This window comes from Alexandromys fortis, unplaced genomic scaffold (genome assembly GCF_014885135.2).
Source record: "Alexandromys fortis isolate MF-2015 unplaced genomic scaffold, M_Fortis_MF-2015_v1.1 scaffold_16, whole genome shotgun sequence".
In the NCBI taxonomy this organism is placed as follows: domain Eukaryota; kingdom Metazoa; phylum Chordata; class Mammalia; order Rodentia; family Cricetidae; genus Alexandromys; species Alexandromys fortis.
In genome coordinates this window covers 877,892-949,980 of record NW_026067893.1, presented here as the reverse complement: position 1 = coordinate 949,980, position 72,089 = coordinate 877,892, and the positions used below count along the sequence as shown (strand labels likewise).

General features: G+C 43.4%; 2 long non-coding RNA genes across 7 annotated transcripts; one reads left to right on the top strand and one right to left on the bottom strand.

The window, feature by feature from the left end:
• Window positions 1-31,225: 31,225 nt before the first annotated feature.
• LOC126505683 (uncharacterized) lies at window positions 31,226-40,873 on the top strand. Of its 5 annotated transcripts, none has more exons than XR_007592959.1 (5): window positions 31,226-31,474; window positions 33,984-35,232; window positions 35,947-36,135; window positions 36,585-37,111; window positions 37,371-40,873. It is a non-coding gene; the product is annotated as an uncharacterized lncRNA (long non-coding RNA). The 5 variants fall into 5 exon arrangements; XR_007592960.1 differs by having other exon boundaries at window positions 31,231-31,474; window positions 33,984-34,105; XR_007592958.1 differs by lacking the exon at window positions 33,984-35,232 and having other exon boundaries at window positions 31,232-31,474; window positions 36,485-37,111.
• Window positions 40,874-46,588: 5,715 nt separating this feature from the next.
• LOC126505696 (uncharacterized) lies at window positions 46,589-49,054 on the bottom strand. 2 transcript variants are annotated; one of them, XR_007592964.1, is made up of 3 exons: window positions 48,917-49,054; window positions 47,683-47,861; window positions 46,589-47,580 (listed from the first exon to the last, which is right to left on the bottom strand). It is a non-coding gene; the product is annotated as an uncharacterized lncRNA (long non-coding RNA). The 2 variants fall into 2 exon arrangements; XR_007592963.1 differs by having other exon boundaries at window positions 47,683-47,840; window positions 48,917-49,046.
• Between the last annotated feature and the right edge of the window lie 23,035 nt (window positions 49,055-72,089).

Sequence of the window (72,089 nt, the reverse complement as noted above, 5' to 3'; positions counted from 1 at the left end):
TGTCCTATATTCCTTAATAGTTTATTATAGAAACCAAAGCCAGTAATGCTCCGTAAACGAAGCACAAAGAAAATGACACATTTGAGGTGGAATTCTCTACCTTCTGGGTCTGTTTCTGAGAGAAGAATAATGAGATTCTGCTCTGCTAACCTTTAAGGTGGTCGGCATCACTCTTGAAGAAATACATGTGTGTCATTTGCGAACTGGCCTCCCCTCACTCTCAGGCAAGCCACATTCTGACACCAGAGCCGCCTTGCTAGGCATGGAAACTGTTTCAAGATGTCTGGAGAAACCGCCACCTGCATGCATTCCCTGGAAAACCCTGAGTTCTCACACCGCCCAAGTCTTCCTGGGGAAAGTTCAAAAGGTGTTTGTCTGAATCATTCATGCTTTTGTTATCCTTGACCTCCAGCAATCTGGTGGATTTCGAGGGGGAAAGAGAATGAAGCTTTTATCTACAATATTTTTTTAGTTTATATACTACAATGTTTCAAAAATGTATAGTGTTTGGGTTTTGGTTTGTTTCTTAAACAATATTCTGTGCCCCTTGTGCTACAAATTCTAACAAATATTATATATAAAAAACTTACTGTTTATAGTGATTGTGAAAAGACCTATGTATGATTTCACATAAAACATATTTTATCCCTCCTGTGGTGTATTTCCTTTTGTTTCCATAAGATAAAGTCAAAAAATACTACTACTGAATTCACTCTAACTTGCTTAAATTGTCTATTTTAGACAGTAATAATGGTAGTAGAACTTTACGTTTACTATTATCAAGGATATCTTGCTAAGAAATTTCAGGACCAGAAAACGAATGACATATGAGGAAAAAAGAACTTACCACTGTGTTGTAAAAGATATGTAAAAGAACATCAAAGCTAAACAGAAAAGGTGTAAGATGTGTGTGTGTGTGTGTGTGTGTGTGTGTGAAGAGAGAGAGAGAGAGAGAGAGAGAGAGAGAGAGAGAGAGAGAGAGAGAGAGAGAGAGAGAGGAGAGTCACATAGTGTCGGGGTTATTTCACCTTTGCAAGCTGGGAACCATTAAGTAATGGCTCTCTCCACTCCTCCAACCGCCTTTGGTCAAACACATCCTAAACGTTAGGTCTATATTTCTGAGAAGAATGTGCTCCACTGCCCCTGGGAAACCCTGTTTCATTCAGTTGGTTTAGTTAGTTAATGATGGTGCATTTTGACTCCAACATCCAATTCCCTCTCATCAATCATGTCTTTCTAGACTGTCAGTTTTTAGAGCTATGATTACAAAACTTCCTCACATGAGGAGCCTTAGAGAAAGGACCAGACTGGTCACAGATCTACTCCACCATTCTCAGGAACTCCTGTCTCAATGCTTTCAAAGGAACAGCATGAGTTCTGTGAAAAGAAAAATCCCACCAAAAAATGGGCGCTGGTGACCAAAGTGTTAATGAGGAAGGTCTTATTGCTCAGGGCAGGAGTGGGGCATTGCAAGAGGATGGTTCTTTGTATAAAGCAAACCTGAGGAATACAAGACACTGTCAACCACGAAAAATAAGATTTAATTTAGAGTCACAACACATAGGAGTTTTTTTTCTGCTTCAAATTCTTCTTATTCAATCATATTTGTTATAAATATTCAATAGAAGTACACTTCTCCAGGACTGAAATGGTCTTTAATAAAGCAAGCCATGTGTGGCTCTGCAGCCAAGCATTTTCATGCTTGGTTAGCTGTCAGGATGTTCATGTTTCTTTCCCCAAAATTATTATTTGTGATTCTGCTTAGGTCTCTGAAAAGCGTCTTATTCTCTGGAGACTCCGGGAATCATCTACACATCCCATTTCCATCACATCTAACGCACGGAGCATTCCGACTGTGCTTTCAGAGGATGGCAGAGCTTACGTTTGAAGGGAGCCGACCATGCACATGTATTATAATTAGTTCATCCCAGGGTGAACACTTGCCTGGATGCTAGAAGGGCCAGATTCAGCAGCAGCTCAACTGGATGCGTTTGAATTTGATGTCTATCTAACCTTGGGCAAGTAAGTGGTTTTCCTACAAGAGGTCTAACATATCTGATCCTTAAAATATGGACTGTGGACTTCACAAGGGGTCATTAGGATGCTGCTGGTGGACCAAATCCATTACACCTTTGTGCACAGATTTTTATAAGAGCACAGTCCACATCTACTATGGCTACAAGTCCCAAATTCAGTAGTTATGACAAAGATCATTAGTATACATCATCTAATATACACGTGGATAGCACAAGAATAGAAATATAGGAAATATTTCTTTACTTGATAGTTCTTGAGTTCTTTGGTTAGAGGGTTATTTTCTGTATATATTAATCTCTCCAGTCTATCTACCTGCTTTTAGCATGATCCTTCTCCAAGGCAAAATTCAAGAGATGCAGAGAATACATGAACAGAACCCCGTGATAATTTCTTTTCCTTTCTTGGTGGGATTTAAATGATACTAACAGTTCTTGGAAATAACCAAGGTAAAATGCGGGGCAAATGTCTTATGATTTGATTATCACTGATAAATGGAGAGAATCTCTTTTTTCCCCCTACTGAGAATGTTTAAGAAGTTTAAAAACATCATGAAAGACTTATTGCATTAAGACATCACTTTAACAGATTGTTTAGTTTTTGGTAATATAATTTGACATCTAAACACAAGCTGAGCGGGATCTCCCTCAAAACCTTTGATAATCTAGCTCATTGTCAAATGTTTGTTTTGCCTATCTGGCACTCATTAATTAATTCTTTTTAATATAGCTTGGATTTACTGATTTGGAAAAAGAGAATTATTCTTATTGATGTTGCTAAAATATCCAGGTGGCTTGAATTTCGCCAACTAGATAGTTTAATCTAGCACATTTGTGTAGCCCTAATCAAATCTTTACTAACAGATGTGAGAAGCTCCACGCTGAAGCTAATGTTTGTGTCTCAACGATAATTAAATTAGCTCAATAAGAAAAATAAATGGACAAATAATGACCAAAATTTCCCCTTAAACTTTTTTCCTTATGGAATCGCTGGGCAAGTAAGAACTTTTCATTTAAAGGTATATTTATTTTTCTCAGTAACTGGTTCTGTATAGAGCTGCTCGGAATCTTAAACTATCAGAATTTCATTTACCAACAGGACAAAATGTGTAACAAAGTCAAAATTCAAATTTAATAAGTTTCTTTCAACATGGGCATGATAAAGCTTGGCTTTAATTTATTTTGACTAATAGAACAGGAAGCTTTTAAACATGTCATCTCTGCAAAATCTTCTAATTTGTAGAAACTTTTTGTGTGTGTGTGTGTTGGATAAATATATCGGCACTCCTGCTTAGGGTGGTGTTTGGATGACGCCATAGCTCCACACACTGACCTTACTAGACCATCATTAATCTTCACTCTCATTGAGTCTTTGCTTCCAGGCCACATTCTGACCACAGGCCAAGTCATTTCTCATTAAAGGCAATTTGTACAAAGAGGAAATTTAGAATTTCCATATTCTAAGGATTAAAAAGTTTTCACAAAGCCAAAATAAGACATCTTATAGCAGACGGGTTTGTGGACGGGAGATAGCTAATGGGTGAGAGCAGACAGCTGCCTGAGGAGGCCCTGGTGCTACCACCATGGGAGGCCAAGTCACAGCTGCAGATCATAGTCCACTGACCAACACTTGCGTGAGAATGTGGAGACAATGCCCCCTCTGTTTCTGTTCCTGATGCTCTGACCTTGCTTGAGGCAAAACGGTGTCAGCTACACTTGAAGAATGGTCAGTGTGGAGGACAGGGCCAGCCAGCATGCTTGGAGCCCTCTCACCCAACGAGTGCTTGCAGACGTAGCCACCTGTATTTGTGTACTCTGCTGTATTTGTTTATTTGTCTGGCTAATCAACTCAGAGTCAAATTCCTAAGCTAGCTATGTCTCTTCGTGAAAGAGGGGAGGGAAAGAAGGAGGAAGTAAAAGGAGAGAGGAGAGAGGGTTGTGTAAGAGAGAGACAGAGACAGAGTAGGAAGAAACGAAAAAGGCAGCAGATATCTCCTGTGTTTAATTTTGCCAATATACTTTCTTATTGTTAGAGAGGGATTAGATACGTGACCTGATAACCAGGAAACATGTAGTTCTGTTGTGTTATAAATAAAATATCTACTGCAATGTACAGGTAAGACATGCTCCTGTTCCTGTTCCATCTTCTTATTTAATATATCCCCTAGGTTAAACATCCAAGACGATGTGTTATTTTTCCTTTCCTAGAGGACACCTAGTATTTAGCTTAATTAGAAAAGCAGTAGGAACCAGGCGTTAGTAACACACGCCTTTAATCCCTGTACTGGGGAGGCAGAGGCAGGTGGATCTCTAAGTTCGAGGTCAGCCTGGTCCATACAGTGAGTTCCAGAATAGCTGGGGCTACTCAGAGAAACCCTGTCTTGAGAAAAAGAAAGAAGAAAGAAAGAAAGAGAGAGAGAGAGAGAGAGAGAGAGAGAGAGAGAGAGAGAGAGAGAAAGCGGGAGGGAGGGAAGGAAGGAGGGAGAGAGGGAAAAAAGAAAGGAAGGAAGGAAGGAAGGAAGGAAGGAAGGAAGGAAGGAAGGAAGACAGTAGGAAAAGATGAGCAAGGTTGAAATGAAACTAGATTTTACCCAAATACTTTCCTAGTGGTCCATCCCATTAAAGTTCATAACAGAACTGTGTTGTCTCCAGGAATTCACGTGAGAGGACGTGGGAAGTTCTTGGCCTTGTGACCAGAGGAGGAAACCGAGGCTGCCATCAAATGTGTGTTGCAGGGGGGATCTCTCCTGGACATTTGGAGTCTGGAGATGAAGGCTAACTCTCCAAACTTGGAGAACAAGTAGTCAGGCAAGTTCCCAAGTTCAGAACAGACACAAGAACATGGGACTTACACAGACTCACTGGACATCCCTCTGACAGATCTAACTCAAAGGCGAGTATTCCATCGACTGAAGCAACTCACTATGGCTAATTTATTTTAAAATACTTGAATGAACTATATGGCAGTGATTCTCAACCTGTGGGTCACAACCCCTTTGGAGGTCGACCAACCATTTCACAAGGGCTGCATACCAAATACCGTGTATATCAGATGTTTACATGACAATTCATAACAGTAGCAAAATTGTAGTTATGAAGTAGCAAGGAAAATAATTTTATGGTTGGGGGTCACACATAAGGAACTGTTTCACCATGTTAGGTAAGAACCATTCCTATGGGAACAGAAGACTCTTTTCTACAGAAGAGCTGATACACCAGCAGGTCACGGCGTCAAAAGCAAACAAGAGTACCAAAGGTACTGCAAAGTAAATTTGTGGGGCAAGCGGTAGAAAGTGAGTGTCTCTAGACTGGATGGTAGCACTGTACAGGTGATAATTTCTGACTGTGGTATCTGTGCTACGCTCACGGTAAAAATAAACATTAATGTATTCAGGGGGTAAAAGAATAATAAGTCATTTACTCTCAAATGATTCAAGAAAAATTATGTATCTGTCATCTATCTATGAGAGAGACTGAGAAAGCCGTTGTAATTGTACACATTCTGACCATCGCAATGGGATCTAGATAGAGCCTGTGTGTTGTATATCTGTACCTGTGCCATATGCCTGAAATTGTTGCAAGATTGAAAATACATACAGGCATGGTGGTTCACGTCTGTAATCTCAGCACTCTGGAGACTGGTCAGGCAAGAGTATCATGAGTTGGAAACCAGCCTGGGATGTAGTGAGACTCAATCTGAAAAATTAAAAATTGGATTTTGCAGGGCTGTATTTCGGTTAGTAAAGTGCTTACCTAAAACCCTGGGTTCTATACCTTGGTGATTCATAAACCAAGCGTGGTGGCATACCCTGAAATCCTAGCCCCTTGGAGGCAGAGGCAAGTGGAGGCAAGAGGATCAGAATTTCAAGATCCTCAGCTATTCAGCAAGTTCAAGACTACCTTGGATTATGCAAGGGCCTGTCTCAAAAATAAAATGGGGGATTCAACCAAAAGAACCTTAGAATTCTGGAATGGACTCTTGATGCTGTGAGACTTAGTGTTGAGATGTTTTGAAAATATTCATGTCTAGGACGTCTCTGCATTTCTGCAGCCTGGTTTCTAAAGCCAAACTGATCTCAAATCTCTATGGTTTAAATATAATTGACTACCAACTGGAAAATATATGTTTTGTGAAACGGTGGCAACCAACACTTTAAGAAAAAGCCTGCTTTCAGGTTAAATACAGTAAGGTAACGTGTCAACACGGATATTTTCCTTATAAGCACATGTTTTTGTGGGCTGGGCTTACAGTTATAAATGCAAAATATTAAAATATTCCAATAAATATAAAATTTATCCCCATGAGGAAGACTCAGTAGCACCCATGAAAGAGATTATATACCCAGGGAAAGAGCATGAACATGGGAGTCATGTCTGGAATCTCAGCACTCTGGAGACTTAAGCAAGAGTCATGAGTTAGAGGCCAGCCTGGGATGCAGAACTAAGCTCAATATAGAATCACAGAATTTAAGAATGAGAATGGGAGGTGGGGAGGGGGCATTCAGCCTCTGTCTCGGTTCTTGTTGTCCTGGGAACTTATTACTTTCTGTGGTTACCAACTATTTTACTCAAGTTTCCCACTAGCACCAATACATTTAAAACCCTTAATAGAGGTCAGATAAATATGAACAGTCCCACATCACTCAGGGTGGACATGAAGTACTTTCATTTAGGGTCTAGGAAATACCCTGAACTGTGGACAGTGGAGTCAAAACGGTTCCAGTCCTGGGTCTGTGATATATGCAGGCACCAACTGACACCCTTATCTGGTCCTATTTCCCCAAGACTAAGATGTGGACATTAGCACATATAACATCTCATGTATCTAGATCATTGTACACCAAGGTAAGGGCTCTACCACTGACTCACCAGCCTTATACGTGACTTTTTTAAGATGTAAAGTTCTGACATCTTGGTTTGATTTTTTTGCTGCAATCACTAATGAGAAGAACTACTTTTTAACTCTCATAAATTGAGCTTATTTCCTTGTGAATTCAGGCAAACACAAAAATCCCCCTCTTTTATTTAAAGAAATCAGATAAGGCGCTGATTGAATTGAAAGATTGTGATTCTCATTTATTTGTTTTTGGTATTAATCGTCTCAGCTGGCAAGCGCATCTTAGTGGAGAGGAGTTAAAAACACAGTCAGGGGGATTTTCTTTCCTCCTTTCTTCCTGTGGCTCGTGACCTTTGCTTTTTTCAACTTCCTCAATTTAGATTCAGTAAATTGTCATAGAGTGCCACAGCACCTGCTTCGGGACTTGAGAAATTGACTTTTCCTGCAAATTACCCTGATCAGTGACCTTGTCTTGACTACCAAAGGGTCCGGAGCATGAGGGAGGCTGTATGTGTGGCCAAGCCCCAGCCCACAGTTGGTACTTCAGCTCTTTGAAGTTCACAGTTATCTGTTTTACATACAGACATCCTACAAAAAATACATTATAACTAACAACCAGAAAGCTCAACCAACATTTGATCTTGCAAGAGATGGACAAACGCATAATTTAAGGCCTTCCAATTTAAGCTTTCCTGAAGAGCAACATTTGGTAGACAAGACTTTAGGTTGTGAGTGACGACGGTCTCTGTTCAATCTCAGTGTGAGTGATACGGGGGGGGGGGGGGGGGGGGGTACTGCCAGCACGTCATTGTTTGTGTCTTCTGAAGATGCTTCTTTGTGAGGAATATCGAAGGCCTGTGCCTCCTGTCCCAAGGGCACTGGCAAAGATCAAAGGCCACTTCTGGAAGCTCAAGAGGTAAAATTATATTTTTTATCCTTTTAGCTTTGATTGTTGGCAGCTTACCACATTTTTTTTTAAAGAAATTAATTGCTCTGTCCAGCCAACAGGTGTTAGCCCTCAAGTGCAGGCCAAGGGCCGGCTGCTGGGCAGGCAGCTTAAGGGCTCCATAACTCACTACAACCTTGAGCTCCCTCACATGGGCCCAGGAGAAAGTCCTGAAAGTACTGAAGGCCAGATGACATGGGAACCTGTGTCCCTGTCAAATATCAAAGAAAAACAGTTAGACTGTAAAAATGTAAACTTATAAAGCATGCCCTTAATTTTGACAAGCTTTTAGTATCAAGTTACAGGCTTTAGCAATAAGGCAGCTTAGGCTAAAACTGACTTAGGAAACAGGCTGGAAGCTCGTTTAGAGTCAAACAGGGACACACAGCTCACGTTTTTTTCCCACATCTTTTCACTTTAATTCAAAGGAAGAGTTTGATGCACAGTTTAGAGAGGCAAATTTACTATTTTAACTTGTTCTTAGAACTCCCAAGAACCAAAAACAGTACTTTTTTTCTCATTTTTAAGTTTCATAGGGGTTTGATGGTAACAGACCAAAACACTTGTTTTAAATACTGTTTCAAACACTGTCATGCTATAAATGAAAACACAAGTTCTTTTTCTTTTCTTAAGCAACTAAAAGAGCAGGGCTTAATAAAATATTTGACCTCATACTGAGTCAGCTCTGAATGTCTCTAAGAAGCCCTGTTCCCTCAGCACATCTGTACTGTGTACTTGGGCCCAGAGATCACAAAAGCTATAACACAAAGAATGTCCACCTGTCATTTTATGATGAGCAAGCTGGCATTGAAGATGAGTGAAATTCAGTCTCTCTGGGAGTGTGGATATAGGGAGATGCAGTTTAATGGACAAACACTGAGTACCAGTTTGGGTTTAGGATGGGTTGTTTGCCCGACAGTCACCTTTGTTCATCCCACCAACTCTTATTTTGACATCTGTTTATTTGAGGGTAGAGAATATGCACAGGCCATGTAGTAGTAAGAGGACAACTGGAGGACGTTATCCTTCATTATGTGGATTCTGGAGGTTCAACTCAGGTCATCAGATTTCATAACAAGCATCGTTATCTTTCAGCCTATCAACCAACACATTCTACCCACCACAGATGAACAATCGTGTCCATAGGAAACATGTAATACTGTAACCTTTCTACCAAATACATACCTCAGACCCACATCGCCCTGCTCAGGGGAAAGGAAAAAGATCCTATGTATAAAAATGGCAGCCTGAACAGAGACAGATTGACAGGGCACGTACTGGTCAGTTAAGGATCCCAAGATGGCTTGGTATAAACTTGCTCAAGAAACCACTGCTTGGGAAGCTTTGGGAAGATGAGACCTCAGATCAAAAGATTGCTGCTGCTGACTGCCTGAAGTCCCAGTTCACAGTTTCAGGTTGTCTACTCATCTGGGAAATGACCAACCATTGTCCAGGCTTATCCCAAGGCCAACATGCCCAAGACAAGCTTGGTGGATAGTTATGCAAAAAAAAAATTAATACCCCCAAGATTTCTAGGCTAGAGGGTAAATACTGCTCAGTGGATGCTGAAGAAGGGGACATGAAGAGCTTTTCTGAGCTCCTGTGTCAACCAGAGGTCAAAATTGTCACATATATGAGGAGTGGCCCAAGGGAAATCTGGTCATGTGACGACATTTTCCCAAGGGACCAGATTAGACAAGAAGAGGTAAGTATCCCAGCTAGCATCAAGAAGCAATTGAGAACTTGTAAATAGGGAATGCAGGGGAATGTGCTGATCCTTACATTACAAGCTCGGGGTATTAAAAAAAATAGCTACATAATTTAAAAAATATTCTGATTGCACGGTTGGTTCTACTTCCTCTCTCTTCATACCACCACCGTCCCAAAATGTTGGCTGGGCTGGCAAGCTGCTGAAATCTTAGTGTGCTTTCTCACATGGGAAGAAAGCAAACCTTAGCATGTGAATTGTACCCCCCAACATATGGTGGAGCCCACAGACAGTGGGAAGGGAAGTGATTTGTGACTGCTCACCCAACGTACGTTCTATTGTGTTGCCAAAAATGATAGACTTAAATAAATTGCTCTTTTTGGAATTTATATTCGTGCCTTATTCTCATTTTTGGAGAAAAAAAAATGAAGGAAGAAAAGCCTCGTGTCTACATGGAAATTCCTATTTATTTATGTGGTTCGCAGCCTGCCCCTGCCTCCCCTGACTTCCTTACCCCAGCAGAGCCCGGAGTATTTTGGATATGGAAACTGCATGTTCTGGGAGAAAGGAAAGGGGGCGAGGAAAAAGGGGGAGGAAACGTAATTAGTGTGGAATCCTCCACGCCAGATTCTTCTCAGAAAATTTTATGGCTTTTCTGAGGCAGCCAAGGAGTGGCTGGATTTACTTAGAGAAACTATTAAGCCTGCTGCAAATTAATTTTTTGTTGGTCTACATTTTCTGTTTTAATTTTGTCAATTGCAGCGCCTATTGTTGAGAAAAAATTAGTACCTTAATGCTGTCTAAACATAAATCTCATCTTCAATCTGTTAACATTCAGCTGTGGTAAAAAAAGAATTAGATGAAGTGTTTTTTACATATTATTTACAAATACGTTTGCAAAAATGAATGATTTAAACAGGCGTTTTAGTCAATGGATTTAAAGTCATTCGAATGAAATTAATCAAGAGAGTCTTGCCATTCTTAATTTTATGGTGGGTAGCTGAGGAGGGGATAGCAGATACAGAGTAGTACCAGAGAGCCCATCGGGATGCCCTGCTGAGAAGGAAGACACAAATTAGGACCGCACAAGATTTAGAATGCCTGTGGATCCCAGACACAGGCTGGAAATGATCCAGGGGTCAGAGTGGACCAGACACAGAGTCACGTATAGATAAAGAAGTACGGGGGCAGAGACATGTATGATACAAGGCTGTAAAACTTGGCATTTGGCATGAAACATCTGAGGTGAGTGGACAACCTGGCAATGGGCAGATGTGCTTCCACCAAATGGAACAAGGAAATGGTGGAGACACATCAAAGCAAACCAGGATTTACAATGGGGTTGAAAGCCAACAGGCCTAAGAAAACGCAAGCACAGAGCACTGCCCAGGCTGGCTTAAACTCCTGTAGAGACCAAGAAATGCCTCCTCCCCCTTGGGAGACCTGAGTGAGCTCCCAGGGCCCCACGTGAGCTGGAACTTTGAGCACAAGTGACCACTCTTCACCCGATGTCCACAGCTTGGTCTAACTATCTTCCAATCATCCCACACATGTCCCATCTTGTTTCCTAGTTTTCCATATAAATTCTATGGGTCCTGCTCGCTCAGACCTTCAGGATTAACCATAGCCCACATATCCCAGCATGTGCTAATTGTTTGAATGGCTCCTGAAGCCTTCCCTATGCTCCAAGCAGGACTTTCCATGCCTTTGAAAGTTCTTCCCACAACTTTGCAGCAACCTTTACCATCTGCGTCACTGACCTCACCTAGTTAGCAATGCACAGCCAGTTCTCACCAAGAAGACAACTTGAACCAAGCATTCTCATGCATTAGTTCTCTTCACCCCTTAACAGTTGCCATTAGATCTTTCAGAGGGAAAATGAAAAGGGAGCCACGGAAAGTGAGGCTAAGGGATTCACTCATTCTTCACGATAATGATGTCATCCAGGAGTCAAAACATCGTGGTCTTCAAGTTCTTAACCTGACAGTATCCCTAGGTAAGGAACGGGGATTACAGATGGATACACCAAATACGTGTTTATGAACCATAGGTGTTTCGTGTTTGTGGAAGGTGGGAAACCTGAGACCAAGGCACAGGATTCAGTGTCTGGTAAAGACCAGGGAACCATAAGACACTAATTATGTAATCCTTTTCACAAGGCTAGAAGCTTCCTGACACAATCATCAACCACATGTCCCACCTGACACTGTCACCTTGATGAGTAAATTTTAACAGGTGAGTTCTAGGGGGACCTAACTTCTTAGCATACTTCCTTTTGACAGGTCCTTTCCACTACCCCATCCCTCATTTTTTCATCATAGTAAGATGAACAGTGTTCCTCTAAGATTCTTGTGTACCCAGAACCTCAGAATGTATCTTATTTAGAAAAAGGGTCTTTGGCTGGGGTTGCTGCTTAATGGTGGAGCACTTCTCTTTAAGGCCATGGGTTAAATCCTTGTCATTGCAGGAAAAAAAAAGAGTCTAAAAATAGGCCTTTACAGATAAAATTATGACAAGGTCACTCTAGATTATGCTATGCCCTAAATTCGGTTACTTTGTCCTCAAAAGAAAAGAAGAAAGGGTCAGATGGTGGTGGTGGCAGCATGTGCCTTTAATCCCAGAAGCAGAGGCAGGTGGATCTCTGAGTTCCAAGCCAGCCTGATCTACAAAGTGAATTCCAAGACAACCAAAGCTACACAGTGAAAGCCTGTCTCAAAAAAAAAAAAAAGGAGGAAGAGGAAGAGGAGAAAGAGGAGGAGGAGGAGGAGGGAGGGAAGGAGGAAAGGAAGGAAGGAGGGAGGGAGGGAGGAGAGAAGCAAGGAAAGACCTGAGGAGATGACTCAGTCGGTAAAGTACTTGCTGTGCAGACGTGAGGACTTAAGTTTGATCCCCAACATTCATGTAGAAAAGTTAAAGTATAGGGCCCACCTGTAATCCCAGGTTAGAGAGGCAGAGTCAGGAGGATCCCTGGGCTCATTGCCCAGCTACTCAAGCTGAGTCAGTAAACTCCAAGTTTCTTGAGAGACTCTGTCTCAAAACATAAAAAACCATTGTCCATCACATCCACCCATTCCGACACACACTGTTCTAGTTACATGCTGTTACCATAATAGAACACGACCAAAATCAAGTTGGGAAGGGAAGGGTTTATTTGGATTACAGATCACAGTCCATTGTCAAAGAAGGCCAAGTCAGGAACTCAAGGAAGAAACTGCTTACTGGTTTTCCATCCTCAAAGGGTCATGTTCAGCTAGTTTTCTTTTGGAGTCCAGGCACAACTGCCCAGGAATGGCATTACCCACAGTGGTTGGGTCGTCCAACATCAATCAGTAATCAAGAAAATGCCTCACAGACATGCCCATATGTAAATACTATCCAGAAAATTCTTCACTTAAAATTTCCTTTTTCCAAGTGTGTCAAGTTGACAACAAAACTAACCAGGACACAGACACAGAGAAAAGGAATAAGGAGGGAGAGACTCAGGGAATACCATAGTGGAGGATAATATCAAAGTATGCAGTTACCTGCCAAGGAATAAAAGAGTGCCAGGAAGGAATTTAAGAAGCTAGAAAGGGGCAAGCAAGGATTCCACCCTGAGGAAAAACAGAATTTCCTTGTGTTGCGCCACCAGCTTCTGGCATTTTGCTGAGGGAGATGTAAGATGCTAATACATTCACTTTTTAACTTTATTTCATCAGATCATTGTGAGGTGTCTTTATCCTTGCCTTTACTTTTACTGAAGAAATGGATAGCAATTGAAGCAAGTTGAAAATCTACTAAGGCATCCAAAGAAACTGGCTGGAGAGGTTTTCCACTCGGTGTAGAAAGACTGAGCTGGAAGTAGGGAGCATGAATTGCCTGACGTAGCTGTTACCAGAGGATGGATGGATAACCACCCTTATTTTTTTCTTTTTATTATTAATTTTCCCAGTCCAATCACAATTTCCCCTCTCTCCTGTCCTCCCAGTCCTTCCCCACAACCTCCCCTTCCCCCCCATTCACTCCTCTTCCCTTCTCTTCAGAGAAGGGCAGTCCTCCCATGGATATCAGCCAGCCATAGCATATCAAGTTGTAGTAAGACTAAGCACTTCCTCTCTTATTAAGGCTGGAGGAGGCAAGGGTCCCACAAGCAGGCGACAAAGTAAGAGTCAGCCCTTGCTCCCACTGTTAAGAGTCCAGGAAGAAGACCAAGCTACACAACTGGTAACATATACACATACAGGCGGAGGGCCTAAATAAGTCCCGTGAAGGCTTCCCTGGTTGTCTGTTCAGTCTCCGAACGCTCCTATGAACCCAGAATAGTTGATTCTGTGGGGTCTCTTGTGGTGTCTTTGGCCTCTATGGCTCCTATTATCCTCCTTCTCCCTCTCCCACAGGACTCTCTGAGGTCCACCTAATGTTTGGCTGTGTCACCTCTATTCTTTAGAACAGCTAGAAGATGGAGCTCTGGAGGCCAGTATGGCTGCTGAAGAAAAGTAGCATTGTATTTGTATTGTATGTATTTTCAACACAAATAGCAGGTTCAAAACTGCTACAGCCCGAAAGTTACCATCACAGCAGGCCCCTGACCCAAGCTCATTCTTCTGTGAGCTGCTCTCCTACAAACAGCTTTACATAGTACTCACAGATGCTTCAGCCTGGCTTAGCAGTTAGCCCATGCTGGACCCTTGCCTGGTATGTTAATAACTGACCTTGTCTCTTCCTCCTTTGCATCTGGGGGCATCTCCTGTTCAGTGGGGGTCTTTCTCTTACCTCTTCAGCACTTAGTATGGTTTTCCCTACAGAGAGGCTTCTCAGAAAACGTAATCTCATGCTGGGACAAAGGAAGAGAGACATTCCTCTTTAAAAGAAAAAAAAACACTCTATAGATTAGAATGATAGAGATTCAGAATTGTTTGTCATGTACCACCATCTCTCAAGGGTTTCCAGCGTCCATGCCCCAAACTGTAGAATTGGTAGAGATCTTGTTCCATGTTTAGAAAAAAAACAAATATGGGCCAGAAAACTTCTGAAATATTCTTGGGATGGATATTGAAAATAGAGTCATCAAAGAACCATACTCTGGAGAAGAAACTTTAGAGAATGTGCACCCCACCTGGACTGGGGAGTTGATGTTCGAATTTACCATCTAACGGAAGAGGGCAGAGCAGGGAACGACATCTCTGCAGGGGTCACTGGAGGGTGAAACTGTGGAGCAGATCACACACAACCCTGTCTGATTACCATGCCAGGAAGCTTCAAGACCCTCTATCTTCTACAGCCTGCCCTGTATTGTGAGAGGCACCCATGGTTGTGAATGCTGCAACAAGCCCAATAAAGCACTGTCCAACATCACTTAAACTTCTCAGTTGTCCATCTATGGAATTCTCTCATCTTTCCCCTACAGGGTTAGCAGGTAAGACACCTTAGGGGTTTTTATAATATTTACAAAAACATGATCCCAAACTGAATAATGTTGAGCAGAAGTAGCATTTCATCATTGTGAACTATTTTCTTCTCTGTGGGTCAGGTCTGGACATGGTTCAGGCCACATCTGAGTATAATCCAGTGGAGGGACGCAGAAGATGCTCGGAGGATGTTGACTAATGACTTCAGGATTACATTAGGGAAATCCCAAGGGTTGACAGACTTTGGACTTGGCTAAATTTGGATGTTAGACATTTATTTATCCATATTAATTGTAAACAGCTCAAGAGGATTCAAACTAATTATTCCCCCTTGGAGGCTTGTTGTTGAAACACGAAGGGCACATTTCTTTCTAAATAAACGACCTGTCACCACTTGAAGCAGGTCTCTTCTTTGCAATCCATCTTAGGCTCCAGTGCTGGGTTCATGTTCCAAAAGCCCTTCCTCCCTTCTGTCCCTGCTTTCCCCGCTGACCACTGCAAGCCAAGCAGTCTCAATCTCACAGACCCTTCCTCCTGTGCCTCCTTCCCACGTTCTAGGAACCCGTCCTTGGCTATGGTCCACCTTTATGCTCTGCCCCTCAACATAAGGTGGAGACCACCATTGTACCCAGACTCCTCACCTTCTGGCTGGAACCTCCTTCTCGGAAATCTCAGCACCAGCCTAGCCGAAAATTCACAGAAGCAGGGACTTGTGTGTACAACCTGCTTGGTAGTTCCTCGCCTTCTCGTTACTGGCTGTGGCATCCTCGACTGGACCAGGAGTTCTCTGAGGGTAAAGATGGATGTTCCTGCCCTGAGACAAAGTTGACAGGCATCAGATAAATAAAAAGGGAATCTGGGTTTGCTTAGTTGGGTAAATAAGTTTTCTACACCATTCCTGGATCTGTTGGTGAGCCACCACTGAGTCCCTCAATTAACTCAGCATTGCATTCTGCCAGCCCTCAATTCCTTACCCTCAAACATCCTTCCCTAGTATGACTTTGGTTTGTTGTGGTGTGGTTTTGAGGAAGGAACCCTGGGCCATGCACATGCTGGGTAAGCATTCTGCCACTGGGTAAACTCATAATGCTTTTCTTACTTTAGATAATACATGGTAACCGTAAATTGCTCAGCTTAGCCTCAAACTCACTCTGTAACACAGGCTGGCATTGACTTGCAATCCTCTAGCCTCAGCATCTTGAGTAACTAAGCTTAAAGGCAGGTACCAAACATCTCATAGTTTAATGTATTATTTTGCCTATAACCTCTTTTTTAGTAGTCTCTGTATTTGAGTCCCTTAAACTTTCATACAGCAACAAACTAAACAGGGAGTTTCCATTCTGTGTCTTCAAGAGGAAGCCGATTCCTAGTTCCTCTCTCTGTGTCTTTTGCAGGCAAATGAGAGAGACTCAGAGCCCAGGAATTTTCCCATTCTGTGAGATCATCTTGTACCCAAGAAAAAATTCTACTACAGTGCACTCCTGTCTTTAATCCAGGGTCAGAATCGAGCCATTGATGCTCTTGCATCATAACGTACTCCTCAGAATAGCTTCCATGCCCTGGTGTGCCACATGTGCGCGGGCAGGTGGAGAAAGACACTGTGGGGCTTGGCGTCGGTTGCACGGAAAAATTCTGAAACTAAAAAGAGAGGCCATTTCTCCAGCTTGGGTCCAGATGAGGCCTCAAAATAAAACTCGAGACTTTCAAAGCATGATTCATGAGTTGGAGGAGTTACGGAGCTGTGTGTTTGAAAGGGGCAGAAAAACAGTAAATCCCAATCCTCTCGTTGATTCCAAACAAGTGTTCTCATGGCTGCAACCTGGGAGCATTGGAGCAGGTAAAATATTCTGCTTTTGGATGACAGGGAAGAAAGCTTCTGTTAGCATTGGATTTTATGTTTTTCTACAAAAGAGAATTGCTCATTTCACAGTAAGGAAACAAATATTCCAATTTTTTAAAGTAAATATTTGATAGAACCTATGTTTTGTCCCAGTTCATACAGCACTGTTCTCCTTTCTGTAAAATCAGCATCTCATTTGCTCCCCTTCCTCACACGGTTTCTAGAAGGAGCCACCAGAATAAGGATGAGAATAGACTTAAAGAAGACACTGTCTACCTGCAGAGCATTGTTTCTGTTTAGTGGGGTCTCAAGTTCAAATGGTGGAGAAGTTTTCCCAAACAACTGGATGAATCATTATTGACAACGTTCACATCTAAGCTAGTTTCATTTTTGCTTTACTTCATTTTCTTCTGCATAGCCTGCGCTTTCAAATTTATTTTTAAAGAAAAGTCTTTATTTCTTGATAAGTAAAGATTATTGAAGATGGGTGGTGAAGTAAGTAAGACTAAAACCCTGGGATTTGTATGAGTAAAAAGAGATCCTGAAAGGGTGAAAAAGGAGGCTGGGCCAGGCTCAACTGTGAGTCCTTGAAAACTGCGCACTCAAACGAAGTGCCGGAAGGAGCAGCAACCTGACAAAGCCAACCAGTACAGCCAAAACACACCCAACCAAAAGCTCGCTCTCTCGGGGACAGAACAGGGGAAGGAGCAGCCGAGCAAGAAAGGAAACTCCTGGCGATCATGGTGATGCAGCTGGGCATCACAGAGAAGCAGCCGAGACCACGTGGGAGCCAGGCTAGAGAGAGACCACGTGGGAGCCAGGACAATAAAGTTCACGTGGGAGCTGGGCTAGAGACCACGTGGGGGCCAGGATGTCCTGATAAAGTTCACGTGGAAGCCAGGCTAGAGACCACGTGGGCGCCAGGACCAAGACCATGTGAGAGCCGGAACTGCTGCTCACAGGCCATAAAGAGGAAACTCAAACCAACTACAGTCTCGGATGAGGTGAAACGGCTGGGCCTTGATCCCTGCCAGGTAATCATGAGCTTCCCCACCACGAAAACACCGTCTGTATGGTGTCGGTGGAGACCATCTAAGAAGCTTGCGTCCTACAAAGGACTCTGCACCACTGCATCGGTGTCAGAAGGCAACTGAAAAGTCAGGTTTGCAACCTGGGTTGAATGACAAGAACTCCCATCCCCGCCCCGCATTAACAAGGGGCTCTTTCTCAAAGTGGTAGCAATACAGAGCAAGAGGCAACTGGATGTTCACCCTGACTGTCCATAGGACAAGGTGATGCCCCCGCCTCCTGTCCTCCTGCCCAAGTGGTGCAAAAGAAATTAACCAGGTAAACATAAGGTTCAGGGTGAGAGGTGAGGATCTAGTTACATTCTTCTACTAGTCGACATCCTGGTTTCCCAGCGCAGTTGGTTGAAGATAGCTTTTCTCCAGTGTTAGATATTATTAGCATCTTAGTCAAAAGTCAGGTGGTTCTCTGCTCCGTTCCATTAATCTCAGTGTCTATTTTTGTGCCTATTATAGTGTTTTTATTACAGTAGCTCCATAACTTTAGGACAGGTTTGGGAATCCCTCCAGCATCATTTTCAAGCTGGCTTTGGCAATCTGGGCTCTTTTGTCCTTCAGGGGTTTTGTTTGCTTGTTTGTTTTTCTGTTTCTATGAAGAAGGTCATGGGATTCTTACAGGGATTGCATTGACTCTGAAGTGATGTGGGAAGATAGCCATTTCACGGTATTAGTTCTATCGGCGCATGAACACAAGAGGTCATTCCATCTCTTAGTGATTGTTTTCCATCTGTTTATTTAGAGATTTTAAACATTTCATTGTAGAGGTCTTTAACCTCTTTGGTTATAATTATTCCTAGATAATTTTTTAGACTGCTGTGAATGGAGTGTTTATGATCTTTTTCTCAGCGTGTTGTTATCAGTTTATAGAAAGTCCACTGGTTTTGTATGTTAATTTTGTACCCTGCAACTTGGCTGGAAGTGCTAATCAGTTCTGAGAGTGTTCTTGTAGAGATTCAGAGTCTCATAACATTGTATTAAAAAATGTTCAGATTCCAACTCAAATCACTAAGGATGCCAAGAATCAGGGTGACATCAAACTGAAGGAGGAAGACAGTTAACAGATGCCCGTGCTGGGTGACAAAGACATTCAAATTATCTCAGATTTTAAAACAGCCATCACAAAAAAATGTCTTGTTGAGCCGTTGTGAATAATGTGAAACAATTAAAAATGTCTCATCCAGGCAATGGGAAATATGAAGAATTTTTTGTAACTAAAATATAGAATAAATTAGGACTGTCTTTTAGAGAAACCCACATCCATGCTCTTAAGTGTATCTTTCTGGACAATTCTCTTTCTCTATTAATTCTCACACTTAAGCCTATATTAAAATATTTCTAATTATAATAAGTGTGATGTCATACACCTTATATCCAAGCACTAGAGAAGCAGAGGCAGGAATCTTGGAGATATCTTTACAAAGAAAGATAACTTTATGAATTCAATAGCCAAATGAATGGAAGATAGGAAAGAATCATGGGATGTACAGAACAGAATATTACCTGAATTCAAGGAACAAACACATATGGAAACCAGAGGGCAGCCCCGGATGTTCTTCAAAAGTCTCCTAACCTGTTTACTGAGACAGGGTCTCTCACTGAGGTTTCCTATTAGGCTAGTCAAGCTGTCCAGCCCCAGGAACCCACCTTCTCTGTCTCCCTACCAGAATTACTAAGGTATGACAACACAGTCCTGACTTTCTAATATGGATCCTGGGATTTAACTTGGGTCTTCATGCTGACTCTATTGACTGAACCATATCCCCAGACCCCATAGTCAAACTTCTTAAAATTAATGACCAAGAAACCTGGCATGGTGGTGCATACCTGTAATCCCAGCACTCAGAAAAATCAAGGCAAGAGGGTTTCTGTGTGTCTGAAGTGACCCTGTGCTATATGGAAAATTCCAGGCCAGCCAGGGTTACATGGAAAACTAATAATAATAATAATAATAATAATAATAATAATAATAAACAATAATTTTAAAAATTAAAAATAAAGAAAATTTAGATTTTGGGGGGTTGTTTTGTTTTGTTTGTTTACTGATACTAGGATATATGAACCTAGGGCACCATGTTTTCTCAGTAGGCCTTCTTCCTTCAAGCTGTTTCCCAGACCTCTTCTTAACTTTTGAGACTGAATCCTGCTAAGCTGCTCAGGCTGGCTTTGAACTCACTCTTCAGCACAGACAGGACTTGAACTTGAAATCCTCCTGCCTCACCCTTCGGAGCCACAGGGACGACAGACCTGTGTCACCAGGCTCAACTAGAAAAAAGAATCTTGCAATCAGTGAACAAAAAGGACACCGCTCTTAAACAAGGAGGAAAAAACACGATGGACAGCAGAGAAGAAGCCACCATGGAGTCCATGCTCAGTGCCTTGCCACTGTCAGGTCGAAAATACCAATATCCAGGAAAAATATCCTCTGAGCATAAGGGGAAACTGATATATTTTCAAGTGAAGTAAAACAAAGAATAAACAAACCTATGGGAGAAGAATAGCTACTAGTGAAGAACGACAAAAGAAGAGACCTTCAAACACCAGAGAAAAATAAAGAATATGGTAAGCAAGAAATATAAATAAATGCAATGCATTTTCCTCTTGGGTTCTTTAAGTTATGTTTAAAGCAGAAGAAAAGAAACTGTAACACTCTGACATGGCTCAAAATATATTAAAGGAAATATTTAACAAAATTTCATTACTTGAAGAAGGATAAATGGACAAAAGGGGAAACAATATTTCCAGATTTCATTAAAAATTAGTTTAGGAAAAAAAACTGGTAATTATCCAAATACAATGCAATGCCCAAGATAATCAGGAAAATTCTGTAGGAAGAGAAGACATCTAAAGCACTAAGATAAATCAAAATAAAACTGCAAAAAAAAAAAAAAAACTCAAGTGGAAGACCATAAGTTTAAAGCAAATGAAGAAGTAAAAACATGAATCAAACAGAAAATAATAAATTAAATTAAAATTAAATGATAGACTTAATACCTAACATAGCAATAATCATTCAAATGTAAATGATCCAATATACCAATTAGAAGACAGAGATTGAGCTAGTAGATCAGAAACCAAGGCTTGAGTATACTCTGTCCAAAGAATCTCGTCACAACTCTGAGCTAGGCAAGTTGAAAGTGAGAGAACAGGAAAAAGACAGTCAGGGGCAGATGTGATGAAAGAAAACCAAGACTTCAGGGTAAAGAAAATTACCAGTGACAGGGAGGGACATTGTATAGTGATGAGAAAGTCGGTTCACCCCAAAGCAAGCTGACAGGAGATGAGTAATCAGGAGCGGCGCTGTAAGGGGAGGGAAGTAGATCCACAGCTGGAGAGGGATAGAAATCCGTCTGTCAGTGTTTCATACAGCAGCTAGGGAGTCAGCAAGGTCATCGACCTCTTGGGTCTAATACCTATCAAACATTTCTCCCAGCAATGGGAAGATGCTTGCTTTTGTCAATACACTATGAAGCAGGTACCAACCACATCTTGAGCCATTTAAAAAAAAAAAAAAAACAGTTATAAAGGATTGAAGTCAAACAAAAGATGTTCTCTTACCACATTTGGATTCAAACTAGAAAGCAATAACACATAGATTAAAAAGAAATCTATTGCAAACATTTGGAAAGTAAACAACACACTTCTAAATAATCTAGGAGTCAAAGAGGATACCTTGGGATCAGCTAACAAATACACGAACTGAGCATAAATGAAAATTACATCAAGTTTGGGAGACATGGAGAAAGTAGTGTTGGCATGGGGACTCACCATAGAAAATGACAGCTCTAGCCAAACTGACAACATTTGACATAATTTTATAGAGGGACCTAAGCAGTTTGGTGGTAGAATTCCTGCTGGCATGTGAGAGGTTCTGGATTCCAGAGTGAGCATGAAAAATTAATAACAGTAAAAAATATTTCACAAAAAAATGCCAATGAGATTTTCTACAAAAGTCCAGATTATTCTAAACTTTTATATGAAAGGCAAATGAACTACCACAGCTAAAACAAGCTTGGAACTAAAAAGTAAGCTGGGCTGGTCTACTTAATTTCAAGATAGACTGAATAGCTACAGTAATTGAGATGATGTGGTATGTACAAGGGGTAAATTCATTCATCAATGAAAGAGTAGAAAAGCCAGGACACATCCAGCTGATCCTTGACAAAGGTGGGAAATAAACTCAACTCATCAACAACTGATAGTTTTTATATGAAACAATGCTGGAACATCTGGGTACCCATGGTGGAAGGGGTAACTCATACCTTAAAGTTTCTAGGAAAAAACAATAGAGACATTAGGAAATTTAGGGCTAGACAGAGTTACTAACTTCACCCCAAATTCACAGGCCATAAAAGAAAACAGACAAGCCGGGCGATGGTGGCGCACGCCTTTAATCCCAGCACTCGGGAGGCAGAGGCAGGCGGATCTCTGTGAGTTCGAGACCAGCCTGGTCTACAAGAGCTAGTTCCAGGACAGGCTCCAAAACCACAGAGAAACCCTGTCTCGAAAAACCAAAAAAAAAAAAAAAAAAAAAAAAAAAAAAAAAAAAAAGAAAACAGACAAATATACTTTATCAAAATTTAAAACTCTCATGATCACTTATCATGAAGCTAAGACTGCCCTCTGTGAATTTCTGACCAATAAAACCGTGGCATTAGACAGTTTCTAGCCCAGGCCTTACAAAACTGCCAATTCCTGCTTCCTGTCCTTTACAACACCCACTCTGAAGGAAGTTCACACACTGCTGTGAGATCACTGCTTATGGGAGCCCAAGCAAGCCACGTGGAAAACCTGTGTGCAGAAGAGACAGCACCTGTTCCTGCATCATCTCACGTGACTGACAGGGAGAAGAACCGAGGAACCAGAGTCCAGCCATGTGCCAGAGCCAAGATCCTGGTGTGTGATTCCTCATAACGTCATACAGGTCACCGTTAGCTATGAGAGCCATTCAGAACAGAGATCTGACCCATCCTCTACCAAATTTTTGATCTACAAAATCACAGACATCAGGAAAAAAATTTGGTACTGTTTTACCGCACTAATGTTGGAAGAGTTTGCTATGCAGCAACAGACAAATACGACTGATACTTCTAAGTGGTGTCAAGAGTGGAGACAGTGGTGTCCCGAGATGATAAAATGCTAAACTTTAGCTGGGTGGTGGTGGCGCACGCCTTTAATCCCAGCACTCAGGAGGCAGAGGCAGGCTGATCTCTGTGAGTTCTAAGCCAGCCTGGTCTACAAGAGCGAGTTCCAAGACAGAAACCAAAGCTTCAGAGAAACCCTGTCTCGAAAAACCAAAAAAAAAAAAAAAAAAAAAAAAAAAAGCTAAACTTTGGGGTCCAGCTGACCAGAGTTGAGACAAGCCTCTGCTCTATGCCAGGTGTATACTCCTCAGCAAGTCAAATGCTCCACAACTGTGTCCCATCCACTACAGAGGAGCGTGAATGTTGGTCATATCTAAATTCTAATATTTTCTTCCCAAATTTTATGACTTTTTTTTCTTAGATTCTGGCAACAAATTAGACTTGAGATTTGAATTTTACCAACTAACTTGTAAGATTTCATAAATATTAAATAATGGATAAAATTATCTAAGACATAGCTCTTGACATATATTAATAGAGCCTATACTGCATGTTAATGGGAATGTTTTTCATTTGATGTGGGGTTCCACTCTGTGTGTTATGAATATGTTTTATTACCATTGGTTAATAAAGAAGCTGCTTTGGCCTACGGCAGGGCAGAATATAGGAAGGTGGGAAAACTAAACTGAATGCAGGGAGAAAGAAAGTGGAATCGAAGAGACGCCATGTAGCTGCCAAAGGAGAAAGATGCCAGAAACTTGCCAGTAGGTCACAGCCTCATTCCAATACACAGATTAATAGAAATCGGTAAATTTAAGATGTAAGAGCTAGCTAGGAATATACTTGAGCCATTGGCCTAACAGGGTTGTAATTAATAAAGTTTCTGTGTGATTATTCAGGTCTGGGTGGACAAGAAACAAAAAAGCAGCCTCCATTTACATTCATTTATAAATCTTGAGAAAAAGTGTGTGGCAACCCCTGGCTCAGCCCCGGCTAAGTGTACCTGATTATCCTGTGCTCATAGGTGGAGGGTAACAGGATCCCGGTGCAGAATGGAGTTGTGGAGAAGGACATACTTCTGCCTGTCCCGGCTGTTAACACCTTAGCCCTGTCCTACTACTATTGCCTCGTCAAGGGGCGTCTTGATGGACATGAGCCGTCCCCACTATTCAATCGGCTTGAGTTTGTGTCTTCAACATGGGGAGGGGTCTAAGGAACACAGCTCTGCTGCAGCCCCTGGCTTTCCTACTTTAAAGCCGTGTGCATCAAGTTCTCCACTCAGGCATCTGTTTCTCTAGTGGGAAGGTTCCTGAAACCAGAATGGTGGTGAATTCCCCCTCCACAGAATGCCGCAGGGCTCATTCAAGAATAACCAGAGGATGCTGTGTTCTGAGGAATCTTGGTTCATCTTCTGTCACTAGTAACAAAGTACCGCATGCAGGATAAAGTAAAAATAAATTATCCCCAGTCTAAGAGGTCCAGCAATGTCCCTTTTGCTGCCTCCAGATCAATAGGACATAAGCGTGTGCCACCACGGTTGGCTTTCTGATGTGAATTCTAGGAGATCAAACTCAGGTATCCATGCTTGCGCAACAACCACCTGAGTCATTTCCCTAGCTCTAAAACTCCCTTGAAGGTGATCCCTGAGCCTGGAAGATGAAGGTGGTAGCAGGGAGTCTATTTTGAAGAATAGAATATTTTCATATTAAGTCACCATGATGAGAAAACATGGCAAAAATGAGGAACAGGAGGTCAAAGCAATTGCACATGTTTAAGTGGGAACAGCACAGAAGCCTGCCCCACACCCACGGTCCTTGGAAGAAAACTCCATCCACCAGCTAGATAGGCAACATACAGAACTTCCTAACAAGAGAAAATGTGAAGGGTATTTCTTCTGCTCCCCTTCCTCCCAGGAGCCACAGACTTGTTCAGCTGACCCCTGGGACCTTTTCTAAGCTGGCGCAAAGCAAATGGGAATTCCACTTGACTGGAGAGGACCAAGCACTGAGGATCTTCCAGGATGCAGTTGCTGAGAGGAACCACCCCATTGGAGATTTCACTGTACACCATGACTTGAAAGTGATCCAGTCAATGACAAAGCACTGTTGGCAACAGACTGTTTATAAATCGGTTGAAAATAGACTCCTCTTCCTCTGAGACACCCCCTGGCCACCTGGGTCAATAATTAGGGAATTGTTTGGACTGGAAGGCTCTTCGCCTGGGTCAGCAAGTCCATTCCCAGGCACAGAGGTGGGATCAGGTTCATTACTCTAAACAACCCATGATGGAGAGGGCCCTACACTGGCAGGATGGCTCCAGGGCTGGAAATTCCATGTTTGGCAGTCCATCCTCTCATTCTCCTCTTCTGCACAGTCCCTGGTTTATTTTATTGTTTTAAACTCCAAGCTCTAAGCAGCATGTTTTCCCTTTTGTAATTTAAGCCATAGACTGTATTCCCTTCCATGCCGTCTCCGTACCTACTGTAAAACTGCTGGGGGTGGGGTGGGTGCTCTCTTGTCTTCCTGAGACAAGACAAGGCCCTGTCTCTGAGAGCCTCTGGCCTCCAAATGCTGAGCAACTGATTTTGTTAGTTTGGAGTTTTCCCCATCCTTTGGTCAAACTTCCTACACTTACTTCATCCTTTGGTCAAACTTCCTACACTTACTTCACCTTGAAAAAAATTAAAAAAAAAAAACTCACAAAAGTATCTGCTTGGGGGAAGTGACACAAATGGATAGCCAACCTCCTCTCCTGGCTCTCCTCTGATGTGGGCTATTTGGACGTCTCTGAGAAGTGTAGTCACACAGAAGGGATCAGATAGACCGACTGCCTAAGAACACAGTTTCTGCGAGGAGAGCCAAGAAATTATCAGGACAGCTTGACCATTGAGTGTCGATGAAAACATGAAAGTGGAACCAAGGAAATGGTCCAGTCAGGAGAATGTTTGCCTTGCACTCACAGCGACCTGATGATGCCTGCTTGAAACCAGGTGCTGAGATCCCTGTAGTTCACAGGTCAGTCAATCCAACTGACTCAATGAGTTCCAGGCCAGTGAGAAACCTTGTCTCGAAAAATAAAGAACCCATGTTGATGTCTGGCATACACACACACACACACACACACACACACACGTATACAGGCATGCACACAGGAACACACACAGCCCACAAATCAAAGGCTTCATTTCCCCATATAAAGTCCAAACCTGTCTATTTCCCAAAATCTCTCTACAGCTCTTACCCTCCTGCCCAACTCTTTCATTCCTCTCTGCTCCCTCACCTACCCACAGATCCACAGCTGCTCTTGAGTAAACCCAAGGCTGTTCCCATCTAGGCAACTGGACCCGAAGCTATGTGAGTCACTCCTGAGCCTCCTTCTGGTTGGGCAGGGTCCTGGCTCCTTGCTGGAGGCCTCAGAGCTAACCAGAGCTTCCTGGCATCTTCCCAGCCATCAGTTCCAAAGGCAGAATGCTTGGCCTGAGTTGATCTCTGCCTCTCCTCACAAGCACCCAGACTTGGAGAACAGTTCTTGTTTCTGAAGAGTGTGATGGCCTTGGTTGAGACATATTCATTGTTATAAAAAAAAATTATGACTTACTTAATGTCCCTGCCCGAGCATCCCTAAGCCACGTTGGTCTTCTCTGAACTCTGCTTCCTTTTGGCCTTTGTTTCTCTCTAGAGGTCCTTGGGCTCCTAGCACCAGGACCGCCTGATAAGCTTAGTGACAGGGTTAGTGCTCTGACCTTGCCCAGAGAAGCAGAGTCCCTCTAGGGATGGAGCTCAGAACCTGCGACCTTTACCCTCTCCTGCATAAGCTCCTCAGAGAAGCATGCTGGGAGCTGAGAGAGAATGGGAAAGCTTGTCTTGGGTCCATTCCATCAGCTGCTCTTCTGTGCCTTTTGCCATTGGGTGTTGGGAGCTGTGAACCCCCAGATCCTCACCCTCAAAGACAGCTTCTCCAGAGCCAGGGACAGCCTGCCCATGCAGATGCAAACCTCCAGTGAGAATCAACAAAGCTTCACAGGCCCAATGTTACATGTCAGGAGTGGTGAACCAGCAAAACCCACAGCCCAAACACTTCCCCCACCAAAGACAAGCAAGAGCTGTTGGCTCTGTTCAAGGAGGTTGTGAAACCTTTAGAAGGTGGGGTCTTACTGAAGAAAGTTCTTCACTAGGGGTGGAGCTTGCGGTTTTACGGTCCTGCCCCACTTCCTGTTCATGCTGAGAGCTGATGAAATGTGACCTGCCAGCTTCCTGTTTATTCTGTCAGGCGTTCCCACCTATCGAGGATTGCATTCCTCTGAACCTGTAAGTCAAAATAAGCTGTTTCTCCTTTAAGTAGTTTTGGTCAGGGTATTTTATCACAGCTGGCAAACAAGACCATGACTGAGAAATCCAGCTGAGATGCATAGGCCACAGCTCTAGGGCTACACAAAGGCATGCAGAGCCAGACACTCAGATGAAAGCATACATGAGTTCCTCCCACTCTGACTGTAGGGCTGGCGGTCTCCCTTTGAGCCTCTGGAAAGTAGAATGGCCCAGGAAGAGGTATGGGCCTCATCCTGCAGGTTGAGGTGGTAGCTCCATACTGACCTCTAGCTCCTTCCCAGGCCTAACCACAGTGGGTTGTTACACCTGCCCTTACTGGTCAGGTGTGACTGAAATGAGTTCTGATTCATTTTCTCACCGTACCATACCTAGCTTCGGGATTCTGTCTGCTACTCTAGTCTGTAGCTGAAGGTTTTAAAACACCTCTCTCATCTCTCAGGGAGCAAGGCCAATATTGTCAAATCACCAAGGATTCTTCTCTAGAGCAGCAATTCAATAGATACACCCTTATATTTCAAACATAAACATTATATTTACCATCTATGGCCGATCTCTTTTCCCAGGACTGAAAGGCCTACTATAGGATAGATACATCCAGCAGTTTTAAAAATTAATGAGAAAAGGGGAGCAAATGACTCTGTTAATTAAGTACTTCCACAAATATGAGTTTGGTCCCCCAGAATCCATATAACAGAAGTTAGGCACAGGCCAGCAGAGGGGCTCGATGGGCAAAGGCACTTGCTGCCAAGCCTGGCAACCTGAACCTGAGTTCAATCCCTGGAATGCACATGGTAGAAGAAGGGAACCAAGTCCCACAATTCCTATTCCTACATGACATGTTCTCCAACCTACCCAAGTAAATGAATACATTCCTGTAATCCCAGTATTGAGGCAGAAGCAGGAGGAGTCCTGGAGCTCACTGACCAGACAGTGATCTCAGAAAACAAGGTGAACCATGGCTGATGAATGAAACCCAAGGCTTTCTTTTGGCCCCTATACAAACACACACACACACACACACACACACACACACACACACACAAAATAACAAAGCAAAATTAAGATTTCATGGTGGTCATCTGAGGAGCAAGCCCTGTTCCTAAGTAGCCAGCACAGGTATAGCTAAGCCTCCTATTGAGCTGGACTTCCCTGGCAGCACGGAGAATTAGGACGCATGTCTTAAACACTTATTTATTCAATGTTTCCTCGTAGGTTTTGGGCTGGACATTCTGATTTGGCAATGAGTGGTGGGGTATCAGTTCCTTACACTGTCCCTTGGTGGCTAATGTTGAGAAGGATAATTCTGCAGCCATTGGTAGACTTCCAGAGAGCTTCCCACAATGAGGCCAGACATAGACATACAGATGTAGGCATTCAGTAAACAAGACGTGGGACAGGTAGGTGGAGGGGAAGGGCCTTACCTGCAAGAGACGTACAAAAGCCTTTTCCAGGAAGTGTGTGTGTACTCGTGTGTATGTATGTTCATGCATGCTTGCATGTGTGTGTGTATTCATACACGCCTTCATGTGTATGTGTGTGTGTTTGTGTGTGTGTGTATGAGAGAGAGAGAGAGAGAGAGAGAGAGAGAGAGAGAGAGAGAACTTGGTTTTGGCTCTGGACGTCACCCTTGCCCTCGTGAAGAGCCTCGCTGGCCCTGGGTAAAAGCTACAGTCAGGAGAACTGTGCTGTCCTCTCCCTTGCAGACGGCCATAACGAAGAGGACATACATCTCAACAGAAGCCTTTTTCAATTAGACAACATCCTAGAGAGTGTATTCTCTTTATCTCCAGAACTACATCCATTAACCTACACTCAGAGAGAGTCAGTTCAGGAAGACGCTCGAATGGGTGGGAATCGCTGTTGTATGCCCAGAGGAGAAGAGGCACAGCACATATTTAATATTTAAAGGGGGGGGTGGTTTCCAAGGATGCAGTGTCCTGATAGAAATCTGAGATTAAACACCGATGGACCTTGTCCACTAGTGGCACTAGCGACTGTCCACACACTCTGGAACTCACGCCATGTCCCTTCAGAGTTTCTCTCCAGTCGCTGTAAACTCCATCCCAGCAAGCCCCAGCCTTTCAAGCATACAGAGCAGCAATGTTAAGTGGTAAATTTCATAAATTTACCGGAGCCAGGCAACAGCTAGAGAAGCGACTTCTTTCTTCCAAAGATGAAGATCAGAATCCCAGACTGTGACTGTCGTGACTCCGACCTGATCCCCTCTCCTGATCCTGACCCCTCACCACTACCGTCCACCCCCAAAGCAGCTCCTGGCTCCCCCTCCAGGAGCCATGCTAAGTGTCCATTTTCTTTCATTAATGGCTATCGTTTGGGGGGAAGTTATTGCATTGTTCATTGCTATCCCCCCTCACAAGAGAAAGAGAGAGAGGGGGTTGTCTTCCTTAGGTAGTTTTCTTGAACGCTGTTGCTTAAGCAATTGTCTGTTATTTCCCTGAGGAAAGTCCAACACTGCCAGCTCCCCTGGACTCAGGTTCCCAGCAGGTCCACCTCTTCCCACCCACTTCTCTCCCATCTGCTTATAATTTAATGCTCTGTGTGTTTTAATCATTTCATTAGGCATGTCCTTATTCTGAAATGCAACTAATTCTTCAGTTCAAACAAACAGCCAGTGATCTAAAAATGAGGCCATTCTTTACTCTGGACTCCAGATTGGCTCAGAAGAAATATCACACCTATCTTGACAGGGGGAAGGGGAGCAACTGCTCCCAATTTTTTTTTAGGCTGCTGACTCTCAATGAACATATTTCAGAGATTTTGAGTCTTCCTCAGAAATCTGAAATCAACCTAAAGACAGTTCCTGTAAACAGGGTGTAAAGAGTTTTCACCCTGAATATTTGTATAAGGCCTGTTGTTATCAATGCTTATCAGAAGATAGGTTTAGGCTGGCAGTGGTGGTGCACAGCTTTAATCCCAGCACTTGGGAAACTTTGGCAGGCAATCTCTGTGAGTTCAAGGCCCATCTGATCTACAGAGAAAGCTCCAGGACACAGCCTGAGCTGCACAGAGAAACTTTGTCTTAAAAAGAAAAAAAAATCATAGGTTTAGAAATAATGTCGTAGTTTTTGTATTTGATGACAAAACCACAGAAGAGAAAGCTGCTTCCACTATAACTCTGTCCCTTTCAATATTTTCTTTAAGGCAAAGAATGTTATCCTTGGCTCTAAGAGGGAAAAATTATAAGCTGTGTCCTGAGATTTTTTTTTTGGAGGGGGGTCCCTGACATTCAGATTTGTTCTACATCAAGAAATAAAGGCCTGGCAAGATGGCTCAGTGAATAAACACACTTGCCACCAAACCTCATGCCCTGACTTCAATGGGAAGAGAGGCTTGTGGTGGGAAGAAAGAACTCCTTCAGGTCACCCTCTGTTGTCCACTTGTGAACAGTAGGACTTGGGCCAACAGGCATTCAAAAAATATATACAGAAAAAGATTAAATGCAGCTACTGAAATTCCAGAACTGTATATAGATTTAACATGTCTGTGATGTAACTGTACAGTGTAAAATTGATGGTGTCTTTCTGTTTTAATACTTGTATTAATTTCAGGGAATAATGTTCCTTTAGCATTTAAGAAGCATAGGTAACATCCCCCCAAGGTAGACACTTAGAAAACTTTTGTTGGAGCCTCAGTACCAAGTAGGTAAATACAGATTGCCCTTTGCTGTCTTAATTCCGTTTTCTGACTTAATTCTGATTTAAATGCCACGTTTACTAGCGCAATCTGATACAGGATCTTCCGTGGAGGATTCCCCCTACAGTAAATACGCAAATCAGGACCATTTAGGTTTCGTGTAAACACTGGGATGTTGATAATACCCTATTAGAAAAGTTGTTTGGGAGGAATTGTTTTCGGACTCTGTGAACAGACCTGACCATTTGCGGGAGCGTCTGACACAAATGGTTCTCATGCGCCATCTAGTGGCCACCGTCCAGCTGTGCTGTGTCGTAGGAAAAGCTTTCTGAACAAGCCTTACTACAGCGAAATCCAGTCCCGGTCGGGCAGGCACTGGACACTTGCCCATCTTTCAGCCTTTAAATTGAGAGGAGCCACTAAAGAAAGCATGCATGGGGTTTCTCAAAACCCCTGTGTCAGAATCAACCAAGCCGTAACTAATCAGAGAAATGGTTTCTCCCTGGATCCGTGTGAAATCAGACTTTTCTGTGATTGGAGCTATTCGTGCCTGCAGAGCTGTGGTTACAAGCAAGGTAAGTCGGTGACTTTGTAACCCTTTTCCCCTAGAAGAGAGCACTCCTGTATGTAGAAACCATGGCCTGGGGCCACGCCACTTCTATAACCCAGAGAACTTACTCTGAGCCCCCTGACACACGGAAAGCAAGCCTCACTTGACCCTGTGCTGATCCCTGCCTGCGACATCTTAATTCTTACCCACCGGCAGGAGGACGGTGGTGTTCGGCTGCGGACCGTGATGTGCATTCCACACGGATCAAACCATCAGACTTTTAACTTTCTAATTTGGGGCTATTTCAGCTAAATATTGATTTAGTCAGAAAGAAATGATAGAAAATAAAGATCTGCAGGTTTGTTCTTGTAAGCGGTCCAAAAATAGAGTGCACACTTGGAGAGTTTGTCTTGTAGAAAATATCAGTGAAAAGTAATATCCAGACAGCTCCGAGTGATACAAGACATTTAGCTCTGGATTTCACAAAAATCACTAAATGTGTGTGGGTGTAGTGTAGTGGTAGAATAAGAGAAAATATCTAAAATTAAGATAAATTGCTTAGGAACTCACAGATCGGGGAAACCTTCTCTCACCCCAGGTTTTCTAGGCTAGTAGCTTATCGCCTTTAGGAATAGGAAGCACTGCTTCCAATAGTGTGTTGAAGACCATCAGGTACAAAGTGGTTTACTTTCTTATTTCCAAAATTAAAAATCCTACAATAGTATGTCCCCTCCCTGTTAATACTTATCACCATTAGCCATGCAGGCTTTCTATAGAAAACGCTCACCCTACAGAAACACACTTGTCTTCTGAGCTCTGATTCTGCTCCTACGTTCGAGTTGAGATGACCAACATCTCTCTCCAACACAGTTTCTCGTGCCTAATCAAAGGGTTATCTATTTCCATGGAAACACTGATTGATCAATTTGAGATGTCTCCAGTGCTTGTGTTTAGCAAAAGCTGTGTAGAGTAACAACGTGAAGACTCTGATTATTACACAGTGAAGTCCTGTATCGAAAAATCCCAAGGACATTTATCTTTTTGCATATTGTTTGAAACTTTTAAAATCCACTATCTGAAAACTAGAAGAACAACAAAAAAAATGCTGGTTCATAAAAATAAATAAAAACGGTGGGTTTGGGTTTCAGTGTGGCATGCATATTAAAATGTCTACAAGATAAAGTTCAACAATTTCTGCTTTTCCTGATCTTAAATGTTCGAAAGGACTGCAATTTCCCAAATATTGATCGATGTTAAAACTGAAAGGGAAATTTTACTAGCTTTTTGCCAGACTCAATACTCCTTAAAAATCTTGCTTGTACCATAAAGAAAAAAAAAACTTGCAAAATTCTAGTGTCTGATCCATGCTATTTTCTAAGCTTTCTTGTGTGCTATATATCCAGTCCTGTGGGTACATGCCACAGCTCAGCTCATGCAAACTCATTTTCCCATAAACCAACAAGATATCTTGAAAATATAGATCTAAAACTAAAAATAAATCATACCAAAATCCTGTCCCATCCTAGGCCAAGTAGGAGCGGGCTATTCTGCTAAAACTGTCTTTGCCATGATGCTCACCCTAGGCCAGAGGAAATCACACAGTTCTTTCAAACGCCGTAAGTCTCCCCTCTGCCCACGTTAGAGAGATGTTGCTGGGATAACATAAGACAATCTCAGGAAGGTTCTGTGCTCAGGAGGACATAAAGGGAACGCATTGTTTCTCACAGTCTGGCTGGAAGGGTGTAGCACGTGGTAAAATTAAGACCTCCTCCTTCATTGTGCTGCACAGTTGGGCTGTTTGATCTCTAAGTCCTCGGGTAATTGGAGTCTACACAGCATGTGGAATCTGGGCCTGAACATCTCCCCTTAACCCTGCCTGGGGCACCGTTCACCCCCTAGCCAGATTCTGCTTGTGTTTACTGTCCTTCTTTGACATAGGCATTGTTTGCAAGCTGAGAAAATTAGGATATGGTGGAGACTAGCAATGGAAGATATACCATTTGTTATCAGGTGCACAGCAGCAAGCAGAAACCAAACTTGGGAACGGCAGCTCTCCTGTGTGGGTGGAGCGCCCTCTCACATTCCCCAGCTCCCCCCCCCCCAAAGGATGGCGGGTTTCTGATTCAAGCCCCCAACACAGGTTCATTTTTCACACAAGATTTTTGTTGACTGCGTCTGTCCACATTGGGTCGTGCAGACTTCTCTCACCCGTGAGCTCTAAGGGCCAGCACTTAGTGTATACTTCATGTGTTCAACAAATATCCCAGGCTATGCTGGGCACTTTGTGAACTAGTAGTTCCCTTTAAGGAATCACAGAGGCCTGCCTGCTTTTGTCTTGAACAAGTAGGATAATAAATGGACCCAGATTGCCCAGGACTGAGGCAGGCATTCTAGGGTATCACAATTTCCCATCTTAAAGAAGCACGGGCTTTAGGGAGAGTCCCCACACAGGGCTCTATACCATAGATTAGAAACTTCACCTTTGAGCCAGGCAAGGCTGTAGCAGTATGTTCAAGCCACTACCCCTTTTCTAGGTAACCCTGGGTGGATCCAGCTTCCGGGTCCCTGAAGCCTATGCTATCTAGAGACCTGTTTTAAGAACCAGAGGACAAAATTATCAGTGATAAAGGCAGGGCCACAAAGGAGGGCCAGCAAGGTGAGAGACTTCAACTGGAAGCTTTGTTAGCTCCTCAGACAAATCCTCTTTGGAGAAAATAACAGTAATTAACTGTGAAAAGTCATTCGTTTCTTTAACTCTCCTCAGAAAAAAGTTGGGTCTTTTCCCCCTGCATCCCCACCCCCACCACACTTTACCGAAAAGAAAGTTGAATTGCAAGGAGTTTAGGGGGCTTGTCTAATGTTGACCAGTAAGATGCTCTCCCTAGCTTCCCTAAGCACCAAACAGTGACCCTGCCTGCCCTGGAGATAAAATTAGCAAAACACAGTCAACTGACTGGGTTTCTACACCACTGGTGGCTTAAAAGTCAAACCCCTAAGTGGCCTTTGACTTAAGTTGAACTCTGTGGACTCAGACTCCAGGTAGGAGGAAGCTCAGAAACACTCGTGTGTGTGTGTGTGTGTGTGTGTGTGTGTGTGTGTGTGTGTGTGTGAACGTGCCTTATGTCTGTGTGTCTTTGTGTACCTGTTTCTGAGTGAGTGCGTGTGTTTCTGTTTATATGTGTGTATGTGTATGTCTATGTGTCTGTATGTCTATATGTCTGTCTGTCTGTATGTGTGTGTATATTTGTATGTGTGTATATCTGTATGTCTGTGTATGTCTGTATGTGTGTATGTGTGTATTCTGTTTGTGTGTATATATCTGTATGTCTGTATGTGTATATGTGTGTATGTCTGTATGTCTGTGTATCTGCACGTGCACTTCTGTGTCTGTGAGGGCGATACCTTGCGTTTACCTTTCCTCTGCCAGTGGAAAATAACAGCTTCTCCCAAGTCCTTGCCAAGTGTGTGAGAACCCATTTTCTTTCTGAGGTTCTTAGCACAGTCTTTGGTGTATCTGGTCAGATACACTATGACGATCCCTTGGGCCACAGCCTTGTCTGGAGCTCACCAGACAGGACAGTAATAACAACACTGTGTGTGTGTTTGGTACTAACTGGGAAACCTGACCCTGTGGCCTTGCATGAGTCATTTAACTTCTACATCTGTAAAGTGGGTTGGTAGAAGAATCTCCTCGTGGCAATCTTGTGAAGAAAATAGCATTTCTCCTGCCATTTGGAACTTCTGCTCAAAAAAATACCCGATGGAGCAGGTACCAGACAGCAGGTGAGCATTCCAATGGTCGTTTCCCTTCAGAACCAACAGTGAGTTGTTTCTCTAATCTCCATTCTCTCAGCCGTCTCCCATTGGAGTGATTTCATGCTTTGGGTCTGTCTGTGAGACTCGGGTTTAGCTAGAAATGGCCTATTAAATAGCACTTTCAGATTCCCGGCAATGGCTAATTAAAGTGGCATTAACCCTAATGGGCCGGTGAGCAGGACTCTCGTTGTTCCACTGTGGTTCCCAAGGGCAGAGCTCGCGCACCCACGTCCTCACCCTAGGCCCGTCAGATCACTCGGGCATGGGAGGGAAGTGGGGTCACTGTGAGAAGGGCCACAACTTCCAAGCCTGGCAAACAATAGCAGCCAGGCAGAAGTGCCCGCCAGTCAGTCACAGGTGCTGGTGATAGTCCACCTAATCACTTCATTATTTTCTGCCACTCCACGGAACAGTTTGTATTTACAGCCCTGTATATGGTTCTATTACTACCACTTATTGTGACGATTCCAGCGATTCTGAGGAGTCTCCAAGGGCTTGGACAAGTAGAATCTTGTTTTTCTTGATTTCCCCTGAGGGTGGGCGGTAGCGGGAGGGGGAGAGAGGAGGAGCTGGGAGGTAAAAACATCCAGCCAGCTTCGACCCTCAATTGCTCAGATGAGTGATAAATGATGGGCGATTTTTGAAACACTAGAATTCTAAAACAAAACAAACAAATCCTAGCCTGTGAGTTCCAAGGCCAGCCGGCAAGATGGGGAGAGAGAAAAGAGGACCCGACTGAACTGCCTGGGCTCCGGCATCCACCTGCGCTAGAAAAACACTCTGGACCCCATCCCTGCAGCTGGAAGCCAAGCTGGAGGCCAACCCTGGGGACTTTTCATCCTAATCACTACCAGGTTGAAAATTAACAAAGTGAGTTTAGAAAAAGCATTGTGAATTTCGGCTGCTCAGGCGTTGTAAATCTACTAGAAGTCGTGGCTGTTGTTTTACGGCTTGTTACAAATTATGCTTTCTCCTTTGAAAGAGCAGGCACCTCTCTGGCTTCCTGTCCCTCAATGGCTGGGGTTGTGCCTGCCAGGATCAAGGCTCCCTGTTGCTAGCTGACCTAAGTGGTGCAATGCTCTATTTGGGGGGGCCTCCCCCACTTCGCCCACTTCCTCATACATTTTAAATGACCTTCAGCGTCAGGCACCTCTAGAAGCAGGGTCCTCACAAGGGCCCTAGATGCCCCCAGGACCTTGTATTTTCTCATTATCTGCAGGTACCTAAAGGAATAGATGTTTTGAGCATCTCCAGGCCTCCCTGTTTGAGATCCCCCTCCCTTTCCCTGAGACTTCCCAAACTCTGGTTCATTCACACAGGGCTATGAACCAAAAGCCAGCAAAAGTAAAAGGGACTGCACCCAAAGCCAGGCAGCAAGCCATACACCTGTAATTCCGCTCTCAGAAGACAGAAAAATCGTGAGTTCATGATTTGAGGCATGGTTTGCCTCAAAAGCCAAATAGAGCAACAAAAAAGTGATCACATCTCAGAATGTATCCTGAATTCCACCTCTGACCAAGACCCTGTCAGTGAGAGAGCAGCTCCAAGGCAACCCTGCAGCAGGAGACACGAAGAAGAAAGGCCAAGCCCCCGGCTTCCTGTGTCCAAGGTGCTCACAACAGCTGCTTTGTGTTAAAACCACATCTGTCTGGGCGCATCTATTGGTCCAACCTCCAGGAAGCGGGAGCACCTTCTGACAGGTCCTAGAACTCCAAAGACGCTGTCAGAGGCGACAGCTGGCTCTCAGCACAGCCCTGGCTTAGCCATACAAGCCATTAAGCACCTTTGCTCAGAAGTACCCGCTAGTGTTGTCTCCAGCGCTCACGTACCAAGCGAACGTACCAAGGTGATGTTCCATCCTATATTCCAACTCCCTCATGAAAGAAAAGCAACTAACACCCAAGGCCCCCCACCCTGTATAAGGAACCCAAGGCTAGGCTTCCACCCCTCCAGTTACTCCCAAGATTTTCATTTCCTTGTTGCAAATTAACATAATTAATGATTTGGGTCCATCCTGCTGATCTGCCTTTTAATAAGGTTTTGTGGGTTTTTTTTTTTTTTTGACCCTGGTATTTCCTGACCCAAGTTCCTGATTTCATTCACAGTTGACATGTGCCACTACCTCCTTATTGTTTTGAAGTCTGACCTAATTGGCTTCACAGGGAGAGAGTCTGGTCCCGCACACCACACACGCAGCTAGTCCTCATCATCCATCATGTGGACTGTCGCCGAGACTCAGGTGAGAACAGAGACCTGGCTTTCAGCAAACCCTTCCGTGAGGCCCCGAAAGCCTCTTTCCCCTCAGGACCTCCATGGGCAATCTGTGTGTGAGTTAAAGGTTCACCTTGCTCACCATTGCAAGGCCACTGTAGACTTTTCCAATTACCTGCTTTCTCTTTATGTTCCTGACAGGCCAACCTGGTTCTTTGTGCCCATTGTCCTTTGGCTTCTGGGAAAATAGTTAAACGGTTTGGTGTTCATCCTGGGGATGAAGGAATTAGGGAGTCAACATTGTTGAAATTTGGAAATATAAAAGGACTTTGATATGTCTCTTAAAAATATTAACCCTTTGCCTGCCATGGTGATACAGGCCTGTAATTCCAGCTACTTGAGACACTTATGCGAGAGAGAAACCTGTTCAAGTGCAGCCTGGGAAACTTGGCAAGATGTTCCCTAATAAAGATAAAATGGATTGGGGATGTACATCCCTGGTAGAGTACTCAAGATATGCAGTCTCCTGGATGGATGGATGGATGGATGGATGGATGGATGGATGGATGGATCAGTCAGCTGAACAAAAGTCTTTAAGACAAAATAATTCTCATATTTGTCTTAGCCTTTTCCCTTTGGTAGGGTGGCTGTCAGCCTGACTTTTAAACCACGTTGTCGTCTCTGCCTTTGCCTCTCTCTATATCCCTCCTCCCTGTTTTGTTTTGTCTGAGAGAGTCCACATATCCAGTGGCGAACCCTTGAGGGACCCTGACTCTTACAAGGTATGTATTCATATAAATGAATTTCACACAGTTTATTGCCAGCCACGTCTGTATCTGTAAGGGTAAGAGCAACTGTGCTGTTTGTTACTTTAGTGGCCTAAAGAGTTTCAATGTATCTCCTTAGCTGCAAACCACCCACTTAAAATAATGAAAGCTTAGCCTAAGTGTTTCCCCGCTGGGGGTGCCACCCTCTTACTTCAGAAGGCCTGGGGTGCCCAGAGCACTGCGCTCTGCCTGCTGGGATGGGAGGAGTTAATTAAATTACCTTATATTTAGTGTTAATTTTGTACCGGGCTTGTCGGGTAACAGACAGCAAGCCCAGGCTTGACTAGGAGTGCCGGCCTGGGCATGGGCCCCATCTCTGGGGCATTTCTATTGTCAGATTAATTAAATTGACATCTTGGTTGTGATTAGTTACAAATATGGCTCCAATATTTTTTCAACAGGTGTCAAACTAGGGGCTGTGGTCAGAATCACAATGCGTAACTGTGTCTAACCAGAGAACAGAAACAGGAGCTGAGGATGTTCCAGAAGACTGGAAGATTGGAGGCATCCTTTGGGGTTAAGATGCCGATTTGGCACTCACCATTGCTGGGTCCAGCTTGCAGCTAGGATATCTTTTGTTGATAGAAGGGAATGTGGGGGATTCTTGCTGTGTTTGGAGAGAGCACTTGATTGCTGATTAAAATCTGCATCACTAATGCAAACCTGAACCTTTCAGGAAGCAGGCTGTGAGAAGTCCTAATTAGTGTGAAATTATATTTCCCAGAGATGCTGCAGTCCCGATCCACACAGACCTACAGCACTGTAATTCCCTAGGTAGGGCAAGTGTTCCCGTGGATCAGACAGTTGTGATTGCACGGACTTGAACTTGGGCTCAAATGCAATTTCCCTACCCTCACTCCCAAACCTCTGAAAACCACTTTCATAATTGTCACTCAAGTGAGGGACATTCACAGTCTCCCACCCACACCCACCTGCACTCCCCCACCCCCATCCACATGTTGTAGAACAGGTCAGTTCCTTATAGGCCTGTGAATTCATACACAGACCTTTGCATGTTATCCAGGTGAGTGTGTTTTTAACAGATCAACAACTGTTGTCAGAATGTAGCCACGGGGGGAGGGGGGTCTAAGGTTATCAGAGAATTTCTACCACTCTAGGGGGTCATTGAACTAACCACACAACAGTGTCCATCTTAGAGAAAAGGCCAGGAAGTCTCCACCATTTGGAAACACCACACGAATTCATTCCCCTCACAAACTGTTCTTGTGTGAGTTACACATACCAGCTGCCAGGGAAGAAAGCTGGAAGCTGGAGGAAAGATCCTTCTTCCTCTGGATCCTCAAAAGCTCATGCCAGGTCTCTAAGGAAGTGAAAATGAAAACACCATAAGACCAGACAGAATTAACATAAAATGCAAGGTTTTCAACTCTTCTTATCTCAAAGATCAAACAAACCATAGAGTCATACATAACCTTAGTGTAGGGAAATCTTGAATATCCTACAGAGATCCAGGAAACAACTATATAGTTGAGAACCTGCGAGTCACACCAGACACTTAGGGGCCAAGTTGCTTTCACCATCAGCCTGAGAAGTCTTAAACCATGCAGGTGTCCTGGCTTAGGCCTTGAGTGAACTCTGGAAGCTGCAGTTCCATAACCACAGCCCACACTGAGCTGCCTTCCTGTCCTGGATCTCAGCAGCCCTCTGATAAAGTGTCACAAGTCCAGAACGGTTGGCAACAAACCTTAGCCAGAGAGATCATGGTGAGAAATGGCGTTGTCTCCCCCCCCCCCACACACACACACACACCCTCACACGGACGACTCTGCATCAGGAAACACCTGGTTCTGCTGTAGCTTTTTATACCTGCCCTAGGCACTTTGGACACACACATGTTGGGTGGAGGACAGAAAACCACCTGAAAATGCGTCGATTTATCATAGCAAGACAAGGGAGGGAATCAGGACATGGTCACTAACATTTGGAAGAGCTATACCGGGGCCCTGGTTTCCAGAAATGAAATGCCATTGTACACAAAGACTGAAGTGTGACAGGTGGCCCCATTAGGAAAGAATTCACAAAGCTTTGTTTCTGATAATTACTTGGAGGCTGAAATGTAATGATCCCATTTATTCCATCAGCAAGAGTTGTCACGGTCTCCTCGCAGGAAGAATGAGCCTCCGCCCTTTGCAGACTCAATGTGAACTTTTATCATTTCCACATACTGTTTGGTATAGCTTCCACATGTTAATTGTTCAGTAAGTTACTTCCTGAACAAAGATCCTTCTCCCTCCTGATCAGCGAAGCAGGTGTCGGGTCTCCGAACACTGTATGTGCCAATTGAAGCTGCAGTCTGTTCCTTCAGGAGTGCTGGGCAAAATAACAAAGATCAAATGAATCTCTGATGGAAACAGCCACTGCTGAACGCCTCTGTAGAGAAAAATCTTGAAGCAATAATATATGATGCTTTCTGGTTAACAAATGGTACCCAAGGCTAATTCCTTTGGTCTTGACATCCTCTCATATGTAACACAAATACTTTTATGTATATGATTCACATGCCCACATCACAAACGTGATATGCATATAAATACACAGGTAAAATATTAGCCTTCTTTTCTGTTTTCTTTTCTCTGTCTTTTTTATTTTTCATTTAAGTCTGACTATGTAACCCACTCTAACAAGCCTGGAACTATGTGACCAGGCTGGCCTCAAACTTACGGAGATCCACCTGGCTCCACCTCCTCGGTACTGGGAATAAAAACATGCACCACCACATCAGCTAACCTTCTATTCTTAAATATTCAGAAGTCGGATCTTTATATCTGCTTTTCTACTTATCGTTTAAATAACAGATTTGTATGGGAGCTGGAGAAATAGCTCAGTGATTAAAATCAAAAACTTCTGTTGCTAAGAATTTGAGTTTGGTTCCCAGCACCCATGCCAGGCAGCTAACAAGCTCATGTAACTCCAGCTTCAGGGGATCCAATTCCCTCCTCTGGAACCTGGGGGCACCTGCACACACCACACACACACCACACGCACACACAAACACACAAATACGTGTAATTAAAAATAAAATGAAAATAAAATATTTAGCTTTGTGTGCATCAGATATTAACAACCAGTAATGTAATGTTCCATTTTACGTTGGCTTCCCAGCTGCTCTTTGTACTGGAAGGTGAGCGGATGAATAAGTGGTCAATGCCCGAGTGCTTCCCAGAACTGGCATCTGTGCCCAGCTTTTTCTGGAGAATCACGCCCGCTCCTTCCTTAGACTTCTTTCACATCTTTCTCATCCCGTCTGTAGACATTGTCCAACGGCAGAATATGTCTCCAAGAAGCACTGTTTGAAAAGTATTTAATGATATTCCCCGAAGTTACTTGGCCAAATACAACTGAATCTTTATAACCCAGAGAGAAAACAAAATTATTTACTCATTCAGTATTTATTAGTTTGGAAACAGGGACACAGTACCTAACACACGGTCTGCCAGTGTTTGCTCTATCCTGGTGCCCGCTTTCAAAGCTCCCTTCCCAAGGCGTGAAGAGGAGACACACAGTCCCATGCTGATGTTGACTCTCTGTAGCACAATTCTTTACATTTTCAGGAGCAATTAATGCTGATAATTGCTGTTGGGTACACCATGGATTTTAAATGATTCATGAAAGAGTTTTCAGCCCTGCACAGGCTCCGTGAGTGTGTTTTCCCCTTGCTGTCATACTCTATGAAATGCCAGGAACAAAGAACATCAGGAGGCAGATAAAGGTGGGAAGTTGGCAACCCAGGCTTGAGGGCAGCACATTATGACTCCAGGCCGTGCCAGCCTCACTCGTAATCCAAGGTTATACTGCAGATAGTGGGCAAGTTTGAGATGGGAATGGGTTGCCAGGTGGAACGAGAGATCACGGAGCCTAAAAGGAGCCTCTGGCTGGGAAAGCCTATGGCCAGGAGTCCTAAAGCCGCCCGGTCGAACCCACATACCGTCCCTAGTCGTCACCACTACATCCTCCCTCCTTCTACTCTGAGTGGGTTAAAACGTTTCCTTCAAAAGGCAAAGGCGGAAGTCATGGTGGTGCACACCTGTGCTCCTAGCCCTTGGGAGGTAGAGACAGGAAGATCAGGAGTTCAAGATTAAACTTGGTCAAGTAGCAACTTCAAAGCCAGCCCAAGATACACAGAACTCTATCTCGAGCCAAACTAAAACATATCGTAACAAAAAATGTCTTATTTTGTTTTTTTAACATCAAAGACTGGGAGTGGAAGTAAGCTTTGGGTTTCTATTCTGTTTATGAAGTAAGGCCGTTCCCAAACCGCACTAATCACTGCAGATCGTTAAGGAGTTGGGCCAGAGAAAGGCTCAACAGTAGGACAATTAAAAGGAATAGTCAATAGGAAAAAAAACTTGATTTATTGACAACTGCTGTTTGGGCTCCATGCTTGTGTTTTTATGTCTGTTATTTCTAAATCCCACAGCACTGAAAGATGGGTGTAGCTATCTCTGTCTTCAGATGAGGAAACTGAGACTTAAGTGTCTGAGCCACTTGCTGGTCATATCTCTAGGGAGGGGCAGTGCCAGGGCAGCCCTTGCCACCCAGAGCAGTGTGTGTTCCCTCCACTGTACCAGAGAGGAAGAGCAGAGCTGCCCCACATTCTCACCCCAGCCCAGTTCCTCACCCACAACTCCAAAGTGAATTCCTATTGACCACAACTTGAGGAAAAAAAAAAAACTACACATTTGCTGAGACAGCACAATGTCAAAGCAAGACCTTCTGATTGAACTACAGACTTTTTCGGACCCTTTTCGGGACATCTTAAAGCTCCCTTGAATTTACTAACATGGATAGATGCCAATGTCTCCAGGAAACATTCCTGAGTGCATAAAAGACCCACCCCACCTTTGGCTACCTAGGTTACAATGGCTGCCCCATAGAAATCTCTCCATCAGTACTAGTGGAATTAATGAATGGCAGCAGAACTCACTCAGCCTTGCTCTGCTCGGAACAGAAAGACCCTGAATCACGGGGGGCGGAGGGTAGAAAGGGCGCCTGTCCTCAGATATGAAATATCATTGCAACCCTCACCTAGACCCCAGAAAAAGAGAGCCCAGAGAGTTATTGTCAAAGGCACACATGAAAACAGGGTTGTGTTTTCTTAGAGCTTGAAATGAGAGTGGTTTCTTCCCCCTCCAACAAAGTTCTATGGAAAAGGAACTTGGAGAAGAACAAAGGCCAAGGACCCAATGGGGTGGTCCATAATTTATAACCTATCTCCGAGCTGTCTGGGGCAGATTGAAGTCATTAGCCAGACAGGCGTGGGCGGGAGGAACCTCCAAGGTGCCTGGCACTGCGAGCCCGAAATGAGCTTCGGCATGGGCCAATCCTAAATCTCTGAAATAAAATGACTTGGGTATGTTCCCCGCCATCCCCTGCCTCCCACCTTCCAGGAGCAACATGCGCCCTTTAAAAAAGAAAGAAAAAAAAATGACACTGGCTCCGATAAAAATCATATCCATTTACTGCAATGTCTTTTCCATGGCCACAAAAGAAAGGCCTTTATCATGCCCCGAATTAGATCTGTGATTTTTTTTGAATGACATGTATAATAATTAGACTGTGAGATGTGCAGTTAATCCATTTAAAGGTGTAGAGAAGTCCATTTAATGAACATTATAGTCATGTTAGACTTGGAAACAGCCAACTCTTTTGTTGAATAAAAAGAAGTTCAATGAGATTAACTTCTCTGAGTTGGTTTAAAGAATAATCAAACATGTCCTCCTCTGATAGTGTACTGTGTCTTCCGGCATGACTCCTGCATACCAATGCCTTCCACCCCGGAAGACTGAGAATAAGGCCGCTGGACCTCGCATCGAAGTGAAATAATTACAAATTAAAAAAGATCACTCCTACTTTCTTGACTCGGTATAAAGTGATAAGAGGCCGAACCGGGCGAGCTTGTAATTATTCACAGAAAATGTTAATCTTCTGCTATGGTGTTCTCACTGGCAGCATTAAATGTATTCTGACAATTATCAAGTTTACAGTTTGACATGCAGATATTAGTGCTGGGAGACCTATTGATTGATCCTATCAGATTTGAGCCTCTGAATGAAGTCTCCCAGCTTACACCTAGGTGGCGGTTGGACTGGCCTCACTCAGCACAGGGGCCACTTGCTATGGGTTAGAGTGGGTTAGAATCCAAGGGTCTCCGCTAGCCCCTGCTACTATGTTAAAAAAAAAAAAAAAAAATAACATCAACAATAGACCAGAATGTAGAACAGAAGTAGTAGGTGCGATTCAAAGAGCTCCACACTGGATAAAGAAGGCTAAACCAAATTTACTAGGTCAGCTGTGCCCTTTCTGCTGAAACTTCCTATTTTGTCCACACAGAGATTTCCCACACTGACCCCCCAAAGATGGGCGTGGTCAAATGCAGTCCAGGGGTGCGGCTGCCTTCCTCAGATGTCTTCATTGTAGCCCAGAAATTTAAACTTGAACCCTCACTATACATACATTATTCCCTCCCTGTGTGCAAGCCCGAGGAATGTTAACACAAGCATGTTATAGATCTCAATTGTTTGCTTGCTCTTAGAAATAAAACAAAACGAACAACAGTAAGACAAAAGGCACCAAGACATAGGAGGCTCGGGTGAACAGATTTAAATGTGGTATGAGCCCACAAGGTGCCTGGCTTTTCCTGGCTAACCATGAAAGGAAGTGGCAGGCAGCAGAGTATTCTGTCGCCTCCTGCCAATCAGAGATGGTTGACTATAGAGGTCACACTCCTAACCAGCTCTGCTTTAGATCTACTTCAGTACAGGAAGCAAAGCTGGTGAGGTCAAGGGGCAACAGCAACCCAGCTAATGCAGCGTGGTCTATCTTGTACAGCATCATCAGGCACAGTGCAGAAAGCTTTACCTTAAACCAGTCGTGACATTTGTAGGTCTGGAGAGGGGAAACCTCCAGCTCAGAGGGGGGGAAAATGTTTATAAATGAATAAAAGTGTGCCTTCCCAAGAAGAGAGCCAGCCATAACTATGTCTACACCTGGCCAGATCAACCTAACTCAGGAATGGACCCTGAAGACTCCACACTTAGCCGCAGTCCCAATGTTTGCTTCCGTTTTGCTCTGACCCATCTATAATCTCCAGAGATAGTCTCAGAAAATAAAATCAGGTGTTACAAATGCTCATAATTACTCTCGCCCACCGAAGCTACAGCCTTGGGAAAGGATGAGGGGAACAATGCCATGGCTCTTCAGATACCCTTCAGGTGGAAAGACTTCCTGTCTTGTTTTTATTGTTATGACATTTCTACTTTCATTGTGTGTTTAGGCTTAGTAAGCCTTGTAATAGGTGGTCAAAAGTGCAGCACACGCACAAACTGGAGGGGTAAGAGCAGAGAAAACCTCAGATGCAACTGTGGGATCTACCATCTACACACAAAAGTAAATAAATAAATAAATAAGTTTTTGTTTCATAACTGTCGAGAATTTTCATATAGAAATTGCCTTCAGCACCTAGGTAACCCTGGCGAGTTCATCACCAGTCAAGTTTGCTAGCAACTCATCAGGTTGAAACTATTGAATAATTGCTTTATACAACCTGAATTCTAAAATTACAATTCCACCATGAATATCTACAAGATCTTTTAAAAAAAAAAAAAACATCGGCACGCAGAGTAGAATGCATTCATATGCAGAAAATGCATCAAAGTGGTTTTTATCTTGGCTCCTAAGCGTCAAGTTCTTCTTCCCTCCTTCACTGAAAGGATCATTTAAATGCGAATACATTTTTAGGTTAGGTTATTAGATTTTGTTCAGATTGCACAAATAATTATCATACTTGGTTCAGATGAGAAACTGCTCTAAAAGTTTCTCAACGCGCTGGAAAATCTGATGAAAAGAAAGCAAAGGCAGAGGAGAGGAAAATCATTTGTCAAGATGTTGACCCAGCCTTGCCCAAAGATAATCAGCAGCACCTATAAATACATGTGTGAGGGTTGCTGGAATAGTTTTTTTATTTTCTTTTTAAGAAAAAGTTATTATCTTGGAAAGAACTAAGGAGTGGCCAGAAATCGCTATCATAGTCAAGAACGGACTAATCACTTTAGCCTCTTCCCTGACGCATTTATCCACCTTCTAATTCCTGACCTAATTAGAGGGAAATGCAGTGCTGTCCTGGTCAAGAAGGTAGGGATTAGGGTTAAGAAAACACTTGTGTTTGGAACCCCCTACCTCCCCTGGTCAGTGTGAAAGATTCTCAAAGAGTCTCCCAGCTTCACTAATCCGTGACCCTCAGCAGGGAGAAGTGTTAACAATTTAGTTTAAAACTCACACTCTCACACACATGCATCAAAAACGGCTTTTCCCCTTTGATTTGTAGGTATTAGTTGTTTTTCCAGGCCCCATTAAGGACTCTTCACCCTGTCCAGCAAGAGGCATTAAGCTTTCGCGAGTTAAAGTTGTTCCCAGCTCCGTGTTATTCAAAGGCAATTTACACTAATTATTCAAGTCCACAGCGCTACCCATATTAGCGGAATGAACCATCTCAGCAGGTAAAAAGTACTTTTGAAATGCTAATTTATTACGAAGGTACAAAAATGTTCCAGAATTTGCGGTTTGGGTTTGGTTTTGGTTGGTTTGTTTGGCCGTTTTAAAGGATAGGACTGGGACTTTTCGGTACCCTTCCTTTTATTATATGAATGCTTTTATAATCATTTGCCTTTTAAACTCACAGTTGTCAGGCTGATGCTAGTGTGTCTTCCAGTCTTGTGGTTAGCTTAAAACATTCTCTTAGCTGAGTTCTTTTTTTTTTTTTTTCCATTTTATGAAGGAAAGCCAAATGCATCCCCTAGCCTAGGCACATGATAAAGTGAACATGTAGAGATTTTTGTTGGTCGCTGTTGTTCCCATGCCTCAAAAACTCCTCTCTAGAGTGTGAATCATAATCACTAGCATCTTCAGAAGCCTCTTTCATATGTTATTGCCACAATCGGTGCTCTGGCCTAAAATAAGTGGCAGGACCCAGACAATTTCTGCAGCTTATTTGTGGTCCATCCCACAAGGTGTGCGAGCGCGCGTGTGTTTGGGGGGGGGGGGTGCGGTTCAGTTTATGTTTCTGGAGAACCCTGGGTCCAAAGCACTTCATCATAAAGTCAGACTCTCTGGTTTGCCTTCTCTTGCCCATTCCCAAAGCGGTTGGGAAGGAAGGTGAATGAAGTTCCACCCTTTCCCTGTTGAGAGAGATATCAACAGCGACCCCTCCTGGCCAACCAAGAAGTTCACAGGGTATAAAACAGCGACTCCTCTCGGTGACCTGAACAGTAACAGGGTACAAACAGAAGTTAATCAAAAGTGAACGCTAGAAACCAAATATGAGTGAGAACATCCCATGTTCCTCTTTTTGGGTCTGGCTTACCTCACTCAGGATAGTGTTTTCTATTTCCATCCATTTGTATGCAAAATTCAAGAAGTCCTTGTTTTTTACTGCTGAGTAGTACTCTAATATGTATATATTCCATACTTTCTTCATCCATTCTTCCATTGAAGGGCATCTAGGTTGTTTCCAGGTTCTGGCTATTACAAACAATTTGGTTTCTAGCCATAAATAAAGGACATTGAGCCTATAATTCACGATCCTAGAGAAGCTAAATAAGAAGGTGAACCCAAAGAAAAACATATAGGCATCCTCCTGAATATTAACCTTCATCAGGTGATGAAAGGAGACAGAGACAGAGACCCACATTGGAGCACCGGACTGAAATCTCAAGGTTCAAATCAGGAGCAGAAGGAGAGAGAGCACGAGCAAGGAACTCAGGATCGCGAGGGGTGCACCCACACACTGAGACAATGGGGATGTTCCATCGGGAACTCATCAAGACCAGCAGGCCTGGGTCTGAAAAAGCATGGGATAAAACCGGACTTGCTGAACATAGCGGACAATGAGGACTACTGAGAACTCAAGAACAATGGCAAAGGGTTTTTGATCCTACTGCACGTACTGGCTTTGTGGGAGCCTAGGCAGTTTGGATGCTCACCTTACTAGACCTGGATGGAGGTGGGTGGTCCTTGGACTTCTCACAGGTCAGGGAACCCTGATTGCTCTTGGGGCTGATGAGGGAGGGGGTCTTGATGGGGAAGTGGGAGGGAAATGGGAGGTGGTGGCAGGGAGGAGGCAGAAATCATAAATAAATAAATAAATAAATAAATAGGAAAAAAAGTGAACGCTACTTTCATTTTTCATACTTCAGTCTTTCGCTCACAAGCATCCCCACACAGATGCAGACACAGGCTCTGCCTTCCAGCCACTCAGATAAAGGTAATAAAGATGGAACACAAACAATAGGGGCGGTGACGGGGAGAGTGGGCCCACCTCGAAGTGAGGTCCCAGCTCACCAAATAAGTACAGAAAACTATTCACAAAAGTAAAATTTTAAAATATCACAAAGCGCAAAAAGAGAGCCCAAGGTTGAAAAATAGGTGTAGAGACAGTCCCCCTCTACTACGTCCCGAGGAACACAACGACGTAGCACATTTCAAGGCCTGGAAACCGTGCCGGATAGCCAAGCTGTCCACCATGACCAGAAAATGAAGGGGGGCGGGGGGGGGGGGGGGATTGGAGACAACAGAAGGAGGCAAGGACTCTCGCTCACCTGTCTGTCGATTGCGTTTGGGTTGGGTCACTGAGTCTAGGGGTTTGTAACCCACCCTGCAATCAGTTACTCCAGGGTCACGGAGGAGTGCTATCTGGAAGAGAATGGGCTAGGAAACAAGGAGAAGGCCATGCTAAGTTTGTTACAGCCTCCGTTTATTAGGGTCCTGGTTGCTGCTTATATAGCCCCTGGATGAGGGCTTAAGGGGGCAGGGCGCGCGTGGTCCCGGTCACATAGTTCGGTCAGGTAGGCCAAAAAGTCACGAGTTGCCACACCTAGTTCCCTGGATAGCTGGAATGTGAGGCGGGTTCCGCTAACAGATAACAGCTAATTGGGTGTGGGGCAGGTTGTCAATAGAACGATTCTTAACATAGTTATGGGTGTGGGGTTCTCTGCAGACTCCCCAAGGTGATGGTTCCTGTAATGATTTTTTGGGAGGGAAATGGCTCCTGTCCTGGAAAATATTGTGAATCTTGTGTGTTCAAGGTCTCCGAACTCTTTGATCCCCTATCCACACGTACTCCTCAAAAACACAGGTTTGGATACCCTATCATATGTAGTTACTACCTGTGACTTGATTTTAAGCCACTTAGTGTTCGCTAGCATTACTTTCTGTGCTTCCCAGTTTTGGGTTCTAGTATTTTCCCTCACGCCGGAGGAATCCCGGCGGTGTTAAATAGCCCCCTCCCCAGGTAGATAGGTCTTTGGAAGCCCAAGGACTGCTCCATATTTCTTTGCTATCCATCTCTTCAAGGCCTACGTTCCTCCATCTCCTCATGCAGCCAGAGGCTTGACCACTCTCCAAGGGTCCTGACCCAGTCAGAGGACAAAGTGCAAAAGCAATCCCAGCCGGTGAGATGGCAGATGGGGCTGCCTTATCCTATATGGCCCCTGCTCACAGGGCAACCTGGGTCCTCACCCCAGAATATCTCTTCCCTTCTCTCTTGTAGTGAATACATTTGTGAACCAACAACCAGTATCTCCCTAAAAGTACCCATAATAGATTCTAGAACCTAGAAAGCAGCCAGATAGGCAGCAAGTCCCTATGGGTTGAGTTAACATGTAAGTCAACTAATACACAACATTACCAAAATGAATTCTAGTATACATGAAAGGAAGAAAGCTATAATATAGCCAAAACCTGATTAGTAGTTTCCAATTGTCTGCTAAGCATCCCTTCCTTTGTGGAGCTCCTCAACCAAGATGTTTGTTTATATATACACACTCACACATACACACACACACACACACACTCATGCGCAGAGAGAGAGAGAGAGAGAGAGAGAGAGGCTTCTGAAGATACACAATGGGTGGACTATTGCTAGCAACAAAGAGTGACTTCTCTGTTCTAAAACTTGGTCATACGCTAGAATCTGTATTGAGGTCACTGAAAGAAGTGCATCCCTTGGGGATCTACAAATGACTAACGGAATAGGATGCTGTATGCTGCAATAATCCAGCATCTGAAAATCCACACAAAAGACATGTCTTGTTATTGACTGCCTTCTCTGTGCTGGGCACCCACATGCAATACGTATGGTTACAGTCAAAGGGATGCATTTCCACCAAGTATTGAAGTGTTACTTATTGTGAAGTAGTAGGAGAAAGATGGCTAACGTGAGCCTACAAACTAACTGTGCCTCACAGGGAAGCCTAATCCTTCTATGGCCAGGGTTCAGTTCACACCAGGGGTTGAAAATGTCTTTTTGAATCAGATTGTCTAGTTCTGCAAAGAAAGTGTGGTAAAGATCTGCCTGGTGTAGAAACGGTCCTAGCTGAACTAACCTTCTTTTAGCTTTTAGGAGTGCAAATGAATAGTGTATAGATGAGAGGAGAGGGTATAAAGGATGCTGTAAATACATAAAGAAAAAATTGCTTCCCATAGCCTCATGACACACCTTTGCCTGCAAATAACGGATTTTCAATCACAAACCAATTGATTTAATCCTGTTTCTTAAAGACCTTTCCGAGTCCCAGACCAACATTAATTTCAGAACATCCACGGGTGTCAGAATAGTACATGCCCATAAAAAATCTTTTCCATGGCTCAGAGTGTTCCCTAGTTAATCTGACTGCCCCACCAACCACCACTCCCACCATTTAGTTTAAATTAATGAGGGTAGAATCACTAATGAAAGCTAAGAATCCTCTCCATCCTAATGAGACCATATACTCATTGGGAGCAACTCTTTAAGATGACTGGGATGCTGGGAGGGCTGAGGGTGATGGTGCTGGACTCAGGGATGAACAGGGAATTCAGGGAGGGCTGAGGGTGATGGTGCTGGACTCAGGGATGAACAGGGAATTCTGGGAGGGCTGAGGGTGATGTGTTGGGGTCAGAGGAGACAGTCAGAAGAGACAGAAGTTAGAAAAAGTTCCTTTTCTTTTTATTTTAAAAATCATGAAGGGGGGCTGGAGAGATGGCTCAGTGGTTAAGAGCGTTGCCTGCTCTTCCGAAGGTCCTGAGTTCAATTCCCAGCAACCACATGGTGGCTCACAACCATCTGTAAAGAGATCTGGCGCCCTCTTCTGGCCTTCAGGCATACAGACAGGATATTGTATACATAATAAATAAATAAATATTTAAAAATAAATAAATAAATAAAAATCATGAAGAACCAGTACTTTTGTCTTTCTATCAAAAGAAACATTAACAAATACATGATTAAATTAAAGGCCTGAAAATCTCTAAGGAGTCTTTTATGATCTTTGGATCAATTGAAAAATAAAGAAGTCCTATATATAATAGTTGAAGTACATGTACAAACAGTATGGAGGTTCGATGATAAAGGTTGTATAAAGTCAGCATTTTATATACACAATGTACAAGCGTGAACCTTTAATGGTGGCTTCCATTGGTAGTTTGATGGATTTCCTAAGAAACTGTATTAAGTAGCTTTAGGGGCTGCTTTAAATGCCTTCAAGTATTAGCCATTGATAAAGACAGCCCAGTTCAGAGACAATGGAAAGAAAAAGGCACTAGGCTTGGAGGATGTGATAATCAAATTTGTTGAACCCCATAAGACCCTTGTGAGTCTCACAGAAAAATAAAGGTTTTTATTAGTTTGGACCTTGACTTCTGTTGGCTGTACAACTGCCCAACATCAGAGGAGAGCTGTGTGCAAAAGTAAGTTGTTTCCAAAGAAACCATGCAAAACTTTTTAAATTTTATGCCTATAGGTTTGTGTGATGTATGCATATGTGTGCATACGTGCATACGGGTGCATTTACTTATGCATGCGTGTATGCATGGAAGCCAGAGATTGGCTTAGGTGTCTTCCTTTAGGCTTCCCGCCTTATTTTCTGAGACAGAATCTGAAGTTCATCATTTTTTGCTAGACTAACTGGTCTTTAAGTCCTCAAGACCACTGTCTCCAAAACCTCTGACTAATACCCACCAGTCCTGACTTTTTATATGGACTCCAGGAATCCAAATTCACATCCTCATGCCTGTACAGTGAACACTTTATACTGAGCCATCTCTCCAGCCCTATATTTTTCTAATATTTGAGTTGAACACGGCTTGGTTTAAAGTACATGCATGCATACATCACATGTACATACACATATATGTACATATGTTTTATAAGGCCCGGGAGTTGTGTCTTTTCCCTAGATGAATGAAATGCAGTTTGGCAGGTCTTGATGTATTTCTGTGTTCTGCACAAGGCTGTGGGCTCAAGCCAGCCTCTATCTAATTAATACAAGTCCTGCAGAACCAGAGGGTGGAAGAAGAAACTCAAAAAAAAAAAAAAAAAAAGAGACATTAGCTTGGATGCCTATCTCACTATAAGTATCCATTTATCTGCATGCTAGTAATGACTCCAAATATGCAAACAGATGTTTCTCTCATTAAACTGTATATGCAAATACTACTGGTAGCAGTGGCAATGTTGTCTCGGGGTTGAGAGATCGTTGAGGGTAATTAAAGGTTAATCCGGTTTTCGGTTCATAGAATATACAACAGGAACAGCTGCAAGGAAGTTTTGTCACTTAGCCTTCAATTCACTACCAACAGTGCATGGGTTTTCTGCTAAAATAGCACAAACATGTATTGCTAATCACTGTCCCATACATGTTAGATCATCAGCAGCTAGCAGCACAGACCTATTTAGTGCGCTAAGCTGAGTGTTACCATACAGAACATCAATAAGAAAGGCTATGTCTCCTCAAAAAGTGTTTAGCGCCCATCTACAGCTGTCGTGTCTGATTCCTAATAGAAAAATGTCTGGAAGGATAGCAGTAACATTCTGTATCGTGGTTTCACACACGGAACGTGACGAAATGGCGGGGCTTCCAATGTGTTAACCAAAACCACCCTGTTTTTGTTACAACGGGATGAGTTGGAAATGTAAATGATTTGGCACCCTTTTGAATGGAAAATGTAACGCACCGGCTAGGTAACTTCCATTTTCCATTTGGAGGGGAGGGGGAGAAAATCCAGCAATTAAGGTCAGAAAAGTTTCGCATTCTGCAAGACTTGCAAGGTTAGTAGAAACTGTATGTGCACGCAGAGCTGGTGCAAAGGAGGCTTCCTGCATCTCTGGAATTACAAAGGAGGATTTATTCCCCCGATCAACAGTTACAAAGAGCTTACCTTTGGTTTAGTGGGAACCGGGGTGCTCAAAGGGTAATCTCTTCTCTCCCCCTTACTTATTTAGTCCTTGATTCTACAACAAATGCACAGCTATTCACTCGGCATAAAGACCCCCATGCAAAGCCAGCACACAGGGTACCTGAGGACTCCGGGATCTGGTAGATGAAAAGCATTGCCTTCTGCCCCCAGTAAGCAGTGAGCCCTACCAGATGCCCATCAGAATGAAATCGAACACTTCAGGGGGAGACCGATCCCTAACTTGTAATCCTCATTATACGTTGAGGGCTTTTAGCTAAACCCAAATTTAATTTGAGTGCTATGCCACCAGTAAACCAAAGCTGCTTTCACGGTCACAATTCTATATTAAGCTAAACTCAAGACTTGGAAATTAAACTGAGGGTCTGCCCCCGACCTCTCCTGCTTTCTCATAGGAAAAGTGCCAACAGCCAAGGCAGAAAAAGAAAGAAAAAAAGAAAGAAAATGAAAAAAGAAAAAATGCCTTGAGAAACTGCATATTTCCCAAGAAAACGACCTATGGATGCCTTGCCCAAAGCACCCCTTTGATAGAATATTAACCATTCTTATTGACAAACCAGTTAGACAGCCATTGTGGTTTCAAAGGGGAGATGAAAATGTCTCACTATCAAGTTGTGAGGTTTATTTGTTAGCTTGCTTACTTAGACATCAAACAATTTCACTTCTTTTTGTCACTATATATTTACTGATAAGTTTTTCCTTTTTACCTGCTTTTTTTTTTTTCTGTCTGTGGTGATCTGTTATGTCCTTTCCAGCCAGAAGCTGGGAATTCTCAGCTTAAGAGAAGGAAACCCATCTGCCGCCACCTCTAGAAACAGAAGAGACCTTGCTGCAGCCTCTTCCAAAAATCTAGGTGTCTCTTAGCAGGAAGAGAAGGAACATGGCATTTTCCAGGTCTGAGAGGGCCATGAAGAGACACAGCACCGCCTGCATTAGTCGTACATAATACACTTGTGTTCCCTCAGGAATATATTAAAAGATCTGATCGCCTGCCCTCTCCAGGCTAATTTTGGATAACATTTGGAGATCTCCAGCCATACTCTCAAGAGACTCTTTGGAAATAACATGGCCCTGTGCTTCTCTATTTGTTAAGTAATTGAGATGTAATGGTGATTATTACATATTAAAAAGAAACCAAATTCCCCGTAGCACAGAGCAGCCCCCATAAGTGCTGTACTGCTCAGAACAGCAAAAGGATAGTATCAAGACTAAATCTGGGGAACAAGACCTTGGTTCGCAATCTTCAGACAGGGACAACAACAGAAACATCTCCCTCCTGCCACAAAAAGACATAGGAGGCCCTTAGTTTTGAGGGATTTTTGACTCCTGTCCTCTGTGCTATAAAATATAAGGGTTGTTTGTGGTTGATTTCGTCCATGTCTTGATATGAGCCTTTTTCTGACCCTTTCCCACCACCCAACAAAATCCAACCTGGTGTCTTAGGACTGTGATTGCTGTGAAGAGACACCACCATGACTACAGCAACTCTTATAAAGGAAACGTTTAACTGGAATGGCTCACTTACAGTTTCAGAGGTTCAGTCTACTATCATGATGGGGAACATGGCTGTGTACAGGCAGACGTGGTGTTAGAGTAGTGGCTCAAAGTCCCGCATCTTGCAGGTAACAGGAATGAGACTCTGAGCTGTATCCTGACTATAACAGACCTCAAAGCCCACCCCCGCAGTGACGCACTTCCTCCAACAAGGCCACGCCTCCTAATGGTGGCTCTCCCTCTATGAGATTACAGGGGCCAATGACATTCAAACTTCCATGCCTGGCTTTCGCCTGGTGCGACGTGAAAAATCTAGGACATCTGGAGCCCAAGCAAGCAAGATGATGACAGCAGCCCAAAGGAAGGGTCTAGTTTGGATATCACAAATTGCCCTGAGAATGCTCCTAGGGGCTATTATGACTTTACCATTTCACGGGGTTTCACTGTTTTCTGCAGGATAAGAAGTCTTCCTCCTGACCCTGCAGCACAGCTGAGAGGGCTTGAGATGACAGCAGGCCTGCAGTAGTAAACAGCCAGCTCCACACGGGCTGAAATCATAGGCACACCAGCCTAGACAGAGGGTCAGCTTCACTTGGAGCATCTCTTCAGAGATTTCTAACATGGCCACCACATCACCTGTGCAGAATGGGCAAGACTCTCTCCCTCTTAGGATGAGCACCCCATCATATTGCAGGTGCAGCCCCCAGATATCTTTTTAAGTCATCCCACCGTAGTGCTCTGCTGGCCTTAGAGTTGCTGAATTGTAGGAAGAGATTATCCACTAGAGCTAAGTCAGTTCTTTAAATGGCATCAGAGAAGCTCACCTTGGCAAGCTGGTCTCTACACACACACCATCAAAAGTCCAGGCAGCATTGTGCACAAAAGCAGATGCTCTCTGAGGTCCCCACACATTCCCTCACTGGCCCGATTGGGCACAACACCCCTCCAAGTCATGGTGTCCTTGTCTGCATAATGGCTAGTCCTCACGGCAAAGGACAGATTCAAAGATAAACCAAGCAACACAGCTCTCACAACTGTCCTAGTACCCCGGAAATGGCCGGGGCAGCTGGGCCCTGTGTTTACAGGGTTTCACCCTCTAGTCCAGCATCAGTAATTGGACCACTGTGTCCATGTCAACACCACTATTCTTAACCCTAATGGCTTGTTAATTTAACTCATTAGAGGCTCTTAGCACTTGAAAGGGTGTTTAAAAACACAAACCAACAATTAGTCTTTGGGGACCAAAGAATAAATGCAAACATAATGTATCACTTTTCCTGGCTCAACAAACACCATTTTGATGTGCTAATGGTCCCTAGTGAAGGCAGTAATTTCCAGTTAAAGCAAGCCAACAGTCCAAATGCTGTCTCCACGAGGCCACAATCTGCCCAATCCTGAGAGTCAGCCAGGAATAAACATCAATCCAACAGCCTTCCCATACAAATAACATAAAAGTGAAGTCATGTGTGCACTAGAAAATGTGCTGTCAAGAAACTGGCCTCACATGAAACGGAATCATTGAGAGCACTGGTCAGGAACCTGGGAACAAGGATTTGAGTCCAGCCTCTGACATTCCTCTATCCAGTGACCTAAGAAAGTCAGCACTAGCAAGTCCCTTAGTGAGCAGAGGCAGGCGCACTCTGTCTACTCTGGAGGGTGTTGAGAAATCTGGTTCTGTGTGGGAGGCTTCTTAGTTACCATTCTGGATGGGAAAGCTTGTGATTTTGATCGATTCATCTTTGGGATAAGTGACTACGGAAAATGATCCTTGATGCACGTCAGGGGCGATGAGTGGTCTTGAAGAAGCGAAAGCCAGAGAAAAATGTGTAGAAAATCTATGTACAGAACTGGTTTAAATTGTGGTAGAATGTATGTAATACACAATTTACCGTCTTAACCCCTTTCAAGTTTTTGCTTTTACGTTGCCTTTAGTCCACTAACAAGGTGCTGTGCAGCCACCAGCTCTACTTTGTTCTAGAAATTTTCATCACCCTCCAAAAGGAAACTCCTGACACATTAAGTAGTTATTCTCCATTCCCCTCTCTGTATCCCCTAGAAACTGCCAATGTACTTTATGCCTCTATGGGTTTGCCTGTAACAGACATTTCCTAAGAATGCGTCATATAACCAATGCATGGCCTTAGGTTTCTGTGTTCTATCACCTGGCATAACTTCCCGAGGTTCATCACACTCCATATGTGATGTACAGAGTATCCATAGACATCTTCAAACAACACAGTTGATAAAACGTAACCTACCATTGCCAGGCACTGAGTACTGCACCGTGTGTGTGTTCTCACATCTTTAATCAGAAAATAACTATTATTCCCATTTTATGGGCAAGGAGTTAAAATTCAGAAAGATTTAATGACTTGTCTCAGCCCTGGTTTTTCAGATTCCAGATTTCTTACTCTGAACTGTATTTGATATTTGCACAGTCCAAGAAGAGCTGTGCAGAGTATTTGGCAGGAGGCCAAGTACAGAGGTTCCCAATATGTTCCGAAAAGAGGCCACTTGATAAACCTACAAGCCCTATCCTGGCTGGTAACCATGGCCAGCTAGGAGGCTAACAGGAGAACAAATACCAGAGGTATGGTCTCTGTGGCTGCCATTAGACTGGTCTCTTGCCGAACAAGGCACAGTAGAGCATCCATTCTTTTCCAGTGCTGTGGTCCTAGCCAGATGTGGTAGCACACACCTGTCATCCCAATAATCAGGAGACAGAGACTTGAGGATCTCAAGTTTGAGGACCATCCTGAACTACACAGGAAGACCCTGCTCACCTCTCCCCCAAATGCTGTGACTTTATTTCCAGGGACCTTGTGAAGTCCATAGTTGACACAGTTGATAACGTTTTAGTTCTGAAAAAAAAAATAACAACAAAAAACCTTTCTGCCTCTGCTAAGAGAACATCATGCGTGTTCTCTTGCATGATGCACAAATACAAATACTCAGATGTGGAAAAGTAGACAAGGAAGCTTGTGTATACACCTGGAAAAAAACATATAAAGGCCTAATAGTCATGGGGATGGTAGATGCTATGTATAGGGACAGGTCCGGATTTGTACACTTGTGTACTAAGAGTAGCAGCTTTGATCAAGGAGAAGCTGACATTAACGTTAGCATTAGGTGGAGATCTGCAAACATCTCCGTTTTCTTATGATAGTTGACTTGTAGGTGCCAAACCACTTATCCCCCACCCAGCTGGGATGAATTTATAAGATATTCACAGAAACATGGTTTGAAGTGTCAATCTGTATGGAATTAAAGGAAAAGCGATATGATTTAAATCCTAGCTTTGCCACCACGTGCGTGTAGAGAGACCTTGGGGAAATCATTGGTTTTCTTGTAGGCTTCTCCCTCTCCAAAATGGGCCCAAGGAAGGGGTTTGTGGCTCTTCCAAGAATGCGGCGGTCAAGTTTCTAGCAAGAACGACTTGTTCACATGTCTTCCTGTATCCATGCTTCTACCTGGGAACACAACATCAAGGGAGAGAAGTAACTCTCTCTAGATCACATTCCCTATGCTCTACTAACACCTGTTTCTCCGTTTTCAGGGTAACAAACTTGTGCATCTGTGAGACAGGACTCACAACCCTTACTCATTCCCCCAACAGTGCTATTGAAGAGACTGGTTACAGCCATAGAACCAGTGTGAAAGCTGCTCGAAAGAAATAGCACATCTTGGTATTATTGTATGCAGTCTGGTCCAGGTATAATAATTGGAAGAACTGACTTTTTTTTTTTAATTACGGGTGGTAAGGGCCAGTTTCTAACCTCAGAGGCACTGTAGCTGGAAGATGAGAGAGGCAGTGGTCAGTTTCCAACACGTCCCTCGGTGAGCGGCTTCAGTATGTTAAGATGACTTTAGTGAGTAAGACATTCAGCCTGCCTGATGACAATTCATACCCGGATTCAAGCCCAAGATCATAATGGACGGAAGTACATTGACTCGTGGGAACTACGGTCCTAATTACATGGGCAGCAAGTGGAAACTAATACTTAGCTTGCAAGCATACACTGTGATTGTCTTCCATGTCAGGTGTTCATCTTGGAATTTCAAAGTTGAAATTTCCAACTTTTTTAAAATGTGAACATGTGTGTGCTGTGTGTGCCTGTAAGCATATTCGTGTGTGTGTGTGTGTGTGTGTGTGAGCACACACGCATGCATTCATGTGGAGGCTAGAGGTTGATGAGGAAGAGTCTCTCATGTTTACCCAGACCTTGCCAATTCAGCTAGTCTAACTAGCCTGCTTGACCCAGGGATCTGCCTCCTAAGCACTGGGAACTTTTCTGTCATGGCTGGGGCTCCAAACTCTGGTTCCCATGTTAGTGATTTTCCCAAGTCTGCAATGTCCAACTTTTATTCTTATTTCCAGAAAATCTGCAGTCAAGAGAACCAGAGGAAAGCTTTGTGGATTTGGACTGAAATTGTCTGTGTATGAATCCTATCTCCAGTGTTTACCCATCTGTGTGGCTTAACTAAATCAAGTGACCACCTGATCTTTCATTTCTTCATCTATAAAATGAGGAAAATTAATATCTCCTGGAATTGTTTGGGAGCTTAAGTGGGGAATATCCAAGTTCTGCCTGAAAAGCCTTGCCTACCCTGAGGCATTCCTGAGCTGCACCGAGGGCTAGCAGCCAGGTCAGGGAAGGGGGAGGGGCAGGATTCAGCACAGGTTTTTCAATAATTAAAAAATATTTTTCAAAATTGTTTTCCAGAAATGGTGTGAGTGAATGTGCGTGTGTGTGTGTGTGTGTGTGTGTGTGTGTGTGTGTGTGTAGAAGTGGATGAAATTTACTAATTTAAATCTTTACTAAAAATGGAACTTCTGTACCTCTAATTGCAGAATTCTGAAAAACAAAACAGGTCTCTCACCTGCTTCTCGGCAAGTCCAGGGGGATTAATTTGCCACTCCTCAAAACAACTCTTTGGAGGGATCCCCTCTTGCTTCTCTATTCTCACATTAATTAAAAGACATGTCGCGTGCACTTGGAACAGGAGAAATGAAGAGAAATAGACATGCCACCCTCTGGGGATAGCACACAACTCAGCAGCCACCTGGTGCGGGAGGGAGAGTGCTGGCCAAAGTGACCATCACCATGGTCACCAGTTCACCTCCCAACCTCCACAGGGACCCTCGGGTCTCATTGTTTGCAGGAGAAAGTCCCATAGCTGGTATTTAGGAGGAAGACTTCTGTTTAGGCCTAACCTTCAGGGATAAAGGCTTTTGAGAATAAAATGGAAACTCACTGATTTTTTTCTTTTTAAGCAACAATAGATAGAGGAGGGTGAGGACTTTGGAAACAAACCCCAACTCGGTTGCCAGAAACTGAGACTATTGTTGAGATCAAACATTGGATACTATCTGTATTTTTGATAATCTTTGGATTATTTTTTTCCAGATCAAAGTCTTTCTCTGTAGGTTTGTGTTGATCAGATTTGTGGTCTGCTGGAGATGTTGGCATTCTCCTATAACTCTTTTGCTGTGGCTCAAAGTTTATATTAATCCAGGACATTTCTGTATGAGTCAAACGCAAATGAGTTCCCTTTAAAACATGTAAAGCAGTTGCTACATTGTCAACTCCAAGTATCAAAGACTGGAGCCGGTGTGGCAGTTCAGCCGTAAAGTATTTGCTTGGGGAAAAAAATAATTAAATAAAATCCAAATAATGCCCAATAACCAACTGATAGAATGAGCTTTTCTGGGCACAGAGCTAATTAATCTGCCACAGATGGGGTGCCAACATCATCTGCAAGGTGGGTAGACTCTCCTCTCCTGCCCACCTGACAGACACCAGCAAAGTTGGCTGACACCAGGTAACCAGTGTCCTCAAGCTTTTCAGGAACCTGCACCAAGAGGCCCCAGGCCTGGTTGTTTATGGTAATTACAATACAGACTTCCTCACACTGCCTGGACAGAGGCAGCAAGTTCTTCATCATTCTCTTCAGTCACGTGAATAAAGAAAAAAAAAACTGGAGTATAAATACCATTCCTCCTTTGTAGTCAAAGGCCAGGGTGAGTTTGAGAGGAATAAATCCAAGCTGGTAATCAAACTAAAAAATAGCAAGTGTAGTAAAGGAAGTCCTTCCGCCAGCCAGGAGCCAGGGGTGACCAGCTTTTCCTTCTGCAGTTGGTAAATATCAGGCCTTTCTTTATTTACCCGAAGTTGTTTTTTCCCATCTTGAAAGATATTCAAGGCTAGTGTTTGCAATCACTTTACGTGGAAAGACAGACATCTATGTAAAAGTTAAAATAGATTTAGCCCTAATTAAATCTATGCTACCCAGAGAGAGGAGGGGACAGGAACACTCGTTAAGCAGACGAAGACGTAAACACAAATGCTTTCTCTCTGAAATCCGAATTACCCCAAGCTGGCATTCATCCCTAGCCACAGGCTCAGAAAAATCCCATAACTAGGAGCCGCTGGGTTTAAGAACTTTAGACTCCTCATTTCAAAAAGGCGCTTCTCCTCGTGGTACAGGCAAGCACCCTCAGCTTCAACCTGGCAGCCCCATTCAAACGACCAGACTTCTCCAATGTTCCCATTTTAAGCTTGTAGCAGAGAAAAATCTCTGGTAATGAGTTCCCTGCCAGTGACGGAGCCTCTGCATCTAATTTGTCCTCCCTCCGGCCCTGCCCAGAGAAATGGTTTACAAGTCTTGAGAGTCTGGAGGGGGAGGGGGGATCTAAAGGAATTCTCTGGAGAAGGAATGAAGTGCTATCATTGAAATCTTTATTTATGTGAAGAGACCTAGCTAAAACATTACCTCAGAACGCAAGATTACAACATCAGTGGGATGTAAAGTAAATCTATTCTTAGTGGTGACACACCAGAAACCCATAATCCTTTCTCAAAGCCTTTTTGTTATTTTAATGTCCAACAAATTATCCTTTTTTTTTTTTTTTTAAGAAGAACCCACTTAGATTTGAGAGGTTCCTTTGGCTCCAGGAAAAGTAATTTTACCTTAAAAAAAAGAAAAAAACAACAACAAAAAAAACTAACTAAATAAATAATAAATAAAATTTCCATAACTGAGTCTTTCTTTGCTAGTCTAGTATGTAAGAGACCAAGGTAATTTCTAGCTTCAGTAGAACTGAGCACAAAGAAGTGACCACCAGGATTGGCCTCAAGTTACTATGGTAATGGTTGTTCTAAAAAGTACTGAGGCAGGGCATTTGGGGTGGCTGATTGGAAACTTTGGCCATTTTTTTATTTCTTTTTTTTAAGTGGCTGTATATGGATGAGCAAGCTGCAGGGCATGCTGCACTCTCTGCCTTTTTATGTCAGCCACATCGGGACCAGTTACCCTACTGATTACCTCAGAAAGCTGTGGTTCATTCCAGGTTTAAAAAAAAAATAAGGTTTGCTCAAGGAAGACCCCCCTCTGAAAAATCTTAGATAGGAGCGGATGGCCCAGATGATACAATGTTTCAAAGTACTTCTGTTGCAGTTTCCTCTGAGGTCTACATCCAGAACAGCTTCAAGACTGCTGGCTGAGATGATCAAGGCTCCCAGATACTCCAGTCAGGACAAGACCATAATCCTAAATTTTCTTTAGGTCCCTGTAAGATTATCAGTGCCCCCAGTCAGCAGGAAGTAGCTTGGAAAACTACGCTCACATTCCCCAAAAATGGATTATGGATGTTGGTCTTTGTTTAAAGTGTTGGTCACAAGTTGTTATGGATAATGGTCGGGAGAAAAGCTAAACAAAGGAGGTTAGATTCAGAGTTCTTGTTTTGAAAAAAAGGGGAAGTGCTGTGGGAGAATGCTCTTGTACAGTGTAAAGATTTGTCACCCATATTAGTTTAATAAAATGTTGATTGGCCAGTAGCCAAGCAGGAAGCATAGGTGGGGCAACCAGACTAAGAGAATTCTGGGAAGAGGAAAGGCAGAGAGAGAGAGAGAGAGAGAGAGAGAGAGAGAGAGAGAGAGAGAGAGAGACTGAGAGTCACAAGCAAGATGAAGATGAAACAAGATGAGAATGCCTTACTCAGAAAAGGTACCAAGCCACATGGCTAAACACAGATAAGAATTATGGGTTAATTTAATTTGTAAGAGCTAGTTAGTAATAAGTCTAAGCAATAGGCCAAACAGTTTATAATTAATATAAGCCTCTGTGTATTTATTTGGGACTGAATAATTGTGGGTCTGGGCAGGACAGAAACTTCCATCAACATTAAGTATTTGCTAAGAGATCCAAAAACCAACCTAGGGAATTTGGATAGCTATACCTATATGAAGTTCAACCTTGGTTTTCTTTTCTTCTTCTTCTTCTTCTTCTTCTTCTTCTTCTTCTTCTTCTTCTTCTTCTTCTTCTTCTTCTTCTTTTTGCATGTGTATGATGTCTGTATGCATGTGTGTATATATGTTCACGTGGTGGGTCACACATATGCAGGTGTGCGTGTATGTGTTTGTAGAAACTGGAGGTTAGTGGCAGGTGTCTTCCTGAAACAGGGTTTCTCACATAATTTGATTTATCTAGGTAGTCAGCTTGCTCCAAGCATCCCCTATCGAGCTCCTAAGCACTGGGATTATAAATGGAACACTAAGTGGGTCCCAGTTTGTGGAGCAGAATTCACACGGACAGCAAGCACTTACACAACTGATAGACTCAGAGAGGATACCTATCAGTGCACCAGTATCCTGTCTGTAAGATGGGACTAATACACACTCATCTCAAAAGATTGTCCTTAGGATAAACCTAGCTTTATGCAGTCGGATGCAACCTATATCTGACTTTCAAGGAGTCCTTGATCAGACCATAACCAGAAGGCTTTGGGAATCAAGAGAGAAACAGTACCTATGACCGTTGACACTTACTTACCAGAACAAACTTGCTTAAACACACCACTTCCTGTCTCTGAACACACCCCCCCACACTGTTCCTCCTCTCTCCCTCCTTTCTCCTCTCTTTGGAAAGTGACTGCATGGGGGTAGAGGAGTAAGACCATCTGGTCCGTTCGCTACACACACAGATACACACACAGAATTGGAAAAAGGTGCCCAGGTGTCACCTGTCTTCTAGTCGTTTATCTGAGGGCCGGCAGGAGTCAGCTGTGAGCCACATGTTCAGTCACCTTCTGAGCCAAAAGGGGGAGGGGGCTGGGAAGCCAGAGCAGCAAACAGGGCAGCTCTCACTGCCCATTCTCCCAAGCTCTTCTCCCCACACCGCATCCTGCTCTGAGTCACACTTTATATTTCTCTTTGACAAACCCTGGTGCTTCCCCTCTTGAAGACTGGCATACTGCCTCTTTTGAGTCAACAGGGTTCCAGAAGGAGGTGGATTGACCCTGCGTGTAGCCACCTGCAGAACTTCAACCAAGTTCCATCTCCAACTAGTCCATGCCAGCCCAGCTCTACTTCAGGGTCACAGATGTAAGCACAACTCAGAAATCCAGTTGTTTTCTTCTGGAGCCACATAAGTTCCTCTGGGATCAAACACATGGGTCTGGTTCTTCTGAACAAGGTGTATTTTCACTTCTAATCTTTAGCCCGACACACAGCAAACAACGGTAGTGAAACAGTCCTGCCTGTCTGCACTCCCTAGTGACAGAGAGCAGATCCCATCAATAGACTGGCTTACAAAGTGTATTTAAAGGGAAAAGTAAATCGTATTCTTTTGCCAAGGAAGTGTGAGATTCCTGAGAAAGCGCAGTGGTGGCATCTCTGGGCTGGTCAGAAGCCATGCTGTGGTGTCCATGGCCACAGTGGAAAGCAGGAAGACGGCCACCGCTGGAATAGGAAACGCCATGCACACTGTGATCTTGTGCACAGCAGGGGCTCCCAGACTCTGTAACACACTATTCTTAGAAGCACATAAACCGGCTCTACTACGCAGGCTCCCTTTTATCTTTGATAGGTTCTTTCTTACTCCCACAAACAATTGCACAACAGCCATGGGAGCAGAATTTATTATGACTTAAGGGCAGAACAATACAGTACTGACAAGTACGGCTTATAAAGATGAACTAACTGAATTTCAGTGATGGGTTCCTCCCACTAATTGAATGACGGTATGCTCGGCCGTTGCTTAAACACCTAGCACCTCAGTTTTCTCATTTATAAAATGGGGACAACGGTACCCACCCCACAGAATAGTTGGAAAGCTTGGGTGGATGAATACTTGTGATGAGTACTTTCAATAGTAGCCAATAAGGTAGCAAATGCATGTCTCCTATTAGACAAGTATCTCATACCTGGAGTGAGAGAGCCAGCCTCCAGAATGGCCCCAGTGACTCTTATCCCCCACCACAGTCTCTTCTACATTGACGGGATGACTGACCAATAGCACACTGAAGGGTTAATGGAGTGTGACATCTGAGAACAGCTGGAGGAAAAAACCTCTAGACTAAGACTGCAGAAGAGAGAAATGAAACTCCGAGTCTCCTCATTGTCTATGCATGAATTTCAGAAGTACTGCCTAGAGTTTGGTTTTAAATTATTAGTTCCTCCCCCCCAAAAAATAAAACAAAGCACAGCCCCAGCCCAAACTATAATTCCCTTGGGAATTTTATTAAAGTGTTGGTCAAATTATCTTTTATTTTGCTTTTGGGGTATGCTTTTGAAGCCAGCCTGTGAGTTGGGCAGCACCATGAACCACCATGCAAGCTACTTGCCTCACCCATCCATCCTACTGAGCACACACCCATGAGGTATGGCTTAGAAACCCTGCCCTGAGCTTGAGGCTGGGAGCAACTGGGCAGAAAAGAGGGTAAGGGCTGGCATTGTGAAGTAATATTTTCGTACACTGTGAAGATGTATCACTCTGGTTGGTTTAATAAAAAAGTTAAATGGCCAATAGATAGGCAGGAATTCCAAGCATGGAAGATACTGGGAAGAAGAAGGGGGAGTTGCCAGCCAAATGCACAAGCAGGATGGGCAATACGGAGATAAGGTGATAAAGCCACGGGGCAGAAAGTAAATTGATAGAAATGGGTTAATTAAGGTTATAAGAGCTAGTTAGAAACAAGCCTAAGCCATCAGATGAACTTTAATAATTAATAATAAGTCTCCATGTCATGATATGAGAGCTGACCAGTGGGACAGAGAAAGACTCGCTACAGGCTGGCCCTTCTGGAGTTTGAGGTCTGCCAAGGAAGGCAGACAAAGCAAGAAATTAAGTACCACAAAATAGGTCAAGGTTTTTGAGAAGAGGTATGGGATAATGTAGTTACATAGGAGAGGGCCACCCAGCCAGGACATGGGGACAGGGAGAGCATTTGGAGGAGGGGCAGCTGCTCAGAGGATGTATACGATTTAGACATGCACACCCAATCCTGGATCTCTGGCTAAGAGGGGAGCAATGTAAGGGTATCCATAGGCAAATATGCCAATGCCCTGAGCAAGAGAAAAGAGGCCTGGGCTAAGGACAGTGGTCCAGGCATTAAAATCCAGAGTAGAGGGATTACGGAGAGCTCCCTAGGCAGGAAGACTTCCTAGGGGAGACACATCCTGGCCTCTAGTAGATTCCAGCCTGTGTCTGGAAGCCAGACTTTCTCTCTCTAGGGTTCATAGGCAGGATCATGACTCAGAAGGCTGCTAGTCTACCTTCTATGGTCTACACACCCAAATTGTATAGTTCATATCGTATGTCAGATTTATGATCTGGAATCAACCAAGACACATGCCTCTGAATTGGTGTGTGAAGTCATTTCCACGAACTGGAAGAGGAAGACCCTCTTCTAGAGTGGGTGACTCCTTCTGGTGGTAGCACAGACAAAAATGCCCACAGGAAAAGCAGTACTTCCTGGCCTGCCTACCTTCACTTATTGCTGACGAGTCTGTCTCTCCTGTTGCTGCTCCCAACTTTAGCTGATGTCAGAATCTAGCTTTTGCTTTTCCAATGTGGGCTGAAGACCAGGGGTTCTCCAGAAATCCTCCAGGCCTTTAGTACCAGACTGGGACTATAGAGGATCCAGTCTCATATACTGAAGTACTCATTCTTACCTAATAAATTCCTTTCATACCCTAACCCTAACCTATTCATTCTATTAGTTCTGTTCTTCTAGAGAATCTTAATACACAGGGGTTATGACTGGACACTCTCCACCCATTCCCACCAGAAACCCTGGGTGGTCAAGAGCTTTGTGACCAGTTGACAGAGCCATTCTTAGAGGCTCATGTAGACAGCAAGAGACCAGTCAGCAACCCTGGAGGCTCTATGCTCCAGACACTCGGGGTCTAACAAGGATGAGGACAACCAGCAGATACTCAATGTTAATCTTCCAAAGTATCAGAACCCACTGCAATATTTTGATCCAAACACAGTGATGGACCTAGGAGGGAGGCCTCAGTGGAAGAAGCCAGTTCCCTAGCATGAAGAGTCAAGTCTGATCTGATCAACTTCCAGGGAGCGTCAAACTTTTTAAGGACCTTTTCGTTCTTCTTGACTAGAAACTTCCCTTTGAAGAACCTGTGCCTCAGAGCTTGGCAGACGAGCTCTGTGGATGTACAGATGGAAAAAAATGTTGTCAGTCACATCTAGGTGTGAATAGCCTCAGCTACTGCAGCCTTTCCCAGGAGACAATGAACTGAGGTAAGAGCAGGTGGGAAAACCTGGCCTGACATGGGGAGAGAGTAGATATGATTTGCTGAACTAATTCTAGAAAATGTACCAAAAATCTTAATAAATACACTAAAAATGAACAGTCCATGATCAAAATGAGATAATCCTTAATATAATGACTTTTCCACAACAAGAGTTGTGGCTCTCTCAGTAGCTCACACTCTGGAAAACGGCTTTAGGTGGAGAGGAGATGGCTCAGCCAGGGAAGTGCTTCAGTCTCTATCCTATCCAACTTGATTTCCTCTGCTGGGACTTATCCTGAAGGATTGTTTTGTGAGCTGCTAGGGGCCTGACAGCTCTGGACTTTCTAACCCGTGTTGTCTCTGAGTTGTCTACTTTTGCTTTCCTGAACATAGTGGTGACTACTTGGAGGTTTTCTCTGCTCCATCAGATGCCTTACTGCTTTTTCTGCAGCACAGATGCTGACAATGTTCATGTACAGAAATGTTCATGCTTTGACTATCAAGTGGTTTTACTACCTTCTTGTCTTTATGAGATTTGTTAAAATCTGAACACTACCTTGTCATCAGTCAGCTTGTGACTCTCATGGTTTAATGGGCAACACTGGCAACAAGTAGTGTAGGCAAAGAATAGATCCAGAGAGAAACCACAGAATAAACACAATAAACAGATTTTCTGATTCTCTGAGTATAACAGCGGTCCTCTAAAAACATGTGGATCCATTATCTTCATCCTAGTAGCCAACAGTGGCAAAATTTCAAAACTGAGAACTTTCATACACACCTGGCTGTTTGAGTTTCTTTTTAAATTATGTTTTTTTTTTATTTTTTGAGATTATAATTACATCAATCATCTCCTCTTTCCTTTCCTCCTTCCAAACTTCAAATATACTCTTTGCTCTGTTTTGAATTCATGGCTTCTTAAAAATCGAACATCTAGTCTAAGTGGCCCCGTGAATCCTCTGCAATCCTTGTTCCACCCTTATCTGTCCTTTGTGTTACCTGCCTCGTCCCTTTAGAGCAGAGGTTCTCAGCCTTCCTAATGCTACTGAATCCTTTAATTCAGGTCCTTTACAGTTGTGCTGATTCCCAACTATAAAACTGCTTTTGTTGATACTTCATAACTGTAATTTTGGTGCTATGAATCGTAAGTATCTGATATGCAGAATATCTGATGTTACCCCAAAGGGGGTCGTAACCCATAGGTTGATAACCACTGCTTTAAAGTATGGAACCACCCTCGATCCAGAGAGAAAGCCACCATGCATACATTATGTAAAGCTTAAGAATGAGACAAAAACTTTGAGCAATCTTAAATGTCATTTTTAATTACTCAATTAACATTGCCAAACAGAGGAATATAGACCCAGAGATTGTTAATCATCTGTTCTTTTAAGTAAGTGATGGTTATAAATATATATGAATGATGCTGCTGCTCATAGGGGTAATTTTCCACTCATGGCACCCAAAGGACACTGGAGCTGGAGGAGCAACATATTTTTACAAAGATAGCAAGTCTGCCTTCTGGGAAGGGAAAGGAGGCATCTTCAAGTGTCCAGAAGTCTAGGATGCTTTTCCTGGGGCCCAGTTTCTCAGCCTGCTTCAGCTCTGTCCAGATACATTATCCTAACACAGAAAAGTTCCAAGTCAAAGCTCCTCAACAACAGAAGGAAACAAAAGCTGTGACTCGTTCACAATGCCAAGATTAAATGGCAGATGTACAGAGAGGCGCCAGGCAGTGCCACAAACAGCGTCTTCAGAGACTGATGACGTGGCAAAGCTAACAATCACGGAGAGCAGAGGCATATGGATCTAGACGTTAGGCTACATCTCTGAGCAATTGTGGGATTTCTGAGTGTCAATGCCATGTAGCCTTTAGAGTTGTAATGCAGAAAGGCTGGACTGGCTACTCAGCACAGATGTACTGCAGAAAGGCTGGACTGGTTACTCAGCACAGGTCCCTCCTCTCTCTCACCAAGAGTCCTTCGCCTCTGTATAGAATCCTCCTCTTCTTTCTCCTCCTCACGTTCTAGAGTCAGATTCCATTCCCATTTCCTCAGTGAAGTCCTAGCCCCTTCCCAATCAGGTCACAACCTCATTGAAATCCCTTCTGGAAGCATAGGCACCTTTATAACAGTTTTTTAAATCCTTATGGGTGTTGGGTGATCCTTTGGTGAAATCATTCTTCTGCACTGGGCTGCAAGCAACAAAAGGAAAATGACTGTAGAAAAGGCTGCACTCTATCCTAGGACATTTGGTGCCTAGAAAAACCGGTACGTAGGAATAAGGGTGTGTTGCATGATCAGATAAAGACATCAAGATCATCTGCTTCTGATTTTTCTACTTCTCCTGACCACGCCACACCAATCAGCCAGTCCTCTTTGGCATCTAGTCACCTACAGAGCTTCACATGCATGTCTGTATAGACGACTCTACACCAGTGAGACAGTAACCTGACGTGGTTTGCCTGGCAACCATGGTAATCTAACCACACGACTCTGCTGTCGTTGTCATTGTTTTGCTGGGTGGGGTCTTCCAGTCTTATGACTCATTGGCACAGCAGAAGATCACAGGAACTTTAAATTTCATGCAGATGCGTGATTTTTCACAGACCTTCTTTTTCCTTATTCCCTGAAGGCCTAGTTTGCCAAGGACAAGGATAGGACAATAATACAGCCGTGGTCCAACTTCGGGCTTTGGTTTTGCCATTTATATGAGTTTAGTCTTGAAAAGTTCTACAACTTTCTTGTGTTGTACTCTTCCTATTCAGATGGCATGTTGGAAAGAGAAAACTGAAAGGGCTACTAGAATACTAATCAGATACAGAAAGAGCAACGATCAGGTAGTAATTATATTAATAGTGATCAACATCCATAACTGTCGCTAAATTCTCAGGACAGCCCTCACAAAGTAATTATTATTCTCACTTACAGATGAAGAACACAAAAAACTTGCCCAAGGTCACAGAAGTAGGAAAAGCAGAATCAGAACACAGTTGTCTACACACCCTTCTCAGGTCACGGTCATCTAACATGTCACAATCGAGGTGTTAACTTCATGTGTATGACAATACATTTTTTAATATCCAGCCCATGTGATCAACCATCATCTCGCCCAGAATCCCTTCCAAGAAGGGATCCATGAGCAAAATGGTGAACTCAACGATATTTAAAAGCACAGGCTATGAGCAAGGTGCATGACTGACATACTAGGAGTTCTTCTCTAATTCTGACTGTATGTATACTTTTGCTGGTCATCCCAGTTTTCCCTTATAGAGGTGGCTAATGTCTTTCTAAAACTAGAACGCAAATAGGTTCCTAAGTAACAATGCTTCTTTCCTAACAGGTACTCTCACTCTTTATGTGCCCGAAAGTATTCTTGATGCAGACAGGTATTATTTCTACATTCTTCTCAGATCTGTGAAAGCTAGCTATGGCTTCAGGTGTCTACAGAGCTGACTGAGCCAGAACGCCATGTTGCCTACCATTAATCATTCTGTACCGAAGGAGACACTGTGGGCTAGAACAGAGATTGTTCAGGCTTGAGTTTCACAATATCAGAGACATTATAATCATTCCCGACCCCTCACCGTGTGTTTGTGCGTGTGTGTGCGTGTGTGTGTTTCTTTTTCCAGTACAAGGACAGGTGAATGCTTTAAGGTTCCAGTCAACTGTCACTACCCCTCACAAGAGTGATCTAACCTTTACAAAATCTTCACATTTCCATTGTTAGTTCCACTGGTGATTCTGACGCGTTACCTTTCCTGCTTAAAAAGTAAATTAAAACAATCTAAGAAGGCAGATAATGTTTAATGGGAAAGGGCAGCGATGGGCTAATGGTTGCTTAGCAACCACTAGACATTGTTTGCTGCCTCACTCTAAAGAAGCCACGTTGGTGGCTGTAATCCTCCTGCAGCCCCTGGACAGTGTACAATGCATGAAAATTCCCTCTGGGCCCAAACAACTCCATTCTTTGTCTTGCAGATGTTTCCTTGTTCAACCCCTAATGGAGAACACACACTGCTTAATTCCTGAATATTCTACTGCTGACACCTTTCTAGAACTCTGGGTGGGTTCTCCAGATCTTCCTTCAGGTGGCACTGCTTAGGGTCTGCATCCTTCTCCCCACCCCTTTGGTTTCCCCTCCTGTTGATCAATGACCAATCCTCTTAAATATTTTTGGAGGTCAAACAAGATACTTGATTGGTTGTTTGCCTCATCTTCCTTCCTTCTAGGAAAGTCTTGGATGCTCAGTTTCTTAATTTTCTGACAGTCGAATTTTTTTACAACTAGAGAATGAGAAAAAGAAAAAAAATGGAGAGAAAAGTACACTAAGTACACTGAGAATTTTTAAGACTGTAAACATAGACAATAAGACTCTTTTACTTTTTATTGATTCCTTGTGAATTTTACTTCATGCACCCCAATCCTACACATCTCCCCATCCCTCCATATCTGCTCTCTGTCCTTGCAACCTTCCCACCAAATGAAAACAAAAAAATTAAAAAAAAAAA